Source organism: Salmo trutta, chromosome 3, assembly GCF_901001165.1.
Source record: "Salmo trutta chromosome 3, fSalTru1.1, whole genome shotgun sequence".
Taxonomy (NCBI): domain Eukaryota; kingdom Metazoa; phylum Chordata; class Actinopteri; order Salmoniformes; family Salmonidae; genus Salmo; species Salmo trutta.
Window position 1 is genome coordinate 167,797 of NC_042959.1, and position 56,142 is coordinate 223,938.

Sequence of the window (56,142 nt, forward strand, 5' to 3'; positions counted from 1 at the left end):
TAGGTTAGGTTTTCTATGTGTAGGTGTATATCTATGTTTGGTTAATTGGGGTTGGGACTCTCAGTTGAAGGCAGGTGTTGTCTATCTGCCTTTGATTGAGAGTCCCATATAGTGGGGTGTGTTTGTGTTTGGTATTTGTGGGTAATTGTATTTTGCACTGGGTTTCGTTTCTCCTGTGAAACTGTCACCTTTCGCCTTTGCGTGTTTATTTTATTTTGTCGTTTCCATCTATAATAAATATGATGTGGAACAGTCAACATGCTGCGTATTGGTCATCAAGTGATTTCGACATATCTTCCGATGAGGGAGAATACGAGGAACGTGACAGAATTACCCACCAACAACGGACCAAGCAGCAGAGGAAGGAGCAGCACAAGGAGAGGCACCAGGAGAAAAGCTATCTGGAGTCATGGACTTGGGAGGAAATCCTGGATGGGAAAGGACCATGGGCTCAAGCTGGGGATTATCGCCGCCCGCAGTGGGAGATCGAGGCGGCGAGAGCTGAGAGGCGCTGGTATGAGGAGAGGGAGCGCAACGGACACGGGAGGCAGCCCCACAATTTTTTTTGGGGGGGGCACACGGGGAGATTGGCGGAGTCAGGTGGTAGACCTAAGCTAACTCCCCGTGCTTACCGGAAGCAGCGTGGTACTGGTAAGACACCGTGTTATGCTGTGGAGCGCACGGTGTCCCCAGTGCGCGTTCAAAGCCCGGTGCGCTACATACCAGCCCCCCGCAAGTGCTATGCGAGTGCAGGCATCGAGCCAGGGCGGATGGTGCCAGCTCAGCGCGTCTGGTCTCCGGTGCGCCTCCTCGGTCCAGGTTATCCTGCGCCGGCGTTGCGCACTGTGTCTCCAGAGCGCTGGGAGGGTCCAGTTCGCCCAATGCCTGCTCTCCGCCCGTGCCGGGCCAAAGTGGGCATTCAGCCTGGAGTGTGGGTAAAGTGTCCGTACCAGAACTCCAGTGCTCCCCCACAGCCCGGTTTATCCTGTGCCTCCTCCTCGGACCAGGCCTCCAGTGGGTCTCCCCATCCTGGTCCATCCTGTGCCACCTCCCAGGACCAGGCCTTCAGTGGGTCTCCCCATCCTGGTCCATCCTGTGCCACCTCCCAGGACCAGGCCTCCAGTGGGTCTCCCCATCCTGGTTCATCCTGTGCCACCTCCCAGGACCAGGCCTCCAGTGGGTCTCCCCATCCTGGTCCGTCCTGTGCCACCTCCCAGGACTAGGCCTCCGGTGGGTCTCGCCAGTCAACAGTCGTCAGAGCTGCCCGCCAGTCAACAGTCGTCAGAGCTGCCCGCCAGTCAACAGTCGTCAGAGCTGCCCGCCAGTCAACAGTCGCCAGAGAGGTCAGACTGCACTGAACTGCCGGAGTGGCCAGACTGCGCTGAACTGCCGGAGTGGCCAGACTGCGCTGAACTGCCGGAGTGGCCAGACTGCGCTGAACTGCCGGAGTGGCCAGACTGCCCTGAACTGCCAGAGTGGCCAGACTGCCCTGAACTGCCAGAGTGGCCAGACTGCCCTGAACTTCCAGAGTGGCCAGGGATGCCCGCCAGCCCGGTGAGTCCTGTGCCTACGCCTAGGGCCAGGCCTCTGTCATGTCTCCCCAGCCTGGTGAGTCCTGTGCCTGTGCCCAGGGCCAGGCATCCATCATGTCTCCCCAGCCTGGTGAATCCTGGGTCAGGGCCATTGGAGTATCCGACACTGGTGTACGGCCCAGAGGATCCGACACCGGGGTGCGACCCAGAGGATCCGACACCGGGGTGCGACCCAGAGGATCCGACACCGGGGTGCGGCCCAGAGGATCCGACACCGGGGTGCGGCCCAGAGGATCCGACAACAGCTTGCGACCCGGGACTGAGGGGAGCTGCCTGTGACCCAGAACCGGGTGAGTCTGGTCACAATTCTAAAGTAAAGTTGATTAACTATGACTGTGATGATTCTGCCTACAACCCAGAACCGAAGGAGTCTGCTTACAGCCTGGGACCGAAGGAGTCGGCCCACGAACCAGAACCAAAGAAGTCTGCCTACTGTCCTAAGCCCAACAGGTCGGTCTACGGTCTGTTGGACAGTAGGCCAGAACCGGAGCCACCTCCAATATAGGTGGGTTGGGGAGGGGGGGTGTAGCACTGTGCCGTCGTTGACGGCAGCCACCCTCCCTTCCCTCCCTTTAGTTAGGGGGTTAATTGTGTGGTTTTTTTCTGTTGGTTTGGTGCATTCAGTGTATGCACCTTTAGGGGATGGGTAATGTCACGTCCTGACCATATACTTAGGTATTTTTGTATTATATTTGGTCAGGACGTGGCAGAGTTATGTTTGGTTATGGTATAGTGGGGTTGTGAGTGTTGGGTTAGGTTCTAGGTTAGGTTTTCTATGTGTAGGTGTATATCTATGTTTGGTTAATTGGGGTTGGGACTCTCAGTTGAAGGCAGGTGTTGTCTATCTGCCTTTGATTGAGAGTCCCATATAGTGGGGTGTGTTTGTGTTTGGTATTTGTGGGTAATTGTATTTTGCACTGGGTTTCGTTTCTCCTGTGAAACTGTCACCTTTCGCCTTTGCGTGTTTATTTTGTTTTGTCGTTTCCATCTATAATAAATATGATGTGGAACAGTCAACCTGCTGCGTATTGGTCATCAAGTGATTTCGACATATCTTCCGATGAGGGAGAATACGAGGAACGTGACATGTTTTCACAGACATATTCAATCAATCCTTATCCCAGTCTGCTGTTCCCTCATGCTTTAAGAAGGCCACCATTGTTCCTGTTCCCAAAAATGACTACCGTCCTGTAGCACTCACTTCCGTCATCATGAAGTGCTTTGAGAGACTAGTCAAGGACCATATCACCTCCACCCTACCTGACACCCTAGACCCACTCCAATTTGCTTACCACCCCAATAGGTCCAAAGACGACGCAATCGGCATCACACTGCACACTGCCCTAACCCATCTGGAAAAGAGGACTACCTATGTAAGAATGCTGTTCATCGATTACAGCTCAGCATTTAACACCATAGTACCCTCCAAACTCGTCATTAAGCTCGAGACCCTGGGTCTTGACCCCGCCCTGTGCAATTGGGTCCTGGACTTCCTGACGGGCCGCCCCCAGGTGGTGATGGTAGGTAACAACATCTTCACCCCGCTGATCCTCAACACTGGGTCCCCACAAGGGTGCGTTCTCAGCCCTCTCCTGTACTCCCTATTCACCCACGACTGCGTGGCCATGCACGCCTCCAACTCAATCATCAAGTTTGCAGACGACAGTGGTAGGCTTGATTACCAACAACGACGAGACGGCCTACAGGGAGGAGGTGAGAGCCCTCGGAGTGTGGCATCAGGAAAATAACCTCACACTGAATGTCAACAAAACAAAGGAGATGATCGTGGACTTCAGGAAACAGCAGAGGGAGCAGCACTATCTACATTGACGGGACAGTAGTGGAGAGGGTGGAAAGTTTTAAGTTCCTCGGCGTACACAAACTGAAATGGTCCACCCACACAGACAGCGTGGTGAAGGAGGCGCAGCTGCGCCTCTTCAACCTCAGGAGTCTGAAGAAATTCGGCTTGTCACCAAAAACACTCACAGACTTTTACAGATGCACAATCGAGAGCATCCTGTCGGGCTGTATCACCGCCTGGTATGGCAGCTGCTCTGCCCAGAACCGTAAGGCCCCCAGGTGGTGAGGGTAGGTAGCAACACATCTACCACGCTGATCCTCAACACTGGAGCTCCCAAAGGGTGCGTGCTCAGTCCCCTCCTGTACTCCCTGTTCACCCACGACTACATGGTCAGGTACGACTCCAACACCATCATTAAGTTTGCCGATGACACAACAGTGGTAGGCCTGATCACCAACAACAACGAGACAGCCTATAGGGAGGAAGTTAGAGACCTGGTCGGGTGGTGCCAGAATAACAACCTATCCTTCAACGTAACCAAGACTAAGGAGATGATTGTGGACTACAGGAAAAGGAGGACTGAGCACCTCCCCATTCTCATCGATGGGGCTGTAGTGGAGCAGGTTGAGAGATTCAAGTTCCTTGGTGTCCACATCAACAACAATCTAAACTGGTCCAAACACCAAGACAGTCGTGAAAAAGGCACAACCAAGGTCTATTTCCCCCCAGGAAACTAAAAAGATTTGGCATGGGTCCTGAGATCCTCAAAAGGTTCTACAGCTGCAACATCGAGAGCATCCTGTCTGGTTACATCACCGCCTGGTACGGCAATTGCTCGGCCTCTGACCGCAAGGCACTACAGAGAGTAGTGCGTACGGCCCAGTACATAACTGGGGCTAAGCTGCCTGCCATCCAGGACCTCTACACCAGGCTGTGTCAGAGGAAGGCCCTAAAAATTGTCAAAGACCCCAGCCACCCCAGTCATAGACTCTTCTCTCTACTACCGCATGGCAAACAGTACTGGAGTACTAAGTCTAGGACAAAAAGGCTTCTCAACAGTTTTTACCCCCAAGCCATAAGACTCCTGAACAGGTAATGAAATGGTTACCCAGACTATTTGCATTGTGTACCCCCCCAATCCCCCCAACCACTCTTTTTATGCTGCTGCTACTCTCTGTTTATAATATATGCATAGTCACTTTAACTATACTTTCATGTATATACTTCCTCAATTGGGCCGACCAACCAGTGCTCCCGCACATTGGCTAACCGGGCTATCTGCATTGTGTCCCACCCACCACCCGTTGGCGGGAACGTTCCGTTCAAAGTCATGGAAGGAACTGTCAATCAGGTAGCCCAAGGCAGTTCACAAGGATATACGAATGTCTGTTTCTTTGTGGTTTTGTACCAGAAGATACGTTACACAGTTATTTCAAGCAAAGGATATCCGCATACCGTCAGACCTAAGTCATAGACCTTCTGCAACGGTTGAACGAAGGCTTGGGAACCTTTTTGAGTGATTGACCTAGTTTTAGGTTCAGTCTGAGTGTGACTGCCATTGTCTTTGTAGGAATGATGGATTCCCATTAGCTTACGACTTGGCAAGCCTGAGGAATTGTTCGACCGGAGCACATGCACTGAATATTGAAAGAGAATTAATTCGGGTCAACAGCTGCTTGTGACCACAGAACATTGTCGACTATGTCTAGCTGTGCTCCTAATCTCACTAAAATGTCTGCACCGATGTAGACAGAGTGGTCAGTTAAGTTTTAGTTTTATTGCACACTCCTGTTGCTGTGGAAACAGCTTGAGGGGTGGTGGCAAGAAGAAATCTTTTGCATTATTGTCAGAGGAATTGGAGAGAGAGAGAGCAGATACCTGTTTATTTATCCTTATTTTACCAGGTAAATTGACTGAGAACACATTCTCAGCAACAACCTGGGGAATAGTTACAGGGGAGAGGATGAGTGAGCCAGTTGTAAGCTGGGGATGATTAGGTAGCCATGATGGTATGAGGGCCAGATTGAGAATTTAGCCAGGACACCGGGGTTAACACCCCTACTCTTACAATAAGTGCCATGGGAACTTTAGTGACCACAGAGAGTCAGGACACCCATTTAACATCCCATCTGAAAGATGGCACACTACACAGGGCAATGTCCCCAATCACTGCCTTGGGGCAGTGGGATATTTTATTTTAGACCAGAGGAAACAGTGCCTCCTACTGGCCCTCCAACACCACTTCCAGCAGCATCTGGTCTCCCATCAGGGACCGACCAGGACCAACCCTGCTTGGCTTCAGAGGTAAGCCAGCAGTGTGATGCAAGGTGGAACTCTACCTAAGGCTGTAGAGCTGTGGGGACAAATGCTTGTTATGACTTGAGCAATGGTCTCTTGACCCTCTGAATTAGTTCCTGCTTTAATAAGCTGCTACAACACTGGAGAGCTGCATAAGTCTCTTACACACACACACACAAACACACACACACACACACACACGTGCGCACACACATAACCTTTACTAGTTGGGTTGTTGTTGGGGAGAGATTGCAGAGTAACGTCTACAGCATTCTGGGAAATTATACAACATTGTTGATCACTTGCTTTACAGAGTCTTACTGAGTTATTAAACAAATGCTGATGTGTGATTACCTAGTTCATTCAAGTCAATGTTTGTAATGTAAGGTATTGTCTGTGTGTGTGTGTGTGTGTGTGTGTGTGTGTGTGTGTGTGTGTGTGTGTGTGTGTGTGTGTGTGTGTGTGTGTGTGTGTGTGTGCGTGCGTGCGTGCGTGTTACTGTGTATCCAGTAATCCTCTCTCTCCCTCTCTGTTGTCTCTGAGACCCGTCTCTCCTCTTTCTCTCTTTGTTGTCTCTGAGACCCGTCTCTCCTCTCTCTCTCTCTCTCTCTCTCTCTCTCTCTCTCTCTCTGTTGTCTCTGAGACCCGTCTCTCCTCTCTCTCTCTCTCTCTCTCTCTCTCTCTCTCTCTCTCTCTGTTGTCTCTGAGACCCGTCTCTCCTCTCTCTCTCCTCTCTCTCCTCTCTCTCTCTCCTCCTCTCTCTCTCTCTCTCTCTCTCTCCTCTCTCCCCTCTCTCTCTCTCTCCTCTCTCTCTCTCCTCTCGTCCTCCTCCTCTCTCTCTCCTCTCTCTCTCTTCCCCCCTCCTCTGTTGTCTCTGGAACCCGTCCTCTCCCCTCGTCCTCTCCTCCTCTCTCTCTCTCTCTCTCTCTCTCTCTCTCTCTCTCTGAGTCTGATTGACAGGGACATTATCAGTATCTGACTGCAGTGAAGGGAGAGGATCTCTCCATGAACATCTGTATAGTTTCACATTTTAATGTCAGAAGCACAGTGAAATGCTTTCTTGCAAACTCAAAACCCAACAATGCAATAATCAATTTATTTGTATTTATTTTATTTACCTTTATTTAACAAGGCAAGTCAATAACAATGTATTACTAGAAGAAAAAAAATTAAGAATAGGAAATATGAAATACACAGTAAGTCAGTAAGTAAGAATAAAATATAAGGCTAATATTGAAAATGTCAGTTCCAATGCCATATTTACATGTGCAGGGATACTGGAGTGATGAAGGTAGATATGTATAGGGGACAGGGATACTGGAGTGATGAAGGTAGATATGTATAGGGGACAGCGATACTGGAGTGATGAAGGTAGATATGTATAGGGGACAGGGATACTGGAGTGATGAAGGTAGATATGTATAGGGGACAGGTATACTGGAGTGATGGAGGTAGATATGTATAGGGGACAGGGATACTGGAGTGATGGAGGTAGATATGTATAGGGGGAAGGAGACAGGGATACTGGAGTGATGGAGGTAGATATGTATAGGGGGAAGGGGACAGGGATACTGGAGTGATGGAGGTAGATATGTATAGGGGGAAGGAGACAGGGATACTGGAGTGATGAAGGTAGATATGTATAGGGGAAGGAGACAGGGATACTGGAGTGATGGAGGTAGATATGTATAGGGGACAGGGATACTGGAGTGATGAAGGTAGATATGTATAGGGGGAAGGAGACAGGGATACTGGAGTGATGAAGGTAGATATGTATAGGGGACAGGGATACTGGAGTGATGAAGGTAGATATGTATAGGGGACAGGGATACTGGAGTGATGGAGGTAGATATGTATAGGGGACAGGGATACTGGAGTGATGGAGGTAGATATGTATAGGGGGAAGGAAACAGGGATACTGGAGTGATGGAGGTAGATATGTATAGGGGGAAGGAGACAGGGATACTGGAGTGATGGAGGTAGATATGTATAGGGGACAGGGATACTGGAGTGATGAAGGTAGATATGTATAGGGGGAAGGAGACAGGGATACTGGAGTGATGAAGGTAGATATGTATAGGGGACAGGGATACTGGAGTGATGAAGGTAGATATGTATAGGGGACAGGGATACTGGAGTGATGAAGGTAGATATGTATAGGGGGAAGGAGACAGGGATACTGGAGTGATGAAGGTAGATATGTATAGGGGACAGGGATACTGGAGTGATGGAGGTAGATATGTATAGGGGGAAGGAGACAGGGATACTGGAGTGATGGAGGTAGATATGTATAGCGGACAGGGATACTGGAGTGATGGAGGTAGATATGTATAGGGGACAGGGATACTGGAGTGATGAAGGTAGATATGTATAGGGGACAGGGATACTGGAGTGATGAAGGTAGATATGTATAGGGGGAAGGAGACAGGGATACTGGAGTGATGAAGGTAGATATGTATAGGGGGAAGGAGACAGGGATACTGGAGTGATGAAGGTAGATATGTATAGGGGACAGGAATACTGGAGTGATGAAGGTAGATATGTATAGGGGACAGGGATACTGGAGTGATGAAGGTAGATATGTATAGGGGGAAGGAGACAGGGATACTGGAGTGATGAAGGTAGATATGTATAGGGGACAGGGATACTGGAGTGATGGAGGTAGATATGTATAGGGGTAAGAGGACAGGGATACTGGAGTGATGAAGGTAGATATGTATAGGGGGAAGGAGACAGGGATACTGGAGTGATGGAGGTAGATATGTATAGGGGACAGAGATACTGGAGTGATGAAGGTAGATATGTATAGGGGACAGGGATACTGGAGTGATGGAGGTAGATATGTATAGGGGACAGGTATACTGGAGTGATGGAGGTAGATATGTATAGGGGACAGGGATACTGGAGTGATGAAGGTAGATATGTATATGGGGAAGGAGACAGGGATACTGGAGTGATGAAGCTAGATATGTATAGGGGGAAGGAGACAGGAATACTGGAGTGATGGAGGTAGATATGTATAGGGGACAGGGATACATTGAGTGATGAAGGTAGATATGTATAGGGGGAAGGAGACAGGGATACTGGAGTGATGGAGGTAGATATGTATAGGGGACAGGGATACTGGAGTGATGAAGGTAGATATGTATAGGGGACAGGGATACTGGAGTGATGGAGGTAGATATGTATAGGGGACAGGGATACTGGAGTGATGAAGGTAGATATGTATAGGGTTAACGGGACTAGGCAACAGGATATATGATAAACAGAGAAGCAACAGCTTGCATGTGAGTGGGTGTGCGGGTGTGTAGAATCAGTATAAATGTATGTGCATATTATTTGTGAGTGAGCAAAGGATGGAGTGACATGAAAAGCGTGAGCCACCTCATTTAACCATGGCAAGGCGACTGGTAATTTGGCAGAATATAAACAGTGTAGTTATTCACCCTCCAAGCCAATCAAACAAGCTAAACGTCAGTATAGAGATAAAGTGGAGTCGCAATTCAACGGCGCAGACACGATACATATGTGGCAGGGACTACAGACAATCACGGACTGCAAAAGGAAAACCAGCCACGTCGCCGAGACTGACGCCTTGCTTCCGGACAGGCTAAACACATGCTCAGCCCCCTCCTGTACTCCCTGTTCACCCATGACTGCGTGGCCAAGCATGCCTCCAACTCAATCATCAAGTTTGCAGACGACACAACAGTAGTAGGCTTGATTACCGATGATGACGAGACGGCCTACAGGGAGGAGGTGAGGGCAGTCAGAGTGTGGTGTCAGGAAACCACCTCTCACTCAACGTCAACAAAACAAAGGAGATGATCGTGGACTTCAGGAAACAGCAGAGGGTACACCCTCCTATCTACATCGACGGGGCAGTAGTGGAGAAGATGAAAGCTTCAAGATCCTTGGTGTACAAATCACTAAAACTGAAATGGACCACCAACACTGACAGTGTGGTGAAGAATCCCCCTGAGCCTCTTCAACCTCAGGGGGCTAAAGAAAGGCTCTCCAGAGGGTTGTCAGGTCTGCCCAACATGTTACCGGGGGCAAACTACCTGCCCTCCAGGACATCTACAGGAAGGCCAAAAAGATCATCAAGGATAACAACCACCCGAGCCACTGCCTGTTCACCCCGCTATCATCCAGAAGGTGAGGTCAGTACAGGTGCATCAAAGCTGGAACCGAGAGACTGAAAAACAGCTTCTATCTCAAGGCCATCAGACTGTTAAACAGCCATCACTAGCACATTAGAGGCGGCTGCCTATAGGCATAGACTAGAAATAACTGGCCACTTTAAGGAATAGACGACTAGTCACTTTAATAATATTTACATATCTGGCGTTCCTCATCTCATATTTATATACTGTTTCTATACTATTCTACGGTATCTTAGTCACTTAATGTTTACATATCTGGCATTATTAATCTCATATGTGTATATACTGTTTTCTATACTATTCTACAGTATCTCATTCACTTAATAATGTTTACATATCTTGCATTACTCATCTCATATGTATATATTGTTTTCTATACTATTCTACTGTATCTTAGTCCATTCTGCTCTGACATTGCTTGTCCATATGTATAAAGTCTTAATTCATTCCTACTTAGATGTGTGTGTATTGTGTATATGTTGTGTAATTTGTTAGATATTATTTGTTAGATATTACTGCACAGTTGGAGCTAGAAGCACAAGCATTTCGCTACACCCGCAATAACATCTGCTAATCACGTTTATGTGACCAATACAATTTGATTTGATTTGACATTGTGTGTGAGTGTGTAGGGCCCTGTGAGTGTGTAGGGCCCTGTGAGTGTGTAGGGCCCTGTGAGTGTGTAGGGCCCTGTGAGTGTGTAGGGCCCTGTGAGTGTGTAGGGCCCTGTGAGTGTGTAGGGCCCTGTGAGTGTGTAGGGCCCTGGGAGTGTGCATAGAGACATTGCAAAATTAGGTGTTAGGTGTTTATCAGTCGTATTGCTTGTGTATAGAAGCCGTTAAAGAGCCTGTTGGTATCAAACTTGATGCCCCTGTACCACCTGCCGTGTGGAATGAGAGAGACTTGTCTACAGCTTGGGTGGTTGGGGTCTTTGACGATTTTCCGGGCCTTTTTTTCACACTGCCTGATACACATGTCGAGGTCCTGGATGGCAGGGAGCTTGGCCCCAGGGATGTACTGGGCTGTCCTCACAACCCTCTGTAGCGCCACCACACTGCAAATGTCACTGACATCCTCCCAGTAAGCTGACTCATCGTTGCCGGTGATACCACTGTCGTTTCGTCAGCGAATCTGATAATGGTGTTGGAGTCGTGTATGGCAACATAGTCATGGATGAACAGGGAGTACAGGAGGGGAGTAAGCACACACCCCTGTAGGGCTCCTGTGTTAAAGGTCGGTGTGGTGGGGTGATGTTGCCTGCCCTCACCACCTGGTGTTGGCCCGTCAGGAAGTCCAAGATCCAGTTGCAGATTGAGGTGTTCAGACCCAGAGTCCTAAGCTTAGCAGAGAACTTGGACGGGGATAATGGTGTTGAACGCTGAGGTGTAGTCAATGAACAGCATTCTCACATAGGTATTCCTCTTATCTAGGTGGGGTAGGGTTAGGGTTAGTTAATACCTAACCCTTATCTAGGTGGGGTAGGGTTAGTTAATACCTAACCCTTATCTAGGTGGGTTAGGGTTAGGGTTAGTTAATACCTAACCCTTATCTAGGTAGGGTAGGGTTAGTTAATACCTAACCCTTATCTAGGTGGGGTAAGGTTAGTTATTAACAGGTATTCCTCTTATCTAGGTGGGTTAGGGTTAGGGTTAGTTAATACCTAACCCTTATCTAGGTGGGGTAGGGTTAGTTAATACCTAACCCTTATCTAGGTGGGGGAGGGCAGTGTGGAAAGCAATTGAGAATGCGTCATCTATTAATCTGTTGGGGCTCCTTTAGGATCAGGGTTGAGTCCCTTACAGAGGGTTGGGATCAGGTTTGAGTCCCTTACAGAGGGTTGGGATCAGGGTTGAGTCCCTTACAGAGGTTCAGGGTCAGCGTGAGGGTTGTCCCTTACAGAGGGTTAGGATCAGGGTTGAGTCCCTTACAGAGGTTCAGGGTCAGCGTGAGGGTTGTCCCTTACAGAGGGTTAGGATCAGGGTTGAGTCCCTTACAGAGGTTCAGGGTCAGCGTGAGGGTTGAATGAATCTGTTGGGGCGGTATACATATTAAAGTGGGTCCAGGGTGCCTAGGATGATGGAGTTGATGTGTGCCATAACCAGCCTCTCAAAGCACTTCATGATTACAGCTGTGAGGGCTACAGGACGGTAATCATTGTGGCCTTACAGTTCTTAGAAACAGAGATGATTGGGGTCATCTTAAAACATGTGGGGATTAAAGACTGGAACAATGAGAGGTTGGACATTACAGACTGGGATAAGGAGAGGTTGGACATTACAGACTGGGATAAGGAGAGATTGGACATTACAGACTGGGACAAGGAGAGATTGGACATTACAGACTGGGACAAGGAGAGAAACATTACAGACTGGGACAAGGAGAGATTGAACATTACAGACTGGGACAAGGAGAGGTTGGACATTACAGACTGGGATAAGGAGAGATTGAACATTACAGACTGGGACAAGGAGAGGTTGGACATTACAGACTGGGATAAGGAGAGATTGGACATTACAGACTGGGACAAGGAGAGGTTGGACATTACAGACTGGGATAAGGAGAGATTGGACATTACAGACTGGGACAAGGAGAGATTGGACATTACAGACTGGGATAAGGAAAGATTGGACATTACAGACTGGGACAAGGAGAGATTGGACATTACAGACTGGGACAAGGAGAGATTGGACATTACAGACTGGGACAAGGAGAGATTGGACATTACAGACTGGGAAAGGAGAGAAACATTACAGACTGGGATAAGGAGAGATTGGACATTACAGACTGGGACAAGGAGAGATTGGACATTACAGACTGGGAAAGGAGAGATTGGACATTACAGACTGGGACAAGGAGATATTGGACATTACAGACTGGGAAAGGAGAGAAACATTACAGACTGGGACAAGGAGAGGTTGGACATTACAGACTGGGATAAGGAGAGATTGGACATTACAGACTGGGACAAGGAGAGATTGAACATTACAGACTGGATAAGGAGAGATTGGACATTACAGACTGGGACAAGGAGAGATTGGACATTACAGACTGGGACAAGGAGAGATTGGACATTACAGACTGGGACAAGGAGAGAAACATTACAGACTGGGACAAGGAGAGAAACATTACAGACTGGGCCATGGAGAGATTGGACATAACAGACTGGGACAAGGAGAGATTGGACATTACAGACTGGGACAAGGAGAGAAACATTACAGACTGGGACAAGGAGAGATTGGACATAACAGACTGGGACAAGGAGAGATTGGACATTACAGACTGGGACAAGGAGAGAAACATTACAGACTGGGACAAGGAGAGATTGGACATTACAGACTGGGACAAGGAGAGAAACATTACAGACTGGGACAAGGAGAGAAACATTACAGACTGGGACAAGGATAGATTGGACATTACAGACTGGGATAAGGAGAGGTTGGACATTACAGACTGGGACAAGGAGAGATTGGACATTACAGACTGGGATAAGGAGAGGTTGGACATTACAGACTGGGTAAGGAGAGATTGGACATTACAGACTGGGACAAGGAGAGATTGGACATTACAGACTGGGACAAGGAGAGGTTGGACATTACAGACTGGGATAAGGAGAGATTGGACATTACAGACTGGGACAAGGAGAGGTTGGACATTACAGACTGGGACAAGGAGAGATTGGACATTACAGACTGGGACAAGGAGAGGTTGGACATTACAGACTGGGATAACGAGAGATTGGACATTACAGACTGGGACAAGGAGAGAAACATTACAGACTGGGACAAGGAGAGAAACATTACAGACTGGGACAAGGAGAGGTTGGACATTACAGACTGGGACAAGGAGAGATTGGACATTACAGACTGGGATAAGGAGAGATTGAAAATTACTCTGAATATGCCTGCCAGCTGTTCTGTGCATGCTCTGAGATCGCGCCCTGAATACCGTCAGGGCCCACAACCTTACGGGTGTTGACCTGATTAAAGACCCTTCTCACGTCGGCCTCGGAGAGCGAGGTCACCTAGTCCTCTGGGTTGGTGACGATCCTCACACCCGGCTTGATGTTGTTGTTGTGGTTGTCAAAGCGTACATAAAATGTTTGTCTGGTAGAGAGGCATTGTTGGTCAGATCACGGCTGGGTCTTCCTTTGTGATCTGTAACGGACTGTAGCCCCTGCCACATGTGGCGGGCGTTGGAGCCTGTGTAACATGATTCCACCTTATTCCTATATTGTCCTTTTGCTCACTTGATGACTCTGCAGAGGTCATAGCGGGCCTTCTTGTACTTATTCTTGTCTTCAGCCGTAGCATCAGGGTTGTCTACGATTGCACTGTGTGCGGTAGCCCTGCTCTTTAGTTTAGAACCGACCTCTGTGTTAATTCAGGGCTTTTGATTGGGGAAGCAGCCACCCTCGCCATGGGAACAACGTCATCGATGCATTTTCTAATGAAACCGGTGATGGAGGTGGTTAGCTCGTCGACGGAGTCTCAAAACATATTCCAATCAGCGCCAGCAAAGCAGTCCTGTAGCATACCCTCTGATTCTGGTGACCATTTCTCAACAGAGCGAATTGCAGGTACTTCCTATTTCAGCTTCTGCTTGTAAACAGGAAGCAAGAGTCATGATCTGATTTGCCGAATGGCGGAGGAGGGAAAGCCTTGTATGCTTGCATGTGGGTAGAATAGCAGTGGTCTAGGGCTTTATCGCCCTTAGTGGCATTGGAGATGTGTTGATAGAAGTTGGTCATCACGTGTCTTAGTGACGCCGAATTAAATCAGTGGCAATCAGAAAGTCAGTCTCTGGGTGTAGGGTTTCCTGCTTGTTTATAGCCTTGTACAGTTTGTTAAGCTCCAGCTTGTTATTTTTATTTTCCTGAGGAGGAATGTATACAGCAGTCATGATAACAGCTGAAAAATCCCCCGGGGGGTAGAAGGGTGAGCATTTGACCATCAGGTATTCCAAGACGGGTGAACAGTGGGTCAACACTTCCACCGTGTTGGAATTAGCACACCATTTGGAGTTGATGAAGAGGCAAAAATTTGGAGTTGATGAAGAGGCAAAACCCTCCCCCCCTTGATTTCTCTGGCTCCATTGTCCTGTCCGCCCGGTGAATAGAGAATCCACTGAGTTGGATAGCTGTGGGGGGTATCTTGTCTCTGTTTCTGAAAAGCAAAGAAAACTGCAGTTCCTAGAGTCCCATTGGTAGCAGATCCCCGATCAGAGGTCCTCCATCTTTTATCTAGTGACTGTACATTAGCCAGTAGAAAGGAGGGACGATCAGAGGTCCTCCATCTTTTATCAAGTGACTGTACATTAGCCAGTAGAATAGAGGGAAAAGTTGTCCGGTTTTCCCTTCACTTTAATCTCACCAGGATTCTCTTGCCTCACTTGCCTCTGTAACGCCGGTGTTTCCTCTTGGGTAGCCCATAAATTGGGTTGGAATTACAGAGAGAGCCCAGGGCAGATGATTTGAAGTAGAAGCCGGAATTGGGGAAAGTAACTGCCGATTTGATGTTCAAGAGTTGTTGTCGGTTGTAAGAAATGATAGAGGATACATTTAGAGAAAATCAAATTAAAATATATCACAAAATTTGGGTCGGAGCTTGCAAAATGGCAGTCATCCAATACGGCGCCATCTAGGATCTACTTGTATCTGGCTGCAGTGAAGGGACAGGGAGGGGTTGGAGAGGATCTCTCCTTGGACATCAGTATCTGACTGCAGAGAAGGGAGAGGATCTCTCCATTGTCCCTTTTCTCCTTTTTTACAGTCTCTAGAAGGAGCTCAGCTCTGACCTCTAGTGGTGAGAGTTATAGAACCCACTGCCCTTTATGGTTGTGAGGTGTGGGGTCCGCTCACCAACCAAGAATTCACAAAATGGGACAAACACCAAATTGAGACTCTGCATGCAGAATTCTGCAAAAATATCCTCCGTTTTCCATATTAAAACACCAAATAATCCATGCAGTGCAGAATTAGGACGATACCCGCAATTATCAAAATCCAGAAAAGAGACATTAAATTCTGCAACCACCTAAAAGGAAGTGATTTCCAAACCTTCCATAACAAAGCCATCACCTACAGAGAGATGAACCTGGAGAAGAGTCCCCCAAGCAAGCTGGTCCTTGGGCTCTGTTCACAAACATACCCCACAGAGCCCCTGGACAGCAACACAATTAGATCCAACCAAATCATGAGAAACCAGAAAGATAATTACTTGACACATTGGAATGAATGTACTTTTTTTTTTTGCAAACTAGAATGCTAATTGGCCCAAAACAGAGAGTACACAGTGGCAGAATACCTGACCACTGTGACTGACCCAAACTTAAGGAAAGCTTTGACTATGTACAGACTCAGTGAGCAGAGCCTTGCTGTTGAGAAAGGCCACTGTAGGCAGACCTGGCTCTCAAGAAAAGACAGGCTATTTGCACACTGCCCACAAAATGAGGTGGAAACTGAGCTGCAATTCCTAACCTCCTGCCAAATGTATGACCATATTAGAGACACATATTTCCCTCAGATTACAGATCCACAAAGAATTCGAAAACAAACCCAATTTTTATAAACTCGAATATCTATTGCGTGAAATACCACAGTGTGCCATCACAGCAGCAATATTTGTGACCTTTTGCCAAAAGAAAAGGGCAACCAGTGAAGAACAAACACCATTGTAAATACAACCCATATTCACGTTTATTTATTTCCCCTTTTGTACTTTAACTATATGCACATAATATGGCATTTGAAATGTCTTTATTCTTTTGGAACTTTTGTGAGTGTAATGTTTACTTGTTAATTGTTATTGTTTATTTCACATTTGTTTATTATCTACTTCCTTTGCTTTGGCAATGTTAATATATGTTTCCCACGCCAATAAAGCCCTTAAATTGAATTGAATTGAGAGGAGACATCCCACAGCTCAGCTCTGCCCTCTAGTGGTGAGAGGAGACATCCCACAGCTCAGCTCTGCCCTCTAGTGGTGAGAAGAGACATCCCGCAGCTCAGCTCTGCCCTCTAGTGGTGAGAGGAGACATCACACAGCTCAGCTCTGCCCTCTAGTGTTGAGAGGAGACATCACACAGCTCAGCTCTGCCCTCTAGTGGTGAGAGGAGACATCCCACAGCTCAGCTCTGCCCTCTAGTGGTGAGAGGAGACATCCCACAGCTCAGCTCTGCCCTCTAGTGGTGAGAAGAGACATCACACAGCTCAGCTCTGCCCTCTAGTGGTGAGAGGAGACATCACACAGCTCAGCTCTGCCCTCTAGTGTTGAGAGGAGACATCACACAGCTCAGCTCTGCCCTCTAGTGGTGAGAGGAGACATCCCACAGCTCAGCTCTGCCCTCTAGTGGTGAGAGGAGACATCCCACAGCTCAGCTCTGCCCTCTAGTGGTGAGAAGAGACATCCCGCAGCTCAGCTCTGCCCTCTAGTGGTGAGAGGAGACATCACACAGCTCAGCTCTGCCCTCTAGTGTTGAGAGGAGACATCACACAGCTCAGCTCTGCCCTCTAGTGGTGAGAGGAGACATCCCACAGCTCAGCTCTGCCCTCTAGTGGTGAGAGGAGACATCCCACAGCTCAGCTCTGCCCTCTAGTGGTGAGAAGAGACATCCCGCAGCTCAGCTCTGCCCTCTAGTGGTGAGAGGAGACATCACACAGCCCAGCTCTGCCCTCTAGTGGTGAGAGGAGACATCACACAGCTCAGCTCTGCCCTCTAGTGGTGAGAGGAGATATCACACAGCCCAGCTCTGCCCTCTAGTGGTGAGAAGAGACATCACACAGCTCAGCTCTGCCCTCTAGCGGTGAGAGGAGACATCACACAGCCCAGCTCTGCCCTCTAGTGGTGAGAGGAGACATCACACAGCTCAGCTCTGCCCTCTAGTGGTGAGAGGAGACATCACACAGCTCAGCTCTGCCCTCTAGCGGTGAGAGGAGACATCACACAGCCCAGCTCTGCCCTCTAGTGGTGAGAGGAGACATCACACAGCTCAGCTCTGCCCTCTAGTGGTGAGAGGAGACATCACACAGCTCAGCTCTGCCCTCTAGCGGTGAGAGGAGACATCACACAGCTCAGCTCTGCCCTCTAGTGGTGAGAGGAGACATCACACAGCCCAGCTCTGCCCTCTAGTGGTGAGAGGAGACATCCCACAGCTCAGCTCTGCCCTCTAGTGGTGAGAAGAGACATCCCGCAGCTCAGCTCTGCCCTCTAGTGGTGAGAGGAGACATCACACAGCCCAGCTCTGCCCTCTAGTAGTGAGAGGAGACATCCCACAGCTCATCACACAGCCCAGCTCAGCTCTGCCCTCTAGTGGTGAGAGGAGACATCACACAGCCCAGCTCAGCTCTGACCTCTAGTGGTGAGAGGAGACATCCTACAGCTCAGCTCTGCCCTCTAGTGGTGAGAGGAGACATCCTACAGCTCATCAAACAGCCCAGCTCAGCTCTGCCCTCTAGTGGTGAGAGGAGACATCCTACAGCTCAGCTCAGCCCTCTAGTGGTGAGAGGGGACATCCCACAGCTCATCACACAGCCCAGCTCAGCTCTGCCCTCTAGTGGTGAGAGGAGACATCACACAGCTCAGCTCTGCCCTCTAGTGGTGAGAGGAGACATCCCACAGCTCAGCTCTGCCCTCTAGTGGTGAGAGGAGACATCCTACAGCTCATCACACAGCCCAGCTCAGCTCTACCCTCTAGTGGTGAGAGGAGACATCACACAGCTCAGCTCTGCCCTCTAGTGGTGAGAAGAGACATCCCACAGCTCAGCTCTGCCCTCTAGTGGTGAGAGGAGACATCACACAGCCCAGCTCTGCCCTCTAGTGGTGAGAGGAGACATCACACAGCTCAGCTCTGCCCTCTAGTGGTGAGAAGAGACATCCCACAGCTCAGCTCTGCCCTCTAGTGGTGAGAGGAGACATCACACAGCTCAGCTCTGCCCTCTAGTGTTGAGAGGAGACATCACACAGCAGCAGCCAGAGGAGAGAAGACTACAGCTGTGTTCAAATAATCATACAAACCTCACTGACCATACTATTTGTGACGTGAATAGAGTATATAGTATGCTTATTGGTCATAGTATGGGTATAATTAGTATGCCAAAAGTTCCCGGATGTCGTACTAAATTCGCCAAAATATGAAGTATACACGCAGAAGACACTATTTCCGAACTTAAGGGCACATAATGTAATTCTTCAGGAAATGGGCGTGGCTTCACATCGTTTTCAGATTTAACGAAAAGGGCGGGAAATATGCAGCCAAAGTACAACGACAGCGGAAACAAATTCATTGCTTTAACTAATTATGACAAATATTAAGAAAATGTTGATCAATGTAATAAAGTAATGACTTCAAGTAAGTTACCTTACACTTTATGTTGGCTGACAATTTGTTAGCTACACTGTCCTTATGAACCACATAGCATTACAGCAGTATGTACCGTTATGTTAGCTAGCTACCTAACGCTAGTTGGCTACTTATACATCAAACTTACCAGTATATTAACTCTAGGCTACCTAACTAACTACTTAACGTTTTATTGACTTGATTATTCGTCATTCTTAGCTAAGTGGTATAGTCGTTGTGTTCTCAATGGACATTCGAGTGTTTCTTAAATTCGCTCTGGCTATCTACTCTGATTTCAGAGCACTCTCGTCTGAATGTACCAGAGCACAGAATAATGAATTTACAAGCGCTCAACAATGGTTGAATATAGCCAGTGTCATTAAACGTCGGCAAAAAAGCATACTTAAATTGTTGCCAGCAGCACAGTTACATTCACCAACGCTCTGGATAACATGAAAACTGCCTAACCAGCTCTGCTAGGGCGAGTAAAATGGTCAGAGTGGTCTCATTTGTGTCTGGAAGTAGCTAGCAAGCTATCCAACGTTAGCTTGGGTGCTTGACTGACGTTGTAAGGTCAGAACACTCAAATCAACAGTACTCCTCGGCCCGAGCGTCCAGTGTGCGCTCCGAGAGCAAAACGCTCTGAATTTACAAACGGACAATCTGACAATGCTCTGAATTTACGAGCGCACTCTGGCACTCCAGATTAAATTTAAGAACACACACGAAGTCATTAATTGTCTAACTAGTCAGTTGTTAAGCCAACTAGCTAGCAAGAGGTTGCATAGCAACAGCATCAACCTCCGGAATACAGGCAAAGCTCTAGAACGGTCAACTGAAAGGATACCATTTATTTACAGTATACTAAAATAAACAAATAGTATATAGCATGTAGTATATACTCATTAAGAATGTATGTATGTTAGTATGGGTATTCAAACACAGCTTAGGAGAGAAGAGGAGACTAGGGGAGAAGAGGAGAGAAGATGAGCAGAAAAGAGGAGAGGAGGAGAGGAATCAACTTATGAGAGTTGAGAAGCAGCCTCTGTCACTGGGTCAGTGAAGTTGTCAGTGTTGGGACTATAGTGAGATAAACTGAAATAAGAAGCAGGCAGGCAGATCATCTATATATCTGTTTTAATAGTTGATAAAGACAGTTGGAAAAGGGAAGTAGCTTATTTCATAAGAGGAAGTAAAGAACCATTCTGTAGAGTTTTCTCTAACCCTAACCCTCTACAGTTGCCTGTCTCTCTGTCAGATAGGATCGGTGTGACTCAGAGAAGGCTGTTAGCTGTGTGACTGGTGGATCAGGGTGTGTTGTAGTTAGTGACTGGGTGTAGTGTAGTTGACGTGGAGGGGATTCCCACTCTGTGTTTTGCTGTCACCTGGACTGAAGCTCAAAGTGCTACACCTTACTGAAGGTAACAACTATCTCTTTGTTCTTACATTCACACGCCCACTTCCCCCCAGCAGTGTGTAATGTTGTGTTTAAGGTGTTGCTATGGTTTGACTGAATAACAGTTTCACAGACGGGTAAAACCGAGAACCCTGATAGCCACTTCCTACAAAAATGCATGCATGCGCCCTCTCACGCACACACACAGACTGCGCCACACTACCCACGACACCACTGTTAAAGCTGCTCTGCACCAGAAATGAGCAACCGACAACACACTCATACCCCTCTCCCGCTACCTGGCATCGGACAGCAGAACAGCTTGCTGATGTCACATTTAGACACACACACAGGAAGGAAGGCGTGCATAACACAGACTGTTGACTCCTGCAGCGACAGCAACAGATGAGAAGACCTGTCAGTTGTTCCGCTACTGTGTGACTGCTGTTTCACATCCATCTGCTTATGTCATCCTCTGGGCTCTGATCTGACCTCTCACCTCACCTCTACCTGCACCTCATCAGACTGACTCACCTGGAGGGGCAACCTACCTGGTGGAACTAGAGGTAAACCTATAGGTCTCTGGAAACATTCCAACAGTTGAGCATGTTGAGCTTTTAGACCAGTAGAAGTCTTTCCAGGTCTTCTGTAAACATAACTATTGGGCGTGCTTAAAGTCTAGACAAGGCTTTGTATGTATCTGAGAAAGCACTCCAAAGACTCAGGGTCAGAAAGGGATTGAGAGGTGTTCTGTCAGAACCTAGACAGCCCGTTGGTTGGTTTGACACAGTACAGAAAGGACTTTGGAAAGTATTATGAACATGTCAGCCACAAAGACACAGAAGATGTTGAACTTTAAAATGAGCAATCCCAAAGTGTTTTGTCTAGTATTGTAGTAGAAAAATGGGTTTATGTAGAGCTGTGCAGTATTCTGGTTATGGTTAGAGCCATGTAGTTACATCTATATTGTTACATAACTGATTTTAGATCACAGTGTGTTGGTCAGGTCTTGGACCGTGTGACGAGACAGTACTGATTGTGTAAAGAGGTTTTAGTGTCCTGATTCAACTGTCATACACAGCTAACAACAAACGTCCTCAAAAATTTAGAGAATGTTCCCTTAATAAGGATCCGCCCCTTTTATTCAATATTCGCCTAAAATGACATACCCAAATCTAACTGGCTGTAGCTCAGACCCTGAAGCAAGGGTATGCATATTCTTAGTACCATTTGAAAGGAAATACTTAGAAGTTTGTGGAAATGTGAAAGGAATATAGGAGAATATAACACATTAGATCTGGTAAAAGATAATACAAAGAAAAAAAAACTGTTCTTTTGTATTTTTTTGTACCATCATCTTTGAAATGCAAGAGAAAGGCCATAATGTATTATTCCAGCCCAAGTGCAAATTAGATTTTGGGCACTACATGGCAGCAGTGTATGTGCACAGTTTTAGACTGATCCAATGAACCATTGCATTTCTGTTCAAAATGTTGTATCAAAACTGCCCAAATGTGCCTAATTTGTATATTAATATCTTTTCATGTTCAAAATTGTGCACTCTCCTAACAATAACATGGTATTCTTACACTGTAATAGCTACTGTAAATTGGACAGTGCAGTTAGATTAACAAGAATATCAGATGTCCTGGGAAATGTTCTTGTTACTTACAACCTCAAGCTAATTGCATTAGCCTACGTTAGCTCAACCGTCCATGGACGGGACACCGATCCTGAAGAAGTTTTAAGAGTCTCATTAACTAACATTTTTATATGAATGTCCCGATGATGTGCAAGGACTGTTTCTAAGGGACCATTCCATTAATGTCAAATAGAACTTATCCAGAACGTGGTAACCATGTTCACAGAATGTAAAATATTGATGTTCTAGACACTATTCACGGGAACGTTGCAAGAACATTCATATGCCCAATTTTCAGAGGGTAAGGGTAAGGATTCCATCAACGTCTCACCGAAAATACACAGAACATGGTTGCCATGTTCTCAGAATATAATATATTGATGTTCTAGAAACGTTTCATGGGACTTGGCAGGAACATTTCTGTGTATCAGTTGTCAGGGCATCGTTCTCCCAAAATAAAACAATCACACATTGTCACAGAGCCCATTAAGGCCCTGATTGGTGAACCACTGATCCATTCACAGCTCTTGGTCTGGTGGCAGAGTTTGGGACACACACAGTGCTTTCAACGTACATATTTGATTACATTGTGTATGTTCATTTATACAGAAATTATTGTTTCCCATGTCGTCACCTGGGATTTGAACTCACAACCTTAGCTCACGTCATTCAGATCTTCCTGCTACGCAACCATGTCCTTGCCAGGTATCAATTTGACTCTTCCCTCATCATTGATATGATTATCCCAAAGCAAACACTAAGCCCTCTTGTGCTTATTGGGTTAGTATAGTTAGGCCCTGTCCAGAAGCAAACCCCTTCTCCCTAGGCACTTATGTAGATGTAATAACGTGATAGGTTGAAGCAATAGGCTGAATGCACTTTGAAGTAAATCTCAAAAGAACACTTAATAAAAACTTGTATTGATCATAGTGATTCAGGAGTATCATTAAAACATGTTAACATGCCCCACCACCACCATTATACAACTATACTGAAAGCCCTTATATTGCTGAAATAAGTCAATCAAATCAATAATGACAGAATATTAAAATGAACTGATACCTGACAGGAACGGGTAGCAGTAAGACCTGAATGCCGTGAACTAACAGGATGTGAGTTCAAATACCAGGGAAGGACAAGTTGATCAGTAATTACTGAGAGCTATGAATGGATCAGTGGTTCACCAATCAGGGTGCTGATTGGCTGGGTAACAGTAGCGAGGCGTGATATGAAATGTTTTATTGGGGGGGGGGGGGGTTTCTTTGGGACCATCCGGTGACGTCCTGACAACTGATACACATAAATGTTACTGATAAGTTCCCATGAAACATGTCTAGAACATGAGTATATTATATTCTGATACCATGGCAACCATGTTCTGGGTATGTTTGGTGGAAAGTTCATGGAATATTCTCCTAACCCAACTAAAATTTGACACAAACATTAGAGGAACATTACAATCTTTTTCTCTTTCTCTAGAATTATTAGCTGGGTATGTTCTCTCTCTCTCTGTCTCTCTCTCTGTCTCTCTCTCTGTCTCTCTCTGTCTCTCTCTCTGTCTCTCTCTCTGTCTCTCTCTCTCTGTCTCTCTCTCTCTGTCTCTCTCTCTCTCTCTCTCTCTCTGTCTCTCTCTCTCTCTATCATATAAACTCAGGAAAAAAGAAACGTCCCTATTTCAAGGCCCTCTTTCAAAGATAAATCGTAAAAATCCAAATAACTTCACAGATCTTCATTGTAAAGGGTTTAAACACTGTTTCCCATGCTGTTCAATGAACCATAAACAATTAATGAACATGCACCTGTGGAACGGTCGTTAAGACACTAATAGCTTACAGACGGTAGACAATTAAGGTCACAGTTATGAAAACGTACGACACTAAAGAGGGCTTTCTACTGACTCTGAAAAACACCAAAAGAAAGATGCCCAGGGTCCCTGCTCATCTGTTTGAACGTGCCTTAGGCATGCTGCAAGGAGGCATGAGGACTGCAGATGGGGCCAGGGAAATAAACTACAATGTCTGTACTGTGAGACGCCTAAGACAGCGCTACAGGGAGACAGGATGGACAGCTGATTGTCCTCGCCGTGGCAGACCACGTGTAACAACACCTTCACAGGATCAGTACATCCGAACATCACACCTGCGGGACAGGTAAAGGATGGCAACAACAGCTGCCCGAGTTACACCAGGAACGCACAATCCCTTCATCAGTGCTCAGACTGCCCACAATAGGCTGAGAGAGGCTAGACTGAGGGCTTGTAGGCCTGTTGTAAGGCAGGTCCTCACCAGACATCACCGGGAACAACGTCGCCTATGGGCATAACCCACCGTCGCTGGACCAGACAGGACTGGCAAAAAGTGCTCTTCACTGACGAGTCGCAGTTTTGTCTCACCAGGGGTGATGGTCGGATTCGCATTTATCATCGAAGGAATGAGCGTTACACCGAGGCCTGTACTCTGGAGCGGGATCGATTTGGAGGTGGAGGGTCCGTCATGGTCTGGGGCGCTGTGTCACAGCATCATCGGACTGAGCTTGTTGTCATTGCAGGCAATCTCAACGCTGTGCGTTACAGGGAAGACATCCTCCTCCCTCATGTGGTACCCTTCCTGCAGGCTCATCCTGACATGACCCTCCAGCATGACAATGCCACCAGCAATAGTGCTCGTTCTGTGCGTGACTTTCTGCAAGACAGGAATGTCAGTATTCTGCCATGGCCAGTGAAGAGCCCGGATCTCAATCCCATTGAGCACGTCTGGGACCTGTTGGATCGGAGGGTGAGGGCTAGGGCCATTCCCCCCAGAAATGTCCGGGAACTTGCAGGTGCCTTGGTGGAAGAGTAGGGTAACATCTCACAGCAAGAACTGACAAATCTGGTGCAGTCCATGAGGAGGAGATGCACTGTAGTACTTAATGCAGCTGGTGGCCACACCAGATATTGGCTGTTACTTTTGATTTTGACCCCCCCTTTGTTCAGGGACACATTATTCAATTTCTGTTAGTCACATGTCTGTGCTGAAAATAAACGCAGTTGACAGTGAGAGTAAGTTTATTTTTTTTGCTGAGTTTATAAATACAGGAAGGGAGTTGGCCAGTCTTGGCGGTTAGGCTGAGGAAGAGGGGGGAGTGTAGAACGGTTCTGTAGATAACAGAGGAACTGTTTAAACATATCCTGCTGTTAGATTTACCTTGCTACAAGATTTCCAGTCCAGTCTCTGCTGCTGTCCTCAGAATAATGTCTTATAGTGTCATAATCTGACTGTCCTCAGAGTAATGTCCTATAGTGTCATAATCTGACTGTCCTCAGAGTAATGTCCTATAGTGTCATAATCTGACTGTCCTCAGAATAATGTCCTATAGTGTCATAATCTGACTGTCCTCAGAATAATGTCCTATAGTGTCATAATCTGACTGTCCTCAGAGTAATGTCCTATAGTGTCATAATCTGACTGTCCTCAGAGTAATGTTCTATAGTGTCATAATCTGACTGTCCTCAAAGTAATGTCCTATAGTGTCATAATCTGACTGTCCTCAGAGTAATGTCCTATAGTGTCATAATCTGACTGTCCTCAGAGTAATGTCCTATAGTGTCATAATCTGACTGTCCTCAAAGTAATGTCCTATAGTGTCATAATCTGACTGTCCTCAGAGTAATGTCCTATAGTGTCATAATCTGACTGTCCTCAGAGTAATGTCCTATAGTGTCATAATCTGACTGTCCTCAGAGTAATGTCCTATAGTGTTTTAATCTGACTGTCCTCAGAATAATGTCCTATAGTGTCATAATCTGACTGTCCTCAGAGTAATGTCCTATAGTGTCATAATCTGACTGTCCTCAGAGTAATGTCCTATAGTGTCATAATCTGACTGTCCTCAGAATAATGTCCTATAGTGTCATAATCTGACTGTCCTCAGAGTAATGTCCTATAGTGTCATAATCTGACTGTCCTCAGAGTAATGTCCTATAGTGTCATAATCTGACTGTCCTCAGAGTAATGTCCTATAGTGTCATAATCTGACTGTCCTCAGAGTAATGTCCTATAGTGTCATAATCTGACTGTCCTCAGAGTAATGTCCTATAGTGTTTTAATCTGTGTAATTTTCTTTCTTTCTGTCTGTCTGTCTGTCTGTCTGTCTGACTGTCTGTCTGTCTGTCTGTCTGTCTGTCTGTCTGTCTGTCTGTCTGTCTGTCTGTCTGTCTGTTAGTCTGTCTGTCTGTCTGTCTGTCTGTCTGTCTGTCTGTCTGTCTGTCTGTCTGTCTGTCTGTCTGTCTGTCTGTCTGTCTGTCTGTCTGTCTGTCTGTCTGTCTGTCTGTCTGTCTGTCTGTCTGTCAGTTCCTCTCCTGTCCTGATGTGGGAGATGCAGCTTTGGGACCAGAATGAATGTGTGTGACAGTTTGTGAGTGTGTGTGTTTGACTGTGAGCTGTGTGTTTGTTTGTGAGCTGTGTGTTTGATTGAGTTTATAAGAGTATGAATCTGAATGTCTCTGATCTGTGGGAGGAGCTTCCTGTTAACTCCTCCGGGCGGTGTGATGTGACTGGTTGGGAGCATCAAATGGAGCAGCTGTACTTTTGGTTCTACCTGCTGCTCTTCATCCCTGGTCTCTGCCTCAACACCACGGCTCTCTGGGTGCTTTGTAGACACATCAGGTACACACACACACACACACACACACACACACACACACACACACACACACACACACACACACACACACACACACACACGCCCTTTCTCCTCCCTAGTGTATGTTGACCCCCTCTCCTCTCTCCTCAGTAAGAAGACCAAGGCAGTGATCTTCATGGTGAACCTGGCTCTAGCTGACCTGCTCCATGTCATGTCTTTGCCTCTGAGGATCCACTACTACCGGACACACACCTGGCCCTTTGGACAAACACTGTGTCTGTTCTGTTTCTACCTGAAATACCTCAACATGTACGCTTCCATCACCTTCCTGGTGAGAACACACTCTCTGTTCTGTTTCTACCTGAAATACCTCAACATGTACGCTTCCATCACCTTCCTGGTGAGAACACACTCTAATCTGTTCTGTTTCTACCTCAAATACCTCAACATGTACGCTTCCATCACCTTCCTGGTGAGAACACACTCTAATCTGTTCTGTTTCTACCTGAAATACCTCAACATGTACGCTTCCATCACCTTCCTGGTGAGAACACACTCTAATCTGTTCTGTTTCTACCTGAAATACCTCAACATGTACGCTTCCATCACCTTCCTGGTGAGAACACACTCTAATCTCTCTCTCTCCTCCTCCTCCACCAGGTGTGTATCAGTGTCCAGAGGTGTGTGTTTTTGTTGCAGCCCTTCTATGCCAGGCGGTGGAGACGGCGTTATGACCTGTTGATCAGCGCCACTGTGTGGCTGGTGGTGGGAATATTTTGTTCCCCTTTTATTATCATGAGGATCAGCAACAGCACTGTACCCGGCCAATACACCCCTAGCCCCAGTACCAGTCTCATACCCATCTCTAACCCCAGCTATTACACTGGTAGTCCTATTCCATACTCCACACCCTCCACCTTACCTTACACAAGCCCCAGCCCCAGACCCAGTGACGGCTGTTTTAAGGACCTGCCCACCAGGAAACTGCCACTTCCCCTGATGGCAGCCATGATGGTGCTTGCGGAGCTGTTTGGGTTTGTGTTACCGCTCAGTGCCATCAGTTACTGCTCTCTCCGGATCGCTCACTCACTGAGACAGAGACAGGACAGAGAGCACCACCAAAACCACCGCTGCCCCTCGACCAGCCAGGCCCAACCCTCAGCCCAGATGGACAGAGAGCACCACCACAACCACCGCTGCCCCTCGACCAGCCAGGCCCAACCCTCAGCCCAGATGAACAGGCAGACGGACAAAGATAAGCGTCGCGCCCTGAGGATGGTTATGAGCTGCTCGGCTCTATTCCTGTTCTGTTTCGCTCCGTACCACGTCAATTTCCTGTTGTACGTGATGGTGTCTCAGGATATAGTGTCCCACTGCCCCACGATGCTGGTGGTGCGTCATTTCCACCCTGTTTCTCTGTGTGTAGCCAGTATGTCCTGCTGTCTGAACCCTTTGTTATATTACTTCCTCACTGCAGAGTTCAGACAGCACCTCTCCCAACGGACCTCCTCCCTCTCCTCCTCCATTAGAGGCCGGCTCATGAGCCTGGAAAGCACCTCCTCTTTTAGGGAGTAACACCTCTTGTAGGGAGCACTTTGTCTCCTCCTCCTCTCCTCAATCAATCAAATGTAAATATGAAGCCCTTTATACATCAGCCGATGTCACAAAGTGCTATACAGAAACCCAGCCTAAAACCCCAAAAAGCAAGCAATGCAGGTGTAGGAGCAAAGTGGCTAGGAAAAACTCCCTAGAAAGGCAGGAACCTAGGAAGAAACCTAGAGAGGAACCAGGCTCTGAGAGGGTGGCCAGTCCTCTTCTGGCTGTGCCAGGTGGAGATTATAACAGTACATGGCCAAGATGTTCAAATGTTCATAGATGACCTGCAGGATCAGATAATAATAATCACAGTGGTTGTAGAGAGTGCAACAGGTCAGTCCCTCAAGAGTAAATGTCAGTTGGCTTTTCACAGCCGAGCATTCAGAGTTAGAGACAGCAGCTGCAGTAGAAAGAGAGAGTCGAGAACAGCAGGTCTGGGACAAGGTAGCATGTCCGGTGAACAGGTCAAGGTTCCATAGCTGCAGGCAAAACAGTTGAAACTGGAGAAGCAGCACGACCAGCTGGACTGGGGACAGCAAGGAGTCATCAGGCCAAGTAGTCCTGAGTCATGGTCCCAGGGCTTAGGTCCTCCGGGAGGAGAGTTAGAGGGAGAGGGAGAGAATTAGAGGGAGCATACTTAAATTCACACAGGATACCGGATAAGACAGGAGAAATACTCCAGATACAGTGGGGGGGAAAAGTATTTGATCCCCTGCTGATTTTGTACGTTTGCCCACTTAAAAAGAAATGATCAGTCTATAATTTTAATGGTAGGTTTATATGAACAGTGAGAGACAGAATAACAACCAAAAAATCCAGAAAAAAACGCATGTCAAAAATTTTATAAAATGATTTGCATTTTAATGAGGGAAATAAGTATTTGACCCCTCTGCAAAACACGACTTAGTACTTGGTGGTTGGCAATCACAGAGGTCAGACGTTTCTTGTAGTTGGCCACCAGGTTTGCACACATCTCAGGAGGGATTTTGTCCCACTCCTCTTTGCAGATCTTCTCCAAGTTATTAAGGTTTCGAGGCTGACGTTTGGCAACTGGAACCTTCAGCTCCCTCCACAGACTTTCTATGGGATTAAGGTCTGGAGACGGGCTAGGCCACTCCAAGACCTTAATGTGCTTCTTCTTGAACTACTCCTTTGTTGCCTTGGCCGTGTGTTTTGGGTCATTGTCATGCTGGAATACCCATCCAAAACCAATTTTCAATGCCCTGGCTGAGGGAAGGAGGTTCTCACCCAAGATTTGACAGTACATGGCCCGTCAAATGATGCGGTGAAGTTGTCCTGTCCCCTTAGCAGAAAAACACCCCCAAAGCATAATGTTTCCACCTCCATGTTTGACGGTGGAGATGGTGTTCTTGGGTCATAGGTAGCATTCCTCCTCCTCCAAACACGGCGAGTTGAGTTGATGCCAAAGAACTCCATTTTGGTCTCATCTGACCACAACACGTTCACCCAGTTGTCCTCTGAATCATTCAGATGTTCATTGGCAAACTTCAGACGGGCATGTATATGTGCTTTCTTGAGCAGGGCGACCTTGCAGGCGCTGCAGGATTTCAGTCCTTCATGGTGTAATGTGTTACCAATTGTTTTCTTGGTAGACAATGGTCCCAGCTGCCTTGAGATCATTGACCAGATCCTCCCGTGTAGTTCTGGGCTGATTCCTCACCGTTCTCATGATCATTGCAACCCCACGAGGTGAGATCTTGCATGGAGCCCCAGGCCGAGGGATATTGACAGTTCTTTTGTGTTTCTTCCATTTGCGAAAAATCGCACCAAATGTTGTCACCTTCTCACCAAGCTGCTTGGCGATGGTCTTGTAGCCCATTCCAGCCTTGTGTAGGTCTACAATCTTGTCCCTGACATCATTGGAGAGCTCTTTCGTCTTGGCCATGGTGGAGAGTTTGGAATCTGATTGATTGCTTCTGTGGACAGGTGTCTTTTATACAGGTAACAAGCTGTGGTTAGGAGCACTCCCTTTAAGAGTGTGCTCCTAATCTCAGCTCGTTACCTGTATAAAAGACACCTGGGAGCCAGAAATCTTTCTGATTGAGAGGGGGTCAAATACTTATTTCCCTCATTAAAATGCAAATCAATTTATAACATTTTTGACATGCTTTTTTCTGCATATTTTTGTTGTTATTCTGTCTCTCACTGTTCAAATAAACCTACCATTAAAATTATAGACTGATCCTTTCTTTATCAGTGGGCAAACATACAAAATCAGCAGGGGATCAAATACTTTTTTCCCTCACTGTATATCAGACTGACCCTAGCCCCCCGACACATAAACTACTGCAACATAAATACTGGAGGCTGAGACAGGAGGGGTCAGGAGACACTGTGGCCCCATCCGATGATACCCCCGGACAGGGCCAACCAGGCAGGATATAACCCCACCCACTTTGGCAAAGCACAGCCCCCACACCACTAGAGGGATACCTTCAACCACCAACTTATTACCCTGAGACAAGGCCGAGTATAGCCCATGAAAATCTCCCCCACGGCACGAACCTGAGGGGGGCGCCAACCCGGACAGGAAGATCACGTCTGTGACTCAACCCACTCAAGTGACACACCCTTTCTAGGGACGGCATGGAAGAGCACCAGTACAGTGACTCAGCCCCTGTAACAGGGTTAGAGGCAGAGAATCCCAGTGGAGAGAGGGGAACCGGCCAGGCAGAGACAGCAAGGGTGGTTCGTCGCTTCAGTGCCTTTCCGTTCACCTTCACACCCCTGGGCCAGACTACACTCAATCATAGGACCTACTGAAGAGATGAGTCTTCAGTAAAGACTTAAAGGTTGAGACCGAGTCTGCATCTCTCACATGGGTAGGCAGACCATTCCATAAAAATTGAGCTCTATAGGAGAAAGCCCTGCCTCCAGCTGTTTGCTTAGAAATTCTATGGACAGTAAGGAGGCCTGCGTCTTGTGACCGTAGCGTACGTGTAGGTATGTACGGCAGGACCAAATCGGACAGATAAGTAGGAGCAAGTCCATGTAACGCTTGTATGTTAGCAGTAAAACCTTTAAATCAGCCCTAGCCTTAATAACAGCCAGTGTCGAGAAGCTAGCACTGGAGTAATATGATCATATTTTTTGGTTCTAGTCAAGATTCTAGCAGCCGTATTTAGCACTTACTGAAGTTTACTTAGTGCTTTATCCGGGAAGCCTCTCTCCTCTCTCTCCTCCTCCTCTCATCTCTCTCCTCCTCCTCCTGTCCTCTCTCCTCTCTCTCTCCTCCTCCTCCCCTCTCTCCTCTCCTCCTCCTTCTCTCTCCTCTCCTCCTCCTCCTCCTTCTCTCTCCTCTCTCCTCGCTCTCTCCTCTCCTCCTCCTCCTCCCCTCTCTCCTCTCCTCCTTCTCTCTCCTCTCTCCTCTCTCTCTCTCGCTCTCTCTCCTCCTCCTCCTTTTACTCCTCCTTTCCTCTCTTCTCATCCTCTCCTTCTCCTGTCTCCCCTCTCTCCTCCTCTCTCTCTCTCTCTCTCCTCTCTCCTATTCCTCCTCCTATCCTCTCTCCTCTCCTCTCCTCTCCTCTCCTCTCCTCCTCCTCTCTCCCCTCCTCTCCCCTCCCCTCCTCTCCTCTCCTCTCCTCTCCTTTCCTCTCTTCCTCTCCTCTCCTCCTCTCCTCTCCTCCTCCTCCTCCTCTCATCCTGTCCTCCTCCTCATCATTCTACTCCTCCTCTCCTCCTCCTCCTTTCCTCCTCTCCTATCTCCTCCTCTCCTCCTCCTCCTCCTCTCCTCCTGTCCTCCTCCTCATCATTCTACTCCTCCTCTCCTCTCTCATCCTCTCCTCATCTCCTCCGCTCTCTCCTCCTCTTCTTTCTCGCCTCTCCTCTCATCCTCCTTTCTCCTCCTCTCTCCTCCTCTCCTCCTCCTCCTCCTCTCCATCTCTCTCCTCTCCTCTCTCATCATCCTCTCCTCCTCCCCTCTGTCCTCTCCTTTCCTCCTCTCTCCTCTTCTCATCTCTCCTCTCCCCTCTCCTCTCTGCTCTCATCTCTCCCCTCTCCTCCTTTTACTCATCTCCTCTTTTCCTGTCTCGTCCTCTCCCTTTTCTCCTCCTCTCCTCTTCCTCCTCCTCCTCCTTTCCTCTTCCTCTTCCATTTCCTCCTCACATTCTCATCTGCTCCGTAGACAGATAAAGACTGTTACACAACAGAACACCCCCCCACTCTGGAGGGACAGAGAGACACTGAACTCCGACCCTGAAAATGTGATATGTAACCAGCTATGTTACTGTAAGATAAACTGCTGTTGTTTGAAGGGGACTCTTATAAGCTAAATGTGCTAAAACAGTAAGATGCAGAGAAAGCCTGGGCCATTGTACGCATCAGCTTCTGTTTGACCATGTTGTAAATTCTGTAAATAAAAAGCAGCTTGTTGATATATCAGACTGACCACTGGATTTAATAATGCTTGTTCACATGAAGTAAAAGATGTCTGTGCTTCTCAAAGATACTCTTCAATGCTTTAGAGAGAGGCTACTGTAGAGTCTGAGATGCTGAGAGGCTACTGTAGAGTCTGAGATGCTGAGAGGCTACTGTAGAGTCTGAGATGCTGAGGAAGTGGGGCGCTGATGGGGTAAGAGTTGCAAAGCTATGGAACTGACACACACACACACACACACACACACACACACACACACACACACACACACACTGCAGCTGCAGTCTCTTACTGTGTGAATCTGGTTGCCAGGTGCTGGGGTAGGTTGGCAGTTTAACAGTTGAACTGTTACCAACTGTAACCACATGGTCATTCTCCTGCAGCTGCACTCCAATCTCAAGGTGGGTCTGAAACAAATCCTTATTTCCTTTAAAGGGCACAACTTTGGTCTATAGGGCTCTACATAGGGCTCTACATAGGGCTCCACACAGGGCTCCACACAGGGCTCCACATAGGGCTCCACATAGGATCTACATAGGGCTCCACACAGGGCTCTACATAGGGCTCTACATAGGGCTCTACATAGGGCTCCACACAGGGCTCTACATAGGGCTCTACATAGGGCTCTACATAGGGCTCCACATAGGGCTCCACATAGGGCTCCACACAGGGCTCTACATAGGGCTCTACACAGGGCTCTACATAGGGCTCCACACATGGCTCTACATAGGGCTCTAAATAGGGCTCCACATAGGGCTCTACATAGGGCTCTACATAGGGCTCCACACATGGCTCTACATAGGGCTCCACATAGGGCTCCACATAGGGCTCCACATAGGCCTCTACCTAGGGCTCTACATTGGGCTCTGCCTAGGGCTCTACATTGGGCTCTACCTAGGGCTCTATCTAAGGCTCTACATAGGCCTCTACATTGGGCTCTACCTAGGGCTCTACATTGGGCTCTACCTAGGGTTCTATATTGGACTCTACATTGGGCTCTACCTAGGGCTCTACCTAGGGCTATACATAGGGCTCTACCTAGGTCTCTACATAGGCCTCTACATAGGCCTCTACATTGGGCTCTACCTAGGGTTCTACATAGGCCTCTACATAGGCCTCTCATTGGGCTCTACCTAGGGCTCTACATAGGAGCCTACATAGGCCTCTACCTAGGGCTCTACATTGGGCTCTACCTAGGGCTCTACATTGGGCTCTACATAGGGTTCTACCTCGGGCTCTACCTAGGGCTCTACCTAGAGCTCTATCTAGGGCTCTACATTGGCCTCTACCTAGGGCTCTACATAGGGTTCTACATTGGGCTCTACCTAGGGCTCTACATTGGGCTCTACCTAGGGCTCTACATTGGGCTCTACATAGGGTTCTACATTGGGCTCTACCTAGGGCTCTACATTGGGCTCTACATAGGGCTCTACATAGGGCTCTACATTGGGCTCTACCTAGGGCTCTACATAGGGCTCTACAACCCGGATGTCCTAGCTGTGTCTGAATCTTGGCTTAGGAAGTCCACCAAAAACTGTGAAATCTTCATCCCTAACTACAACGTTTTCAGACAAGATAGAATGACCAAAGGGGGCGGTGTTGCAATCTACTGCAGAGATAGCTTGCAGAGTTCTGTCCTGCTATCCAGGTCTGTACCCAAACAATTTGAACTTCTACTTTTAAAAATCCACCTCTCCAAAAACAAGTCTCTCACCGTTGCCGCCTGCTATAGACCCCCCTCGGCCCCTAGCTGTGCTCTGGACACCATATGTGAACTGATTGCCCCCCATCTATCTTCAGAGCTCGTGCTACTAGGCGACCTAAACTGGGACATGCTTAACACCCCAGCCATTCTACAATCCAAGCTTGATGCCCTCAATCTCACACAAATTATTAATGAACCCACCAGGTACAACCCCAAAGCCGCAAACACTGGCACCCTCATAGATATCATCCTAACCAATGTGCCCTCTAATTACACCTCTGCTGTTTTCAACCAAGATCTCAGCGATCACTGCCTCATTGCCTGCACCCGTAATGGGTCAGCGGTCAAACGACCTCCACTCATCACTGTCAAACGCTCCCTGAAACATTTCAACGAGCAAGCCTTTCTAATCGACCTGGCCCTGGTATCCTGGAAGGATATTGACCTCATCCCGTCAGTAGAGGATGCCTGGTTATTTTTTTTAAATGCCTTCCTCTCCATCTTAAATAAGCATGCCCCTTTCAAGAAATTTAGAACCAGGAACAGATATAGCCCTTGGTTCTCCCCAGACCTGACTGCCCTTAACCAACACAAAAATATCCTGTGGCGTTCTGCATTAGCATCGAACTGCCCCCGCGATATGCAACTTTTTAGGGAAGTTAGAAACCAATACACACAGGCAGTTAGAAACGCCAAGGCTAGCTTTTTCAAACAGAAATTTGCTTCGTGCAACTCCAACTCTAAAAAGTTCTGGGACATTGTAAAGTCCATGGAGAATAAGAACTCCTCCTCCCAACTGCCCACTGCACTGAGGATAGGAAACTCTGTCACCACCGATAAGCCCACTATAATTGAGAATTTCAATAAGCACTTTTCTACGGCTGGCCATGCTTTCCACCTAACTACCCCTACTGCATTCAACAGCACTGCACCCCCCACAGCTACTCGCCCAAGCCTCCCCCATTTCTCCTTCTCCCAAATCCATTCAGCTGATGTTCTGAAAGAGCTGCAAAATCTGGACCCCTACAAATCAGCTGGGCTTGACAATCTGGACCCTTTCTTTCTAAAATTATCTGCCGAAATTATTGCAACCCCTATTACTAGCCTGTTCAACCTCTCTTTCGTGTCGTCTGAGATTCCCATAGATTGGAAAGCAGCTGCTGTCATCCCCCTCTTCAAAGGAGGTGACACTCTTGACCCAAATTGCTACAGACCTATATCCATCCTACCCTGCCTTTCTAAGGTCTTCGAAAGCCAAGTCAACAAACAGATTACCGACTATTTCGAATCCGATCGCACCCTCTCCGCTATGCAATCTGGTTTCAGAGCTGGTCATGGGTGCACCTCAGCCACGCTCAAGGTCCTAAACGACATCGTAACCGCCATCGATAAGAAACAATACTGTGCTGCCGTATTCATTGACCTGGCCAAAGCTTTTGACTCTGTTAATCACCATATCCTCATCGGCAGACTTAGTAGTCTTGGTTTCTCAAACGATTGCGTCGCCTGGTTCACCAACTACTTCTCTGACAGAGTTCAGTGTGTCAAATCGGAGGGCCTACTGTCTGGACCTCTGGCAGTCTCTATGGGGGTACCACAGGGTTCAATTCTTGGGCCAACTCTTTTCTCTGTATACATAAATGATGTCGCTCTTGCTGCTGGTGAATCTCTGATCCACCTCTACGCAGACGACACCATTCTGTATACTTCTGGCCCTTCTTTGGACACTGTGTTAACAACCCTCCAGACGAACTTCAATGCCATTCAACTCTCCTTCCGTGGTCTCCAACTGCTCCTGAACACAAGTAAAACTAAATGCATGCTCTTCAACCGATCGCTGCCTGCACCTGCCCGCCCATCCAGCATAACTTCTCTGGACGGTTCTAACTTAGAATTTGTGGACAACTACAAATACCTAGGTGTCTGGTTAGACTGTAAACTCTCCTTCCAGACTCACATCAATCATCTCCAATCCAAAGTGAAATCTAGAATTGGCTTCCTATTTCGCAACAAAGCATCCTTCACTCATGCTGCCAAACATACCCTCGTAAAACTGACCATCCTACCAATCCTCGACTTCGGCGATGTCATTTACAAAATAGCCTCCAATACCCTACTCAACAAGCTGGATGCAGTCTATCACAGTGCCATCCGTTTTGTCACCAAAGCCCCATATACAACCCACCACTGCGACCTGTATGCTCTCGTTGGCTGGCCTTCACTTCATAATCATCGCCAAACACATTGGCTCCAGGTCATCTACAAGACCCTGCTAGGTAAAGTCCCCCCTTATCTCCGCTCACTGGTCACCATAGCAGCACCCACCTGTAGCACGCGCTCCAGCAGGTATATCTCTCTGGTCACCCCTAAAGCCAACTCCTCCTTTGGTCGTCTCTCCTTCCAGTTCTCAGCTGCCAATGACTGGAACGAACTACAAAAATCTCTAAAACTGGAAACACTTATCTCCCTCACTAGCTTTAAGCACCAGCTGTCAGAGCAGCTCACAGATCTCTGCACCTGTACATAGCCCATCTTTAATTTAGCCCAAACTACTACCTCTTCCCCTACTGTATTTATTTATTTTATTTATTTTGCTCCTTTGCACCATATTATTTATATTTTAACTTTTAACTTTCTTCAAACTACAAATCTACCATTCCAGTGTTTTTCTTGCCATACTTTATTTACTTTGCCACCATGGCATTTTTTGCCTTTACCTCCCTTATCTCACATCATTTGCTCACATTGTATATAGTCTTATTTTTTTCTACTGCATCATTGATTGTATGTTGTTTTACTCCATGTGTAACTCGGTGTTTTTCTATGTTGTCGAACTGCTTTGCTTTATCTTGGCCAGGTCGCAATTGTAAATGAGAACTTGTTCTCAACTTGCCTACCTGGTTAAATAAAGGTGAAATAAAATAAATAAAATAAATTGGGCTCTACATTGGGCTCCACACATGGCTCTACATTGGGCTCTACCTAGGGCTCTACATAGGGCTCTACATTGGGCTCCACACATGGCTCTACATTGGGCTCTACCTAGGGCTCTACATAGGGCTCTACATAGGGCTCTACATTGGGCTCTACGTTGGGCTCTACCTAGGGCTCTACATGACTAGTTTTTCTTGATGACTCCTTTGTCTTGCTCATTCACCCTCTGAATGGCACACATAGACAATCCATGTCTCAATTGTCTCAAGACTTAAAAATCATTCATTAACTTGTCTCCTCCACTTCATCTACACTGATTGAAGTGGATTTAACAAGTGACATCAATAAGGGATTATAGCTTTCACTTGGATTCACCTGGTCAGTCTATGTCATGGAAAGAGCATATTTTCTTTGAATACTCAGGGAATAGGGCTCTGGCTAACAGTAGTGCACTATATAGGGAACAGGGCTCTGGCTAACAGTTGTCGTGTCTTTGGGCACCATTAAACTGAAGACATGTTTATCAAAATAACTCCCTGTAATTATTATTACGCGACTAAACTGATTAATCGTTTAACTGAAATTAACTAGGAGATCGGGACACCATGGAAAATATTCAGATTACAAAGTTATAATTTTCCTAATATAACTTTCCTATATTATAACATTATATCTTATATTATAGTATGTGACCGATTATCTTCAGGTTTAAATGGTGTATTTTACCTCGTCCAGTCTCATTCCAAACGTCGTAAATTGTTGTATCTGCACGAACCCAGTCTTCACTAAGTCATCCATACATCAACTGTCTTAAAATCATTTATTTACTAAACAAAGTAATTCACAGAAATCATACAAACAGTAGCTATCGTCACAAAGAATTGGCAGAGTAATGTGCCCTAGTGGGCTAAACCGGCATGGCGGCTTGTTAAACAAACAAGGGGGTTGGGGCAGCGGAGAAGGCTCACAGAGTTGATAAATATTAACAATTGATATGCTAATCCTTTGCACATGAACGCTCACTCATTCAGGAACAATTGCAATCAATATATATTTACGCTCAGTGTGTCGTCGGGATCCTTGTTGGAGAGTTTTTGTCCTGTTGGAGAGTTTTTGTCCGCGTTCTCTCTCTCTCGGTTAGAATGGATCTTTCAAAGCGACATTCATTAATGTCGTTATAGAATGGATGTTTCGTCGGTCTTCGCGTTCGATGTTATCAAATTTCTAGCTGCAGACTATTAATTAATATCAAAGACTTGTTATTATTCTGTCGGTATCGATAGTCTAAAAGTTTAACCACGTGGTATGGTTAACCTGTTGGGGATAGGGGGCAGTATTTGCACGGCCGGATAAAAAACGTACCGATTTAATCTGGTTAATACTCCTGCCCAGTAACTAGAATATCCATATAATTAGTAGATTTGGATAGAAAACACTCTGAAGTTTCTAAAACTGTTTGAATGGTGTCTGTGAGTATAACAGAACTCATATGGCAGTCAAAACCCTGAGACAGATCCTAACAGGAAGTGGAAATCTGATGTGTGGAATCACTTCAAAGCCTTTGCCATTGAAACACAGGGACTTATTAATCATTTAGCACTTCCTAAGGCTTACACTAGATGTCAACAGTCTTTACAAAGTGGTTTGAGTTTTCTATGGTAGAAACTGACCCAAAAAGAGGCTTGGGAAGTTGGTCACAGGGGGAGGGCCATTACTACTATGACGCGTGCGCCCATGGGAACCCTTTTGTTCCGAAACGTTTAGTAAGACAATGCAATCGTCCGCCTTGAATATTATTGAAGCTCTGGTTGAAAAAGGCCCTAAAGATTTATGTTATACAACGTTTGACGTTTGAACGAACGTAAATATATATTTTTTGCACATTCGTGATGACAAGTCCCGCGCTCTTCAGTACATTATGAGTAGCCTTCGGAACGCGCTAACAAGAAGGAACTATTGGGACATAAATTATTAACTTTTTCGAACAAAACTACATTTGTTGTGGACCTGGGATTCCTGGAAGTGCCTTCTGATGAAGATAATCAAAGGTAAGGGAATATTTACAATAGCATATTTGATTTTAGATGGTTCCAAGATGGCGCTAACATGTATCGCCTAGCCTATTTTTCTGAGCATACCACGTCGTTTATTGCAAAGTGTGATTTCCCAGTAAAGTTATTTTTAAATCTGGCAATGCGGTTGCGTTCACGAAATGTTAATCTATAAGTCTTTGAATGACAATATTACATTTTAACAATGTTTCGAATAGTAATTTTGTAAATTGTAGCGCTTATTCACCGGAAGCATTTGAGGGAAAATATTTTCTGAACGTCAGGTGCCGATGTAAAATGCTGTTTTTATATATAAATATGAACTTTATCGAACAAAAAATGCATGTATTGTATAACATAATGTCCTAGGAGTGTCATCTGATGAAGATCATCAAAGGTTAGTGCTGCATTTAGCTGTGTTTTGGATATTTGTGATGCATGCTAGTTGCTTTGAAAATGGCAGTGTGATTTTTTTTGGCAGGGTACTCTCCAAACATAATGTAATGTTTTGCTTTTGCTGTAAAACCTTTTGAAATCGGACAACGTGGTTCGATTCAGGAGAGGTGTATCTATAAAATGGTGTAAAATAGTCATATGTTTGAGAAATTGAAGTTATAGCATTTATGAGGTTTTGTATTTCGCGCGACGCGATTCCACTGGCTGTTGACTAGGGTGGGACGCAAGCGTCCCACATTCCCAGACAGGTTAAACTTCAGTAGAGGAATGCATGGTCAAACCTTGGCTCTCTCTTCTGAGGTAAGCTGGTCTGAAGAAAGAAATTCTAGGTGGGGGTTTTATACTGAACATAGAACAGGCTGTCACATGACGCCTTGTCCTGTCTGTGTCCCTGGGGGCATGCCGATGACTTAGTTAAGCTTTTGAACAGAAATACAATTCTCTCACATTAACATCAGTACATAGCATCTCAAAATATTCCAAATAGCTGTAATCTTATTAAATCATTTTATACAACCATTAAGTGTAAGTCTCATCGCTGAGGCTAGTATATAAACCTTAGTATGGTAATATGGCCATAACGGCCTTTTATACCTACTCCAGAACATAAATGTCGTTCGGTTCTCCAATTCTGTGAGGTGGAAGAATCCTTTGTTCTCTCCATGAACACTGTCTCTTTACTGTGGCCTGTTAGGCAGGACATTCCCTTTGGAATTTACGACCGCCTTCACACAGCCTTGTGTCAGAAGTATAGAGGTCGGGGGATGGTGCATAGAAAACCGAGAGGGCAATGTCATGACACAGTAGCGCACTATATTGGGAATAGGCTCTGGCTAACAGTAGTGCACTATTTACATTTTACATTTTAGTCACTTAGCAGACGCTCTTATCCAGAGCGACTTAAAATAGTGAATGCATACATTTCATCTCAAAATTATTTTTTATTTTTTTCTCCGTACTGGCCCCCCGTGGGAATCGAACCCACAATCCTGGTGTTGCAAAAACCATGCTCTACCAACTGAGCCACAGGGAAGACCCACTATATAGTGAATAGGGCCCTGGCTAACAGTAGTGCACTACATAGGGAATATGGCTCTGGCTAACAGTAGTGCACTATATAGGGAACAAGGCTCTGGCTAAAAGTAGTGACTCAACCATTTCAGGTCATTTCAGGCCTTCAAACAGCAGATGCATGGAAGCACCCCAGAGGAAATGTGACAGAGGAAGTAACAGCAGCACAGTGTTTGTACTGTACAGTCAACACCCACACATCAGAAACTAGCAGAGTCCTCCACACTGAGATAGACACCACAGGGACTCCTGGTACATACTGTACAGCCAACACCCACACATCAGGAACTAGCAGAGCCTTCCACACTGAGACAGACACCTCAGGGACTCCTGCTGACTCCTGGCGACTCCTGGTGACTCCTGGTGACTCCTGGTGACCCCTGGTGATTCCTGGTGACTCCTGGTGACCAGATCAAACAGCAGAGTCCTCCACACTGAGACAGACACCACAGGGACTCCTGGTACATACTGAACAGCCAACACCCACACATCAGGAACTAGCAGAGCCTTCCACACTGAGACAGACACCACAGGGACTCCTGGTGACTCCTGGTGACTCCTGGTGACCCCTGGTGACCAGATGAAACAGCAGAGTCCTTCACACTGAGACAGACACCACAGGGACTCCTGGTGACTCCTGGTGACCCCTGGTGACTCCTGGTGACCCCTGGTGACTCCTGGTGACTCCTGGTGACCCCTGGTGACCCCTGGTGACCAGATCAAACAGAGTCCTACACACTGAGACTGAGGAACTAGCGATACGTGTGATAACTCATAACCCGCAGTCCCCACAATTATATCCAGGTGTCACGACTTCCGCCGAAGTCGGTTCCTCTCCTTGTTCGGGCGGCGTTCGGCAGTCGATGTCACCGGTCTTCTAGCTATCGCCTGTCCACCTTTCATTTTCCATTTGTTTTGTCTTGTTTTCCCACACACCTGGTATTCATTCCCTCATTATATGTCATGTATTTAACCCTCTGTTCCCCCCATGTCTGTGTGTGTAATTGTTTATTGTTGAGGTTGGCACGCTTCCGGCTGGTTTGTGCCGGGTTTATTTTATTACCCGTGCTTTGTGGCAGCCTGTACTTTGTACTTGAATTTTTGTACTTTGTACTGCTTCTGTCGGTGGTCTGGGGGTCTGTCAGTGGTCTAGGGATCTGTCGGTTCCATCCCCCAGCACCACCGCTCCGATGCCCATGGAGCTGGGAGGTGCTGCGCTCAGGGAGACTGGAGGAGGTACCGTCTCGTGCACATCTGTGGCCGCAGAGGTCACACTGCCGGTCGGTGCCGGGTTGGTTCCTCTGGGGGTCGAGGCAGCAGGCAGGGCACTCTGGCTTCAACCCAGGTGAGAAGGCACCATTCTCACCCAGAGCCCTCGGTTGCATACATGTTTTTGTTTGTTACTTTTCCTGAGTTTTCCCTGCATTCCCATAAGGTGCTCGTCGATTCAGGCGCGGATGGGAATTTTATAGACAGATCATTTGCCCATAGTTTAGGGATCCCCATCGTTCCAGTGGCTATGCCCTTCCCAGTTCACGCCTTAGACAGTCGACCATTAGGGTCAGGGTTGATTAGGGAGGCCACCGCTCCTCTCGGCATGGTGAAACAGGGGGGGGTTTCACGGAGAGAATCAGTCTCTTCCTCATTGACTCTCCTGCGTTTCCCGTGGTGCTAGGCCTACCCTGGTTAGCTTGTCCTGACCCCACTGTTTCATGGCAACGAAGGGCTCTCACGGGTGTTTGCGAGAGTGCTCGGGGAGGTGTTTAGGGGTTTCCATTGGTGCTACTATGGCGGTAAGTCCAGACCAGGTCTCCACCGTGCGCATTCCCCCCGAATTTGACGATTTGGCTCTTCTCCAAAAAGAAAGCGACTCAATTACCACCCCATCGACGGGGGGATTGTGCGATAAATCTCCTAGTAGACGCCGCACTTCCCAGGAGTCACGTGTACCCTGTCACAGGCAGAGATGGTGGCTATGGAAACATATGTCTCTGAATCCCTGCGTCAGGGGTACATTCGGTCCTCCACTTCACCCGCCTCCTCGAGTTTCTTTTTTGTGAAGAAGAAGGAGGGAGGTCTGTGCCTGTGTATTGACTATTGAGGCCTAAATCAGATCACTGTGAGGTACAGTTACCCGCTACGTCTCATCGCCACTGCGATTGAGTCAATGCACGGGGCGCGCTTCTTCACCAAACTTGATCTCAGGAGATCTTACAACCTGGTGCGTATCCGAGAGGGAGACGAGTGGAAGATGGCGTTCAGTACAACCTCAGGGCCTTATGAGTACCTCGTCATGCAGTACGGGTTGATGAATGCTCCATCAGTCTTCCAAGCCCTTGTAGATTAGATTTACAGGGACCTGCACGGGCAGGGTGTAGTGGTGTATATTAATGACATTCTGATATACTCTGCTAAGCATGTGTCCCTGGTACGCAGGGTGCTTGGTCGACTGTTGGAGCATGACCTGTACGTCAAGGCTGAGAAATGCCTGACCGAGAGCTGTTGGCTGTTGTCAAGGCCTTGAAGGCGTGGAGGCATTGACTTGAGGGGGCTAAATACCCTTTTCTCATCTGGACTGACCACCGCAATCTGGAGTTCATCCGGGCGGCGAGGATACTGAACCCTTGCCAGGCAAGGTGGGCCATGTTTTTCACCCATTTTCTTTTCACCCTGTCCTACAGACCAGGTTCCCAGAACGTAAAGGCAGACGCATTGTCCCGGCTGTATGACACAGAGGAGCAGCCCATGGATCATACCCCCATACTCCCGGCCGCCTGCCTGGTGGCGCCGGTGGTGTGGGAGCTGGACGCGGACATTGAGCAGGCGCTACGTGCAGAGCCCGCTCCCCTCCAATGTCCCGCTGGGCATCTGTACGTTCCGTCTGCTGTCCGTGACCGGCTGATCTATTGGGCCCACCCGTCACCCTCCTTTGGTCATCCAGGGATCGGTCGGACAGTGCGCTGTCTGAGTGGGAAGTACTGGTGGCCCACTTTGGCTAAGGATGTGAGGGTTTATGTTTCCTCCTGCTCGATGTGCGTCCAGCGTAAGGCTCCTAGGCACCTGCCCAGAGGTAAGTTACACCCCTTACCCATTCCACAATGGCCTTGGTCGCACCTGTCAGTGGATTTCCTTACGGATCTTCCTCCCTCATAGGGTAACACCACGATCCTGGTCATTGTGGACCGTTTTTCTAAGTCCTGCCATCTCCTCCCTCTGCCCCATCTCCCTACAGACTGCGGAGGCCTTGTTTATGCATGTCTTTAGGCACTGATCGGGGTCCCCAGTTCACGTCGAGGGTCTGGAGGGTGTTCATGGAACGTCTGGGGGTCTCGATCAGCCTTACATCGGGTTTTCACCCTGAGAGTAATGGGCAGGTGGAGAGAGCTAACCAGGATGTGGGTAGGTTTCTGTGGTCTTATTGCCAGGACCGGCCGGGGGAGTGGGCAGCATTCGTGCCCTGGGCAGAGATGGCCCAGAACTCACTTCGCCACTCCTCCACTAACCTCTCCCCCTTCCAGTGTGTACTGGGGTATCAGCCGGTTCTGGCGAGTCAGACCGAGGCTCCTGCGGTGGATGACTGGTTCCGGCCCGTGGAGGAGACATGGGACACCGCTCATGTTCACCTTCAGCATGCCGTGCTGCGCCAGAAAGCCAGCGCAGACTGTCACCACAGTTAGGACCGGGTCTGGCTCTCGACCCGAAACCTGCCCCTCCGCCTGCCCTGCCAGAAGCTGGGTCCGCGGTTTGTGGGCCCTTTAAAGCCCTGAGGAGACTGAACGAGGTGAGTTACAGGTTACAGCTTCTCCCCGATTACCATATTAACCCCTCGTTCCATGTGTCTCTCCTCAGGCCGGTGGTGGCTGGCCCGATCCAGGAGTCTGAGGTGCGGGAGGTTCCTCCGCCCCCTCTGGACATCAAGGGGGCCCCAGCGTACTCCGTTCGCTCCATACTGGATTCGAGGCGCCGGGCGAGGGGCCTTCAGTATCTCGTGGACTGGGAGGGGTGCGGTCTGGAGGAGAGATGCTGGGATCCGGTGGAGGACGTGTTGGACCCTTCAATGCTGCAGGAGTTCCACCATCTCCATCCGGATTGCCCTGCACCTCGCCCTCTGGGTCATCCCCGAGGCCGCACGTCAAGGGGGGGTACTGTCTCGACTTCCGCCGAAGTCAGTTCCTCTCCTTGTTCGTTTGGCGGTCGACGTCAACGGTCTTCTAGCCATCACCGATCCACCTTTCATTTTCCATTTGTTTTTTCTTGTTTTCCAACACACTTGGTATTCATTCCCTTATTACATGTCGTGTATTTAACCCTCTGTTCCCCCCCATGTCTGTGTGTGTAAGTGTTTATTGTTGAGGTTGGCACGCTTCCGGCTGGTTTGCGCTGGGTTTATTTTATTACCTGTACCTATTACCTTGTGGCAGCCTGTACTTTGTACTTATGTTTTTGTACTTTGTGCATTTTCACTGGTTCGTTGGACATTTGTTTTGTGACGCAGTTGCGTTCTGTGCATATGATTGCCTTATTAAAGTGCTTTGTCCACTCATTTCTGCTCTCCTGTGCCTGACTTCGATGCACCAGCTACTGTCACGCCCTGACCTGAGAGATCCTTTTTATGTCTCTATTTAGATTTGGTCAGGGTGTGATTTGGGTGGGCATTCTATGTCTGTTTTTCTATGTTTGGGATTGCTTTGTTTCGGCCGGGTATGGCTCCCAATCAGGAACAGCTGTACATTGTTGTTGCTGATTGGGAGTCATACTTAGGCAGCCTGTTATTCCTTTGGGTTTTGTGGGTGAATGTTTTCTGTTTAGTTTTGTAACCTGACAGAACTGTTGCTGGTCGTTTTGGATTTATTTTGTAAGTGCTCATTCGGTCCATTAAAATCTTCCAAGATGAACACATCCTCTGCTGCACCTTGGTCTCATTTTGACGACGGCCGTTACAGATTCACCCACCATAAACGGACCAAGCAGCATGAGAAGAAGGAGCAGAGGGTTCAGGATTCGTGGACGTGGGAGGAAATATTGGACGGAAAGGGACCATGGAAACAAGCTGGGGAATATCGCCGCCCGAAAGAGGAGCTGGAGGCAGCGAAAGCTGAGAGGCAGTGGTATGAGGCAAGGGAGCGCAGCAGGCACGAGAGGCAGCCCCCAAAAAATGTTTGGGGGGGCACACGGGGAGTGTGCCAGAGCCAGGATGGAATTCTCGGCCAACTTCCCGTGCTTACCGGGAGCAGCGTAGTACTGGTCAAGCACCGTGTTATGCGGTGAGCGCTACATGCCAGCCCCCCGCAAGTGCCATGCGAGAGTGGGCATCGAGCCAGGACGGATTGTGCCAGCTCAGCGCGTCTGGTCTCCAGTGCGCCGTTTCGGTCCAGGCTATCTGGCGCCGGCTCTGCGCACTGTGTCTCCGGGGTGCTGGGAGGGCTCAGTTTGTCCTATGCCTGCACTCCGCCCATGCCGGGCTAGAGTGGGCATTCAGCCTGGAGTAGGGGTGGCAAGCCTACGCACCAGAACTCCAGTGCTCCCCCACAGCCTGGTCTATCCTGTGCCTCCTCCTTGGACCAGGCCTCCAGTGGGTCTTCCCAGCCTGGTCTATCCTGTACCTTCTCCTCGGACCAGGCCTCCAGTGGGTCTGCCCAGCCTGGTCTATCCTGTGCCTCCTCCTCGGACCAGGCCTCCAGTGGGTCTCCCCAGCCTGGTCTATCCTGTACCTCCTCCTCGGACCAGGCCTCCAATGGGTCTCCCCAGCCTGGTCTATCCTGTGCCTCCTCCTCGGACCAGGCCTCCAGTGGGTCTCCCCAGCCTGGTGAGTCCGGTGCCTGCGCCCAGAGCCAGGCTTCTGCATGTCTCCCCAGTCCGGAGCCGCCAGAGCCGCCCGCCTGTCCGGAGCTGCCAGAGTCACCCACCAGCCGGGCAGAGCCAGAGTCGCCCGCCAGCCGGATGCAGCCAGGGTCGCCCGCCAGCCGGGCGCAGCCAGGGTCGCCTGCCAGCCGGGCGCAGCCAGGGTCGCCCGCCAGTCCTCCAGCGCAGCCAGGGGCGCCACCTAAGTGGGCTGAGCCAGTGGTGAAGCGGGGTCTGCGTCCCGCTCCAGAGCCTCCACCGCGGAGAAATGCTCACCCAGACCCTCCCCTATAGGTTCAGGTTGTGCGGCCAGAGTCTACACCTTTGGGGGGGGGGGGGGGTTGTACTGTCACGCCCTGACCTGAGAGATCCTTTTTATGTCTCTATTTAGGTTTGGTCAGGGTGTGATTTGGGTGGGCATTCTATGTCTGTTTTTCTATGTTTGAGATTGCTTTGTTTCGGCCGGGTATGGCTCCCAATCAGGAACAGATGTACATCGTTGTTGCTGATTGGGAGTCATACTTAGGCAGCCTGTTTTTCCTTTGGGTTTTGTGGGTGAATGTTTTCTGTTTAGTTTTGTAACCTGACAGAACTGTTGCTGGTCGTTTTTGGTTTATTTTGTAAGTGTTCATTCGGTCCATTAAAATCTTTCAAGATGAACACATCCTCCGCTGCACCTTGGTCTCATTTTGACGACAGCCATTACAGCTACACTCACCTCTTGACACCAGGTTTAGGGTCATTAAATATTATGTGGATGAAGGGTGGAAGGCGGGTTGAATAAAGAGAAAACAAAGCATTAAAATATGTAAATGAATCATTGTTGTGCAAATCATATCAATATGCTACATTGAGGTTTTTCTTTCATTATCTGGCATTAGTGCGTAAGCCTAAGCCTGAGGGCATAAAAGTAGGTCTATGTGCACCAAATACTCAGGCAAATGCTTTTGAGAATTTTGGCTTAAAAAGTTCATTTCGATCTACGGAGGTAAAAAGGACAACATCGGAGTATTATTCAATAACAGAAAAGCTGCGAAATGAAGAGTTGAAAATAAATAGAAGAGAGGACAAGAACAGTAGTATAATGTTCTAGAAGAGAGGACCAGAATAGTAGTCTAATGTTCTAGAAGAGAGGACCAGAACAGTAGTCTAATGTTCTAGAAGAGAGGACCAGAACAGTAGTCTAATGTTATAGAAGAGAGGACCAGAACAGTAGTCTAATGTTCTAGAAGAGAGGACCAGAATAGTAGTCTAATGTTCTAGAAGAGAGGACCAGAATAGTAGTCTAATGTTCTAGAAGAGAGGACCAGAATAGTAGTCTGTTATAGAAGAGAGGACCAGAACAGTAGTCTAATGTTATAGAAGAGAGGACCAGAATAGTAGTCTAATGTTCTAGAAGAGAGGACCAGAATAGTAGTCTAATGTTATAGAAGAGAGGACAAGAACAGTAGTATAATGTTATAGAAGAGAGGACCAGAACAGTAGTCTAATGTTCTAGAAGAGAGGACCATAACAGTAGTCAAATGTTCTAGAAGAGAGGACCAGAACTGGAGAGAAGGGTGTTGTCATCCTATCTAGTCCTCGGACCTAGCCTGTGCCTGAGAGTTTGACCAGGGCTCTATAACCTTTTTCCTGGAGAGTTACCCTCGTGTTGGTTTTAACTCTAACTCTGCTCCTGGAAAGCTACCCTCCCAGAGGGTATCTCTCCTGGAACAGGGTTGGAAAGCCCTGGTCTAGAGAGACTAGAGATAATTGAGAGAGACTTGAGAGACTAGAGAGAGACTAGACAGTCTAGAGATATTAGAGAGAATAGAGAGAATAGAGAGAGACTAGAGAGACTAGAGATAATAGAGAGACTAGAGAGACCCTATAGAATCTGTCATTCTGCCCATGAACAAGGCAGTTAACCCACTGTTCCCCAGTAGGCCATTATTGTAAATAAACATTTGTTCTTAACTGACTTGCCTAGTTAAATATAAATAAAACTCTCCTCCCTAAACATCTTACAGAATCATCAAGCAACCAAACAGACTGTGCTATTAAAATTTAAACACAACTACACGTTATCCTACGCTGGCATGGACACACTATTTGCATAGTCATACTGTGTGTGTTTGTTTTGGGGTGTATTTGCAGTATGCAAAGTGTTATGAAAGGAAATATCTCTACTCCCTTCTCACTTCTGTGATGATGAACTAACTATACAGAGAGTGTGTGTGTGTGTGTGTGTGTGTGTGTGTGTGTGTGTGTGTGTGTGTGTGTGTGTGTGTGTGTGTGTGTGTGTGTGTTAGTGTGTGAGTCAGCTACAGTATGGGAAAAGTTTAAATCTATGTGGTATTTCTAAACATGTTGTAAATTAAATCAGCTTTAGTTCAGTCTCTTCTCTCACTCTTTTTCTCTCTCTCTATCAAATCAAATCAAATCAAATGTTATTTGTCACATGCGCCGAACAGGTGTAGACCTTATAGTGAAATGCTTACTTACAAGCCCTTAACCAACAATGCAGTTTTAACAAATTACCCCCCCAAAAAAGTAAGAGATAAGAATAACAAATAATTAAAGAGCAGCAGTAAATAACAGTAGCGAGGGTATATACAGGGGGAACTGGTACAGAGTCAATGTGGAGGCTATATACAGGGGGAACTGGTACAGAGTCAATGTGGAGGCTATATACAGGGGGGGTACCGGTACAGAGTCAATGTGGAGGCTGTATACAGGGGGTACTGGTACAGAGTCAATGTGGAGGCTATATACAGGGGGTACCGGTACAGAGTCAATGTGGAGGCTGTATACAGGGGGTACTGGTACAGAGTCAATGTGGAGGCTATATACAGGGTGTACTGGTACAGAGTCAATGTGGAGGCTATATACAGGGGGTACTGGTACAGGGGTAATTGAGTTAATATGTACAGTTGAAGTCGGAAGTTTACATACACTTAGGTTGGAGTCATAAAAACTTGTTTTTCAACCACTCCACAAATTTCTTGTTAACAAACTATAGTTTTGGCAAGTCGGTTAGGACATCTACTTTGTGCATGACACAAGTAATTTTCCAACAAATGTTTACAGACAGATTATTTCACTTATAATTCCCTGTATCACAATTCCAGTGGGTCAGAAGTTTACATACACTAAGTTGACTGTGCCTTTAAACAGCTTGGAAAAGTCCAGAAAATGATGATATGGCTTTAGAAGCTTCTGATAGGCTAATTGACATCATTTGAGTCAATTGGAGGTGTACCTGTGGATGTATTTCAAGGCCTACCTTCAAACTCAGTGCCTCTTTGTTTCAAATAATGGGAATATCTAAAGAAATCAGCCAAGACCTCAGAAAATAAATGATAGACCTCCAGAAGTCTGGTCCATGCTTGGGAGCAATTTCCAAATGCCTGAAGGTACCACATTCACCTGCACAAACAATAGTACGCAAGTATAAACACCATGGGACCATGTAGCCGTCATACCGCTCAGGAAGGAGATGCGTTCTGTCTCCTAGAGATTAACGTACTTTGGTGCGAAAAGTGCAAATCAATCCCAGAACAACAGCAAAGGACCTTGTGAAGATGCTAGAGGAAACAGGTACAAAAGTATCTATATCCACAGTAAAATGAGTCCTATATCGACATAACCTGAAAGGCTGCTCAGCAAGGAAGAAGCCACTGCTACAAAACCTCCATAAAAAAGCCAGACTACGGTTTGCAACTGCACATGGGCACAAAGATCATACTTTTTGGGAAAATGTCCTCTGGTCTGTTGAAACAAAAATAGAACTGTTTGGCCATAATGACCATCATCATGTTTGGAGGAAAAAGAGGGAGGCTTGCAAGCCGAAGAACACCATCCCAACCCTGAAGCACGGGGGTGGCAGCGTCATGTTGTGGGGGTGCTTCGCTGCAGGAGGGACTGGTGCACTTCACAAAGTAGATGGCATCATGAGGATGGATAATTATGTGGATATATTGAAGCAACATCTGAAGACATCAATCAGGAAGTTAAAGCTTGGTTGCAAATGGGTCTTCCAAATGGACAATGACCCAAGCATACTTCCAAAGTTGAGGCAAAGTGGCTTTAGGACAACAAAGTTAGGTATTGGAGTGGCCATCACAAAGCCCTGACCTCAATCCTATAGAAAATGTGTGGGCAGAACTGAAAAAGCGTGTGCGAGCAAGGAGGCCTATAAACCTGACTCAGTTACGCCAGCTCTGTCAGGAGGAATGGGCCAAAATTCACCCAACATATTGTGGGAAGCGTGTGTAAAGTTATCCAAAACGTTTGACCCAAGTTAAACAATTTAAAGGCAATGCTACCAAATACTAATTGAGTGTATGTAAACATCTGACCCACTGGGAATGTGATAAAAGAAATAAAAGCTGAAATAAATCATTCTCTCTACTATTATTCTGATATTTCACATTCTTAAAATAAAGTGATGATCCTAACTGACCTAATTAAGGGAAATTTTACTAGGATTAAGTGTCAGGAATTGTGAAAACTGAGTTTAAATGTATTTGGCTAAGGTGCATGTAAACTTCCGACTTCAACTGTACATGTGGGTAGAGTCATTAAAGTGACTAAATAGTCTGGGTAGCCATTTGATTAGCTGTTCAGGAGTCTTATGGCTTGAGGGTAGAAGCTGTTTAAAAGCCTCTTTGACCTAGACTTGGTGCTTCGGTACCGCTTGCATGCAGTAGCAGAGAACAGTTTATGACTAGGGTGGCTGGAGTCTGACAATTTTTAGGGCCTTCCTCTGACACCGCCGGGTATAGAGGTCCTGGATGGCAGGAAGCTTGGCCCCAGTGATGTACTGGGCCATACACACTACCTTCTGTAGTGCCTTGCGGTCAGAGGCCGAGCAGTTGCCATACCAGGCAGTGATGCAACCCGTCAGGATGCTCTTGATGGTGCAGCTGTAAAACCTTTTGAGTATCTGAGGACCCATGCCAAATCTTTTCAGTCTTCTGAGGGAGAATAGGTTTTTTCGTACCCTTTTCACGACTGTCTTGGTGTGCTTGGATCCTGTTAGTTTGTTGTTGATGTGGACACCAAGGAACTTGAAGCTCTCAACCTGCTCCACTACAGCCCAGTCGATGAGAATGGGGCGTGCTCGGTCCTCCTTTTCCTGTAGTCCACAATCATCTCCTTTGTCTTGATCACATTGAGGGAGAGGTTGTTGTCCTTGCACCACACTGTCAGCTTTGAGGGTACCATGGTGTTGAACGCTGAGCTGTAGTCAATGAATAGCATTCTCACATAAGTTTTCCTTTTGTCCAGGTGGGAAAGGGCAGTGTGGAGTGCAATAGAGATTGCATCATCTGTGGATCTTTTTGGGCAGTATGTAAATTGGAGTGGGTCTAGGGTTTCTGGGATGATAGTGTTGATGTGAGCCATGACCAACCTTTCAAGGCACTCCATGGCTACGGACGTGAGTGCTACGGATCTGTAGTTATTTAAGCAGGTTGCCTTTGTGTTCTTGGGCACAGGGACTATTTTGGTCTGCTTGAAACATGTTGGTATTACAGACTCAATCAGGGACATGTTGAAAATGTCAGTGAAGACACCTGCCAGTTTGTCAGCACATGCCCGGAGCACACATCCTGGTAATCCGTCTGGCCCCGCAGCCTTGTGTATGTTGACCTGTTTAAAGGTCTTACTCACGTCGGCTATGGAGAGCGTGATCACACAGTCATCCGGAACAGCTGATGCTCTCATGCATGCCTCAGTGCTGCTTGCCTCGAAGCGAGCATAGAAGTGATTTAGCTCGTCTGGTAGGTTCGTGTCACTGGGCAGCTCATGGCTGTGCTTCCCTTTGTAGTCTGTAATAGTTTGCAAGCCCTGCCACATAAGACGAGCGTCGGAGCCCATGTAGTACGATTCAATCTTAGCCCTGTATTGTTGCTTTGGCTGTTTGATGGTTTGTCGCAGGGCATAGCAGGATTTCTTGTAAGCTTCCGGGTTAGAGTCTCGCACCTTGAAAGCGGCAGCTGTAGCCTTTAGCTCAGTGTGAATTTTACCTGTAATCCATGGCTTCTGGTTGGGGTATGTACGTACAGTCACTGTGGGGATGATGCCATCGATGCACTTTTTGATAAAGCCAGTGACTGATGTGGTGTACTCCTCAATGCCATCGGAAGAATCCCGGAACATGTTCCCGTCTGTGATAGCAAAACAGTCCTGTAGTTTGGCATCTGCTTCATCTGGCCACGTTTTTATAGACCGAGTCCCTGGTGCTTCCTGCTATAATTTTTGCTTGTAAGCAGGAATCAGGAGGATAGAGTTGTGGTCAGATTTACCAAATGGAGGGCGAGGGAGAGCTTTGTACGTGTCTCTGTGTGTGAAGTACAGGTGATCTATAATTTTTTTCCCTCTAGTTGCACATTTAACATGTTGATGGAAATTTAGTAGAACTGATTTAAGTTTCCCTGCGTTAAAGTCTCCGGCCACTAGGAGCACCGCCTCTGGGTGAGTGGTTTCCTGATTGCTTATTTCCTTATACAGCTGACTGAGTGCGGTCTTAGTGCCAGCATCTGTCTGTGGTGGTAAATAAACAGCCATGAAAAGTATAGCTGAAAACTCTCTAGGCAAGTAGTGTAGCCTGCAATTTATCACAATATACTCTACTTCAGGCGAACAAAATCTAGAGACTTCCTTAGATTTCGTGCACCAGCTGTTGTTTACAAATACGCGCAGACCGCCCCCCCTCGTCTTACCGGAGTGTGCTGTTCTATTTAGCCGGTTCAGCGTATATCCCGCTAGCTGAATATCCATGTTGTCATTCAGCCACGATTCCGTGAAACATAGGGTATTACAGTTTTTGATGTCCCATTGGTAGGATATTTGTGATTGTACCTCGTCTAGTTTATTGTCCAATGATTGCATGTTGGCGAGTAGTATTGATGGTAATGGCAGCTTTCCCACTCGCCTTTTCCGGGTCCTGACCAGGCATCCGGCTCTTTGTCCTCTGTACCTGCGTCGCTTCCTCTTGCAAATAACAGGGCTGTTGGCCTTATCGGGTGTTTGGCGAATGTTCTGTGCGTCCTTGTTGTAGAAAAAATCTTAGTCTAATCCGAGGTGAGTGATCGCTGTCCTGATATCCAGAAGCTCTTTTCTGCCGTAAGATACGGTTGCAAAAACATTATGTACAAAATAAGTTACAAATAATGCGAAAAAAACCCACATAATAGCACCATTGGTTGGGCGCCATAAAAACTGCTGCCATTTCTTCTGGTGCCATTTGGTAGCAAGACTAGAGATAATAGAGAGAATAGAGAGATTAGAGAGAGACTAGAGAGAACAGAGAGAGTGTAATGCTGGATGTAGTGGGTGTGGAGTCAGGTGCAGGAAACAAGAGCGTTTGCTATCAGGTTTTAATGAATGCACCGTCAAAAGAATATACACCCAAGAACAACAACAGGGTGTAATCAAAAAACACAAGGATCCAAAAACACGTACCACTACACCAAACACAGTGAACGACAGAAATAAGACCGCACACAGAACAGGTGGGGAAACGGGCTTAAATACCCAACTAAACACTAATGAGACTCAGGTGAAACCAATAAAGACAAAACCAACAGAAAAGGAAAAAGGGATCGGTGGCAGCTAGTAGGCCGGTGACGACGACCGCCGAGCGCCACCCGAACAGGGAGAGGAGTCACCCTCGGCAGGAGTCGTGACAGAGAGACTACAGACAATAGAGAGAATAGAGAGACAGAGAGAGAATAGGAAGACAGAGAGAATAGAGCGACTAGAGAGGAAAGAAAGAGACTAGAGACACTAAAGAGACTAGAGATAATAGAGAGACAAGAGAATAGAGAGAAAATAGAAAATAGAAAGTCTAGAGAGAGACTAGAGATAATAGAGAGACTAGAGACAATAGAGAGACTAGAGAGCATAGAGAAAGACTAGAGAAAATAGAGAGACTAGAGAGAATAGAGAGAGAGAGTAGAGAGAATAGAGAGACAGAGAGAGACTAGCGAGACTAGAGAGGGACTAGAGAGAAACTATAGAGAGACTAGAGAGAGACATCAAAGAATAAAGAGATTAGAGAGACTATAGAGAGAGACTAGAGATAATTGATAGAGACTAGAGATAAAAGAGAGACTAGAGAGAATAGAGAGACTAGAGAGAGACTATAGAGAATAGAGAGACTATAAAGAATAGAGAGACTAGAGAGAGACTAGAGAGAATCGAGTGACTATAGAGAAAAGACAGACTAGAGAAAATAGAGAGAAACTAGAGCGAGACTAGAGAGAATAAAGAGATAAGAGAGACTAGAAAGAGACTCGAGATAATTGAGAGAGACTATAGAGAATAGAGAGACTAGAGAGAAGAGAGACTAGAGAAAATAGAGAGAGACTAGAGAGAATAGAGAGACTAGAGAGAACAAAGAGACTAGAGAGAGACTAGATAGAGACTAGAAATAATGGCGACTAGAGAGATTAGATAATAGAGAGACTAGAGATTATAGAGAGACTAGAGATATTAGAGATACTAGAGAGGGACTAGAGATAGACTAGAGAGAATAGAGAGACTAGAGATAATAGTGAGACTATAGATATTAGAGATACTAGAGAGGGACTAGAGATAGACTAGAGAGAATAGAGAGACTAGAGATAATAGTGAGACTATAGATATTAGAGATACTAGAGAGGGACTAGAGATAGACTAGAGAGAATAGAGAGACTAGAGCGAATTGAGAGAGACTAGAAAGAATAGAAAGACTTTAGAGAGACTAGAGAGACTAGAGAGAATAGAGAAACTAGAGAGACAATAGAGACTAGAGAGAGACTAGAGAGAATAGAGAGAGAAGAGAGAGACTAGAGAGAATAGAGAGAAAAGAGAGAGACTAGAAGCACTAGAGAGACAAGTGAAAAACTATAGAGAGACTCGAGAGAATAAAGAGATGAGAGACTTGAAAAAGACTAGAGAGAATTGAGAGAGACTGGAGATAAAAGAGAGACGAGAGACAATAGAGATAGACTAGATCGAGACAAGATAGAATAGAGAGAATAGAGAGATTAGAGAGAGACTGGAGCGAATAGAGAGACTAGCGAGACTTGAGAGACAAGAGAAAATAGAGAAAATAGAGAGACTTCAGAGAGACTTGAGAGAATTGAGAGAGACTTGCGATAAAAGAGAGACCAAAGAGAATAGAGAGACTAGAGATAATAGATAGACTAGAATGTGTCTAGAGATAATAGAGAGACTGGAGATTATAAAGAGACTAGAGAGACTAAAG

At 47.0% G+C, this 56,142-nt stretch overlaps 1 protein-coding gene across 2 annotated transcripts; it reads left to right on the forward strand.

Moving 5' to 3' along the window:
• The first annotated feature begins 20,432 nt into the window (after positions 1-20,432).
• Positions 20,433-28,567, forward strand: p2ry10 (P2Y receptor family member 10). 2 transcript variants are annotated; one of them, XM_029719760.1, is made up of 5 exons: positions 20,433-20,614; positions 21,114-21,155; positions 26,563-26,877; positions 27,005-27,470; positions 27,515-28,567. In XM_029719760.1, exons 3-5 carry the CDS (start codon positions 26,699-26,701, stop codon positions 28,427-28,429), a joined length of 1,560 nt encoding a protein of 519 aa, XP_029575620.1. In that variant the 5' UTR covers positions 20,433-20,614; positions 21,114-21,155; positions 26,563-26,698; the 3' UTR covers positions 28,430-28,567. The 2 variants fall into 2 exon arrangements, with proteins under 2 accessions (XP_029575620.1, XP_029575628.1); XM_029719768.1 differs by lacking the exons at positions 20,433-20,614; positions 21,114-21,155 and having other exon boundaries at positions 26,471-26,877; positions 27,005-27,185.
• Positions 28,568-56,142: the final 27,575 nt, after the last annotated feature.

Bases quoted from the DNA above. Each gene is read 5' to 3' on its own strand.
- p2ry10 (XM_029719760.1), top strand. From the start codon at position 26,699: ATGAATCTGAATGTCTCTGATCTGTGGGAGGAGCTTCCTGTTAACTCC. The intron at 26,878-27,004 runs GTACACACACAC...CTCTCTCCTCAG, and splicing joins GTGCTTTGTAGACACATCAG to TAAGAAGACCAAGGCAGTGA. The intron at 27,471-27,514 runs GTGAGAACACAC...CTCCTCCACCAG, and splicing joins ACGCTTCCATCACCTTCCTG to GTGTGTATCAGTGTCCAGAG.